General features: G+C 39.0%; 2 protein-coding genes, 1 long non-coding RNA gene and 1 pseudogene across 4 annotated transcripts; 3 read left to right on the forward strand and 1 right to left on the reverse strand.

Moving 5' to 3' along the window:
* Positions 1-21,987: 21,987 nt before the first annotated feature.
* LOC104415076 lies at positions 21,988-25,274 on the forward strand. Of its 2 annotated transcripts, XR_005545549.1 has the most exons (4): positions 21,988-22,264; positions 22,897-23,026; positions 23,931-24,011; positions 24,834-25,274. It is a non-coding gene; the product is annotated as an uncharacterized LOC104415076 (long non-coding RNA). The 2 variants fall into 2 exon arrangements; XR_005545548.1 differs by lacking the exon at positions 24,834-25,274 and having other exon boundaries at positions 23,931-24,169.
* Positions 25,275-26,847: 1,573 nt separating this feature from the next.
* On the reverse strand, positions 26,848-31,407 carry LOC120287352 (annotated as a pseudogene).
* Positions 31,408-48,710: 17,303 nt separating this feature from the next.
* Positions 48,711-50,298, forward strand: LOC120286265 (disease resistance protein RPV1-like). The gene is made up of 2 exons (XM_039300126.1): positions 48,711-49,234; positions 49,560-50,298. Exons 1-2 carry the CDS (start codon positions 48,711-48,713, stop codon positions 50,296-50,298), a joined length of 1,263 nt encoding a protein of 420 aa, XP_039156060.1.
* A 965-nt stretch (positions 50,299-51,263) lies between these two features.
* LOC104415080 (disease resistance protein RPV1-like) lies at positions 51,264-54,124 on the forward strand. The gene is made up of 2 exons (XM_039300217.1): positions 51,264-53,005; positions 53,862-54,124. Exon 1 carries the CDS (start codon positions 51,269-51,271, stop codon positions 52,889-52,891), a length of 1,623 nt encoding a protein of 540 aa, XP_039156151.1. The 5' UTR covers positions 51,264-51,268; the 3' UTR covers positions 52,892-53,005; positions 53,862-54,124.
* Positions 54,125-72,089: the final 17,965 nt, after the last annotated feature.

Here is a 72,089-nt window from a genome sequence, read left to right on the forward strand (position 1 = left end):
TATGTCTCGCCAACATGTCCACATCTACCTCATAATCTTGGTCTCGAACATCGAAGGATATTCTATTCGCATCTAAAAAGCTAAGATTCGAATAGAAATATGCTGTCAATTGTGCATAGCCGTCAGGGTGTCGAGCAAAATTGCTCTAGTTGAAGCAGATTGAACTTCTCCTTCAAGTTCACATTGATGGCATCCAAAAAATCAAAATCAACGCTCCTAGGGTTTATTATCCCCCTGTTTCAACAATTTGAAGAACAGATCCTCCTGTTCCTTTAATTTGAACAACTCCGTTCTTTTTCCCTTCACTTTCGCAAAGAACACCCATCCCGGGTTGGAATTCTCTAAACAGTTTATCATCGTCATTCCCGTCAGTCGGATTAAATCCCCCTACATGAGGATCACTTGGAATGTTCGCAAGTGCTTCCTCAGCCTTTCCTTTGGGAGCAATTCCCAAATCCTCCATCCGTCGCAAAAAGACATACTCATTTCCATACCCTTTGTCTTTAAGGAAATCATCTTCATAGTTCAGCGGTGTTCCTATGCTTTTCAAAGCACGATAGAGCTTATAAATAAAAGAGGGTTTTTGGACTCTTACAGGCCTCGCTTCCTCGATTATTTCTTCCCCGTGATAGTTGGTCCACACTCGTGGGGGTAGATAATGGAGATTGACGTGGCCGAGAGTGAATCGGGCTCGTTGCTGTCTCGGTAACTCTTCTTCCTCTTGAGATCGAAATGGGTAGGACCCTCCCTCATTCTCTCGTGGTCCCCTGCTTGCGATTCTTGAAGAACTTCTAGAAGAAGACATCGTTTCTTGTCGTTGAAAGATTCCTTGACTCGCTTTCCCAAGAAAAGATGACAACTTTCTCGAAGATGAATACGAAATCGAAACAGGATTGGGAGGAGAATGCCTTTTTAGGGTTTTGGAGTTAAGCGAAGAAGACAACTTACTGTATATAACCCAGTTAAGAAAAGGAAAAACCCAATCGACACAAAGGAAAGTGAACAGTCGTCCCTTTTTAAAAACGATAACTGCCTTTTTAATAGAGGTTATCTTTTTGAAAAGACGAGATTCCGTTTTTCTTGGAAATTAAAGATAAATCAAATATAACTGAGCGAATGATCGTACCTTTTCGAGATTGAATATTAAAACAACTTACAGTCTATACCCGTGAATGATTGAGTCTGAGAGTCTGAGAGTCTCTAGACTTTGATTTCCTCAAGCTTCAAAATGTTGAGTCTGGAACGGATGATGTCGAATTGATTCTTCTCCAAAGGCTTTGTGAATATATCCGCTAGTTGGCTCTTTGACTCAACAAATTGAATCGAGATTTCTCCATTTTGTACATGATCTCTAATGAAGTGATGGCGAATCTCTATATGCTTTGCCCTTGAGGAAGGATTGGATTTTTAGTAAGATTGATTGCGCCGGTGTCGTCACATCTAATCTCGGTGCATGAGTCTTCAATTCCAAAGTCTTGTAGCTGTTGTTTTATCCACAAAATTTGCGAACAACAACTTCCAAGAGCTACATACTCTGCTTCTATTGTAGAGAGAGCCACAGTGTTTTGTTTCCTTGAAAACCAAGACATTGTCCTGTTCCCAAGCAATTGGCAAGTTCCCGAGGTGCTCTTTCTATCAACTCTACAACCGGCTAGATCTGCGTCTGAATATCCAAGAAGATTAAAGTCTGCCTTCTTAGGATACCAAAGACCCATGCTTGAAGATGAAGCAATGTATTTAATAATCCGTTTTGCAGCACTAGATGAGATTCTCTAGGTCCGATTGAAACCTAGCACAGATGCACACACTCAACAAAATGTCGTGTCTAGAAGCGTAAGATAAAGAAGTGAACCAATGATACTCATGTACAGCTTTTGATCAACTTTCTTCCCTTCTTCATCTTTGTCTATCTTCAAAGAACTTGACATTGGTATGTCGGTCTTTTTGCACTTTTCCAATCCAAACCTTTTGACAAGATCATTAGCATATTTTTCTTGATGAATAAAAGTTCATTCCTTCAATTGTTTTACTTGAAGACCAAGAAAGAAGGTTAACTCTCCCATCATACTCATTTCAAACTCATCCCGCATAGACTTAGAGAAATTTCTTACACGACTTTCATTAGAGGATCCAAAAATAATATCATCCACATATATTTGAACAAGTAGAAAGCTTTTGTTTTCCTTTTTGATAAATAGAGTAGTATCTATTTTACCTTTGACAAAACCATTATGTATTAAAAACTTACTTAGTCTGTCGTACCAAGCTCGAGGTGCTTGCTTTAAATCATACAAGGCATTTTTCAGTCAAAAGACTGAGTCTGGTTTCTTTGGGTCTTCAAACCCTGGTGGTTGTTCCACATAAACTTCATCATGGATAAATCCATTCAGGAAGGTACTTTTGACGTCCATTTGGAATAACTTGAAATTTTTATAACAAGCAAAAGCAAGCAATAATCGAATAGCTTCTAACCTTGCTACTAGAGCGTAGGTCTCATCATAGTCTATCCCCTCTTCTTGTGTATATCCCTTGGCCACGAGTCTTGCTTTGTTTCTTACGAATTTTCCTTTTCTCGTTCATCTTGTTCCCGAAACCCATTTAGCTCCAATAACATTTACCTTTTGGTTTAGGAGTCAATTCCCGTACATCATTGATACCGAATTGCCCGAGCTCTTCTTGCATAGCTTCAATCCAGCTTTCATCCGATAAAGCTTCTTCTATGCTTTTGGGTTCTATTTCAGAAACAAGTGCCACAAGACTAGACTCTTCACGCCTTTTGATCTGGTGTGAATTCCTTCATTAATTTCGCCAATAGTGAGATCTTTGGGATGACTAGACTTATGCTTCCGATCGGTTGATTTGTCCGATTGATGATCTCTTTCTTTACTTGGATCTTCACAAACAACTTGATGCTGGTCTTCTAGAGTCTGAGATGCTTCTTGAGACGTAAGCTTTGAAGAGTCTGGAGCAGGTTCAGATTCTTCATGTTGAGTCTGACTGGATTCATTTTGCATTAGATCTTGAAATTTGACATTCATTGATTCCTCCACTGATTTACTCTTCTTGTTATAGACTATGTAGGCTTTGCTTGATGTAGAATATCCAAGGAAGATGCCTTCATCTGATCTTTCTTCAAACTTACCAACTCGATCTTTTGCATTTTTCAAAATAAAGCATTTGCAACCGAACACATGAAAGTATGAAACAATAGGCTTCTTACCTTTGAATAACTCATAAGGGGTTTTCTCTAGAATAGGTCTTAAAAAGACTCTATTTATGATATAGCACGCTGTTGAAACAAACTTTCAGCCCAAAATTGTGAAGAAATCTTACTTTCAATTAAAAGAGTTCTAGCCATTTCTTGAAGAGATCTATTCTTTCTTTCCACAACTCCATTTTGCTGAGGAGTGTATGGAGAGGAGAACACATGCTTGAAGCCAGATTCATCACAAAATTTTGTAAAATCTTGATTTTCAAATTCACCTCCATGGTCTGTTCTTATACTTGAGATAACATATCCTTTTTCATTTTGAACCTTTTTAGCAAATTTTTCAAAATACGAGAAGGTTTCGAGACTTACTTGCAAGGAAATATACCCAAGTAAATCGGGAGTAATCGTCCACGATTACTAGGCAATATTTCTTACCTCCAATGCTCTGGGTTATGGTTGGTCCAAAGAGATTCATATGCAGTAGCTGCAGTACATGATTAGTAGAGACATGATTTATTGGCTTAAATGAATTTCTTACCTGCTTTCCCAATATGCATGGAGTGCATAGATCAGACTTTTGGTATGATAAATTGGGTAGACCACGAACAAGCTGCTTTGATGAGATTTTTGCTATCTGCTTCATATTGATGTGACCAAGCTTTCTATGCCACAAGCTTGCTTCATCTTGAATTGAAATTAAGCATTGCGATTCATCCGGTTTCATATCTAGAAGATAGATATTTCCATGCCTTCGACCCATAAAAGACTGAGTAGAGTCTTTACTGATTCCAGAACATATTCCTTCTTGAAAGAAGATCTTAAAACTGGTATCACATAGTTGGCTTATGCTGAGAAGATTATAATTGAGTCATTTTACTAGGGAAACATTACTTATTGTGAGATTTCCAATTTTCACAGTTCCAAATCCCACAATTCTTCCTTTGTTGTTTCCACCAAATGAGACTTTTCCACCATTTACTTGAACGAGCTTTATAAAGCAATTTGAGTCTCCTGTCATATGTCTTGAGCATCCACTGTCCATATACCACTTTACCTTTTCTTTGATGGAGACCTGCATTTAAAAGAGAGTCTCAAGTTTTCTTTGGTACCCATATTTTCTTGGGTCCATTGGTGTTAGTAAGATAAACAATATTAGCCCATGTTTTCTTGACAGTTTCCAAACCATAGGACACTCTTTTTCAAAGTGATTCGGGCTATTGCATTTTGAACACTGAGAGCATTTCGACCTTACGTAGACTTTACAAAACCTTCTTGAAATGATTTTTGTAGGCCTCTCTTGAGGGTCTTTGCTTAATTCTTTCTTTTACTTTAGGAAAATCAATCAAGGGAATAGTTTCCGCAAATCATACCTAAACCAGACTTATTGAAATAAGGTCTTTGAGCCGAAAGAATTTTTTCAAGTTTCTTGGACCCTATTGAAAATTTCTTTGAAATATTTGATGAGTCAATTTTTAAAAGAGTATTTTCTTTCAAAAGATTTTCTTCACTTTCTTTAAGAGTAGAAACATTTATGTCTAAACATTTAACTCTTTCTTTCAACACATTTTCCTGTTGTTTCAGAACGGCGTTTTCTTTTTTAAGTTCGGAAATCCTTTTAAAAGAAGTCTTAAGACTAACACACAGCTCATCAATATACTTAGAAACCTTGACAGGAATTTTAAAATTACTTACCTCAAGTTCACCGTCCGAGTCCGATTCGTAGTTTGAGTCTCGAGTCCGATTGCGCCATCGACACAAATTGGCATATTCATCATCACTTCCTTCACACTCGTATCACCCGTGTTTCGGCTTTGAGAGCCTTTCGAGACTTTTCAGCTTTTCCTTTCTTCTTCTTTACAAGGGGACAATTGGGTCTAATGTGTCCCTTTTTCTTACATTCAAAGCAAACTATATCTTTGTTTGATTCATCATCATCAACAGACTTGGTCTGTTGTCTTTGAAAGCTTTGTTTCTTTGAGTTGAATCTTCTTCCTTTTCTATTCAGCTTTCTGAATCTTCTTATCATGAGAGCAAGCTCCTCATCGTCCATATCATCTTCAGAATTTGTAGCATCGTAATCATCATTTGATTTTAATGCAATGGATTTCTTACCTTTGGATCTTCGTCTTCGTTAATTCGTTCCACTTCATAAGACTAAAGAGTTCCAACCAGCTCATCGACGATGATAGTGGCATGATTCTTTGCGTCTCTCTTATTGAAGTCTTTATGTGATTCCAATCCTTGAAGAGTCCACGCAGTAGCTTCTTTACCTTCATGGGATCAGAAATTGGTTGTCCTTGATTTTCAAGACCATTTACAATTTTTGTAAAACGGCTTAACATGTCGCTTATAGATTCTCCAGTCTCATTTTGAAGGCTTCATATTGACCGAGAAGGATGTTGATTCTGGTCTCTTTTACTCGATCGCTTCCTTCATAGGTGATATGTAACCTATCCCGACTTCTTTTTGCTATAACACAAGAAGATATTCTTGTTATATTCAGTAGGTGACAAGGCACAATATAAAGAATATATAGCTTTTGCATCAAGAGTTTGTCTCTTGATTATCTCTTCCTGAGACATTCTGCTGGTCACATCAATTTCTTTTCCTCTTTTTGAGACGGATGCAACTTTAGGAGTGATTCCTTTTTCTACAACGTCCCATTCCAGAGGATCCTTTGATCGAAGAAATGCTTTCATTTTGTTTTTCCAGATGTTGTAGTCATTTCCATCAAAGTAAGGAGGTCTGGTATTGCTTTGACCTTCCACCAGCCCTGGAGCTAGCATACTAGCCATAGATCTTTTACTCTGAAGTAAAACACTTTAAATAAAGTAAGTACACGAGCTCTGATACCAATTGATATGACTAGTATAAGTACCTAGAGGGGGGGTGAATAGGTATAACAAGTAATTTCTAATGATAATCGCACAATACTAGACAGATGATAGAAATGAGACAATGTTTCTTCGTCAATAAACAAACAACGATCAAAGTAAGACTGAGAGTAGGGAAGAGAAAATTAAACACGAGGTTTATAGTGGTTCGGCTTATTTCAAGCCTACGTCCACTCTTTTCGCACCGACACCCACCGGGCCGGATTCCACTATGAACAAAGAGATATTACAGCACTTGTTCTTCCTTGATTTCTTGGTGTAGAAGATCTACCACACTCTCTCAAGGTATCATTAAGTATAGATTCTCTTTGCGTGTACAGTTTCGCTCAATATGAATCGACTAATAATCAAGGAGCTTCAGACTCTAGAATTTCTCTATCGAGCACTTTTACTAGAATAACTGGAACGTCTTCTTTTTATACTCCTTTATGCCATCATACCCGTTGGCACTTACCAAAGGAATTCTTCCAATCTTCCCGTTGGACATAATCAATTAAGAAGGTCATTCGAGCTATTAAAGGAACATGTCGATAGCCCATCAATCATGTTCGCCCATACAATCAGGATCTTGGTTTCCAAGAATAGAACCTTCCAAGAATATTTAGTCAATCATCGGATCTTCAAATGATCTTGATTTCGAATAATTAATCCGTTGTAACAAATCCAGCCAAGAGATCTTCTCCAGTTGATAAGACCAAATCCTTAATCAAACACTTTAGCTCTGGATCGCCTTCGTCACTGGATTAGAAACTATCAATGAGAAAAGTCTTGAGTCTTGAGTCTTGTGTGCTGAGTCTGGTGATATGAAAGTCTTCAAACTCTAAGTACAAGGGTCTGCACAGCTTCCAGACTAGACTGATAGAAACGTTTTATCAGCTTCAAAACACTCTAGAGAGATTTCTCCAACAATTAATATTGAATTGCCTGAGTTCTTCTTGCATAGCTTCAATCCAGCTTTCATCAGATAAAGCTTCTTTTATGCTTTTGGGTTCTATTTCAAAATAAGAGCCACAAAGACTAGACTCTTTGCGCCTTTTGGATCTTGTGCGAATTCCTTCATTAATGTCGCCAATAATGAGATCTTTGGGATGACTGGACTTATGCTTCCAGTTGCTGGTTGATTTAACAGGTTGTTGATCTTTTTCTTCATTTGAATCTTCAACAATCAATTGTTGCTGGTCTTTCAAAGTCTGAGCTGCATCTTGAGATTTAGACTTTGTAGAGTCTGGAGCAGGTTCAGATTCTTCAAGATGAGTCTCGAATAGATTCATTTTGCATAGAATCTTGGAATTTGACATTCATTGATTCCTCCACGATTGAGTCTTCTTGTTGTAGACTCGTAGGCTTTGCTTGTGGTTGAATATCCAAGGAAGATGCCTTCGTCTCGATTTTTCTTCAAACTTGCCAACTCGATCATTTGCATTTTTCAATATAAAGCATTTACAACCAAACACATGAAAATATGAAACAATAGGCTTCTTTTCTTTGAATAACTCATAGGGGGTTTTCTCCAGAATAGGCCTTAGAAAAACTCTATTAATGATATAACATGCTGTAGAAACCGCTTCAGCCCAAAAACGTGAAGAGATATTACTTTCAATTAAAAGAGTTCTAGCCATTTCTTGAAGCGACCTATTCTTTCTTTCCACAACTCCGTTTTGTTCTGGAGTATATGGAGAGGAGAACACATGCTGAAAACTGATTCATCACAGAATTTTGTAAAATCTTGATTTTCAAATTCACCTCACGTGGTCCTTCGTATTTTTGAAATAACATACCCTTTCTCATTTTGGACATTTTTAGCAAATTTTTCAAAGTAAGAAAAGGTTTCAGACTTACTTGCTAGGAAATATACCCAAGTAAATCGTGAGTAGTCATCCACAATTACTAGGCAACATTTCTTACCTCCAATGCTCGAGTTCTGGTTGGTCCAAAGAGATCCATATGCGAAGCCGCAGTACACGATTAGTGGAAACTTGATTTATTGGTTTAAAGGAGTTTCTTTGCCTTTCCCAATACACATGGTGTACATAGATCGTCTTTTGGTATGACAGACAAGGTAGACCACAAACAAGCTTCTTTGCTGAAATTTTGGCTATTTGCTTCATATTGATGTGCCCAAGTTTTCTGTGCCATAAGTTTGCTACGTCTTGAATTGAGATTAGACATTGCGATTCATCTGGTTTGACATCCAAGAGGTAGATATTTCCATGTCTTCGACCCATGAATGATTGAGTAGAATCTTTACTGGTTCCTGAACATATTCCCTCTTGAAAGTTGATTTTGAAACCGGTATCGCACAACTGACTGATACTAAGCAAATTGTAGTTGAGTCCTTCCACTAATGAAACATTACTGATTGTGAGGTTTCCAATCTTTACAGTTCCAAATCCCACAATTCTTCCTTTGTTGTTTCCTCTAAATGAAACTTTTCCACCATTTACTTGAACGAGCTTTATGAAGCAATTTGAATCTCCTGTCATATGTCTTGAGCATCCACTATCCAGATACCATTTTACCTTCTTCTTGATAGTGACCTACATTTAAAAAAAGGACTCAAACTTTCTTTGGTACCCATATTTTCTTGGGTCCATTGGTGTTAGTATGATATGCGGTCTTTGCCCATACTTTCTTAACAGATTTCCAAACCATAGGACATTCTTTCTCAAAATGATCTGAATAATTGCACTTAGAACATTTAAGAGCATTGTGACCTACTGGTTTTACAAAAACCTTTTTGAAATGATTTTTGTAAGCATCTCTTGTGGGTCTTTGCTTAATTCTTTCCTTCACTTTAGGAAAATCAATTAAAAGAATGTTTTCCACAGTCATTCCCAAACCAGATTTATTGAAATAAGGTCTTTGTCTTTGAAAGAATTTTCTCAAGTTTCTCGAGATCCTATAGAAAATCTTTTGGAAATATTTGATATGTCATTTTTAGAAATGTATTTTCTTTCGAAAGGTTGTCTTCACTTTCTTTAAGAGTAGAAACATTCATGTAGAAACATTTAACCTTTTCTTTCAAAACATTTTCCTGTTGTTTTAGTGCAGAATTTTCTTTTTTAAGTTCGAAATCCTTTTAAGAGAAGTCTTGAGACTAAAACACAAATCATCAATGTATTTAGAAACTTTAATAGGGATTTTAAAGTTACTCACCTCAAATTCACCGTCCGAATGAGTCCTGTCTCGAGTTTGAATCTGAATCCGATTGTGCCATTAGACATATATTGGCATAATCATCATCACTTTCTTCACATTCTCGTATCACTCCGTGTTTCGCTTTGAGAGCATTTTCGATACTTTTCAGCTTTTCCTTTCTTCTTCCTCGGAAAGGGCGCTTGGGTCCGATGTGTCCCTTTTTCTTACATTCAAAGCATACTACATCTCTATTGGATTCATCATCATCAACAGACTTAGTCTCGTTACTTTTGAAAACTCGTTTCTTTGGATTGAATCTTCTTCCTTTCTCGTTAAGCTTTTTGAATCTTCTTATCATGAGAGCAAGCTCCTCATCATCCATATCGTCTTCAGAATTTGTAACATCAGAATCATAATTGGATTTTAATGCAATGGATTTCTTACCTTTAGGATCTTCATCTTCATTGATTCGCTCCACTTCATAAGACTGAAGAGTCCCAACCAACTCATCGACAGATAGTGGCATAATTCTTTGTGTCTCCCTTATTGAGGTCTTTATGTGATTCCAATCCTTGGAGAGTCCACGCAGTAGCTTGTTTACTTTCATGGGATCAGAAATTGGTTGACCTTGATTTTCAAGACCATTCACGATTTTTGTAAAACGACTAAACATGTCAGTTATAGATTCTCCCGATTTCATTTTGAAGGCTTCGTATTGATCGAGGAGAATGTTGATTCTGGTTTCTTTCACTCGATCGGTTCCTTCATAGGTGATATGTAATCTATCCCAAACTTCTTTTGGTCAGTAACACAAGAAGATATTCTTATATTCAATAGGTGACAAAGCACAATATAAAGAATAAATTGCTTTTGCATCAAGAGCTTGTCTCTTGGTTATCTCTTCCTGAGTCATTTCACTAGACTCAACAGCTTCTTTTCCTCTCTCTGAGACAGGTGCAACTTTAGGAATGATTCATTTGTCTACCACGTCCCATTCCAGAGGATCCTTTGATCTTAGGAACACCTTCATCTTGTTTTTCCATATGTTGTATTTCCTTTCCATCAAAGTAAGGCGGTCTGGTATTGCTTTGCCCTTTTACCAGCCCTGGAGCCAACATACTAGCCATGGATCTTTAACTCTGAAGTAAAACACTTCAAACAAAGTGAGTACACATGCTCTGATTCCAATTGAGATAGCTAGTATAAGCACCTAGATGGGGGTGAATAGGTGTAAAAATAGTTTCTCGTGATAAGTGAGCAATACTAAACAGACAATCGAAAGGAAGTTCTCCTTTTGTTAACAAAACGAATTATGATCAAAGTAAAGCAGAGAGTAGGGAAGAGAAAATAAACACAGAAATTATAGTGGTTCGGCTTTTTCCAAGCCTACGTCTACTCTTCCGCACTGACAGCCCACCGGCTGGATTTCACTATGAACAAAAGAGTTGTTACAGCAAAGCTCTCCCTTGATTCTATAGTGTAGATACTCTACCACACTTCCTCAAGGTTTCTCAAGAATATAGACTCTCTTTTGCGTACAAGATTTCACTCAATAAATGAATTGACTAAGAACAAAGAGCTTCAGACTTTGGAATACTTTTATTGCACACACTCTCGAACAACTGGAACGTCTTCCTTATATACACCTTTATGCCATCATACCCGTTGGCACTTACCAAAGGAATTCTTCCAATCTTCCCGTTGGACAGAATCAATTAGGAATATCATTCGAGCTATTTAAGGAACATGACGATAGCCCATCAATCCTGCTTGCTCATACAATCAGGATCTCGGTTTCCATAAGTAGAACCTTCCAAGTATATACTTAGCCAATCATCGGATCCTCAATCTCTGAATCAATCTTGATCCGAATAAAGGATTCCGTTATGTCATATCCAGCCAAGAGATCTTCTCCAGTTGATAAGGTCGATTCCTTAATAAAACATCCAGTCCTGGATAGGCCTTCTTTGACGGACTAGAAACTATCAATGAGAATAGACTTTGAGTCTTGAGTCTAGCAGTCTGGAGGTCTTCAGACTTTAAATAGAAGAGTCTGCAAATTATCAGACTAGACTGATAGAAACGTTTTGTCAGCTTAAAAAAGTTTACAAACGGGAATAAGTTCATGCTCTCTAAGGGGCGTCCGGTTCACCGTAGCTCGCGAACTGGTCTTCAAGCTGTCCCGCGATTCAGCCATCCATTGGGCGAGATTTTTGGAGGGAAGGCTCGCCTTTCCACCCTTCGAATCCTCACCGAAGCATTTCGCGTGATATGGCTTGAATCAGGAGATCTCTGCGCTCGATCGTTAGGGTTCTGGTGCGATTTTCGCCTCCTTTCTTGAGTGCGCGGACTGATTCGGGCTTCTGTTGATTGCATCCTTTTGAGGTAAGCCTCGCCTCTTTCCTCTTAGGATATATCTTGAAGCTGTCCCTGTGCCATGGCCCGCATTTTTGTGTCTGGTTGATCGATTGCTGGTTTCTGCTGCATTTTCTGGGTTTGTTGCTGCTGTTATGGCATCGACAAGCGAGGATCCTCTTGGTAGGGGAAAGGGGAAGCCTCAGGCTCCCAATGCACGTAGTAGGAGCAGGGTTCGTTATGTATCTCGTGGCAGAGACACAAGACGTCCCAATGCTGGGCTCGGAACAGATCCAACGTTCTCGACCGCTCGTGGGCGAAAGTGGCGAGCCTATCTACTAAGGGCTATGATCTGGACTTTGCTCCACCTATTTACGTGGGTAGGAAATCGATTGTCCGTTTATCCGATAATGCTAAGCATGCGGGTGACCCTAAATGGGATAGTTTGTTTAGTCGGGTATTATGTTGGTAAGAACATTCCGTTCAAGATCACGTAAACCGCTCCAAACACGCCTGGGGATCGCACCTTGTGAAGTTCGGCAAATGACGATGGTTTTTACTTCTTCATCATTCCGGATGATGAATTTAGGAGAAGAATTCTTGATGAGTGCCATATAACGGTGGCGAGAGTACCTTTGGTGCTGAAGCAATGGCACCGTGATATGGAACTCAAGAAGGATCTCGCAATCTTCACGTTCCGCTTGGATACGCCAAGAATATCCCGTTTGACTGCCGGGTCGGCGCCCGGTATAAGTGAGATTGCAAGTGCTATAGGGAGACCCTTGTACGTTGATCCCTTGACAGAGAAGATGAAACGCATGTCCTTCGCCAGGGTATGTGTGGAGATCTCGGCAAAGCTGGAAAGATGTGAGGAGGTTGAGGTACTGGTGGATGATAAAGCTTTTTCTATGGCTGTCCTATATGAATGGAGGCCGAATTCATGTGCTAAGTGCTTTGTGTGTTTGGGCATGATTGCTTAACAAAGGAGGTACCTAAGATGCCTCCGAAACCCCCCGCTACAATTCCCACCGCGTTGAGCCTACCGATACAGAACGCCATCGGTAACTCGAATCATCATATACCACCTATTATGGCTACCGATATAGACTGGTTACATCATCCCCTTCAGATGATGGATGGAAGCAAGTTTCCAATAGAAAGAAGAGGCTGAATGTGGGCCAAAGCGATAAGGCGGTAGTTAACCCCCCTATCTCGGTTCTTAAAGCTCCATCTATTGAAAACCAGGCGATCCAGATTGCCTCTGATGATCATGACAACCCGAACAAAGGAGAAAATACTGATTCTATGGCTCTGGTAGTCCCCAATCCTACGGAGGCCTCCGCAGCTATATCCTCTAAAGAGAAATCTGAGGATGAGGCAAATGTTGTTAGTAGTAGCAGCAGTGAAGGGGAGGACCCGGTTAATGTTGCGCCTGAATGTTTGAATGACCCTTATCCTAAACCGAAAGTCCCCCCTAATCGAAAGACCATTCCAAAGGCTGCTCTTGAGACTCCTGCTTCTGTTTCGAAGGGCTCGAGCAGGAGGATGCCCTTCAGGCGTCGGTAAGGGTCCTCTCTCTCTGTTTTTTGACTATGAATTTTGGTGTTTGGAATATTAGGGGCCTTGGTAGCCCCGTTAAGCAAGCCGAAGTTAGAAATTTTGTTAGGTCCAATAATCTCTACTTGTGTTGGAATTGTTGAGACCAAGATCTCTCGTTGCTTCTTCTAGTTCGGTTTCTCCTATTTTGTTGCCGGGTTGGCGTTGGGTTTATAACTATAGCCACTCTCATAAAGGGAGGATTTGGGTGGGATGGAATCCCCGTGTTGTTGATTTTTTGATTAACTCTGCCTCGTCTCAAGCAATCCACGGTAGGTTGCTGTGGTTACCGTCTGGTACTGTTCTGTTCCTTTCGGTCATTTATGCCGAGCACAGTTTTGTTGCTAGACGTCCGCTGGGAAGACCTTATTCAGTCCAAAGGTACTCTTTCGTCGGTACCTTGGATTGTCGCTGAGACTTCAATGCCATCCGGATCCTTCGGATAGAATGGGAGGATCCACGCCCGGATCCCGCCTTTGAGGAATTCCGTGATTGTTTGAACTAAGCCGGCCTTGAGGATTTGCGGTTCACCGGTTATAGATATACATGGGCTGCTCGTCGGGGACCAACAAAGCAAAGGAAGATAGACGGGGTTTTGGTGAACGGGTGCCGGAATTCGGCGTTCTCATTCTCGGAGGCCTCCTTTTTAGCGCCGGGTATCTCCGATCATACGCCTATGGTTGTAAAGGTTATGCCAACTCCCAAGACTTCTAAGCCATTCAAGTTCTTTAATTTTTGGATGACTCATCCGGATTATGCTAGGATGGTTGTGGAAACTTGGGATTCTCCATTCTATGGATCACCTATGTTTATTCTATACTCTAAGCTTCGCCTTCTCAAATGCAAACTAAAGCAAGTTAATAGGAATCATTTTCGACCTTTCTTTAAGAACTGCGGAGGCTAGAAGGGTGTTACAAGCAACGCAGGATGAGTTGCAAGTTAATCCTCTCAATGTGGCTCTTGCGGAAACAGAAAAGGAGCAGATCCAGGTATTTACGGACCTCCGCCTCCAGGAGGAATCCTTCTATCGTCAAAAATCAAGAGTGAGATGGTTGAAAGAGGGTGATCTTAATACTAGATTCTTTCACCAAATGGTGAACAAGCGCCATCTTCAAACAGAATTATGTCGATCTCCAATGGTGATGTTTCTACCTCGATCCTCTGGAAATTCAGCGAACTTTTGTCCATCACTTCCAATCTATCCTTGCCGCTTCGCCGACCCCCGTTCGCCCTGTTAAGGAGGAAATCAAAGCGGTGCTTAAGCATTCTCTTAATGAGGACCAGTATGTCTTCTTCGCCCCGTCTCGGATGCTTTGAAGTGCGTGATACTCTATTCTCGCTTGCTCCCTGCAGTAAAGCCCCCGGGCCGGATGGGTTCAATGTGGAGTTTTTTAAGCACTCTTGGGATGTTGTTGGTGAGTCGGTCATAATGGCAGTAAAGGACTTCTTTGTGACGGGTGAACTCTTGAAGCAAATCAACACTACCATTATTTCTCTGGTGCCCAAAATCCCCAATGCCTCGACTGTTAATGATTTCAGGCCTATTGCTTGTTGCAATACCATTTACAAGTGTATAACCAAGCTCATTGCTAATCGCTTGACCCGGTCCCGCCCTCTATTATTAGCCTACCCCAAAATGCATTCATCAAGGGGAGACATATTAGCGATAATATCTTACTCGCTCAGAGCTTTTTAGTGGATTTCATCATGATCCTTATCGAGCTAAATGTGTAATCAAGGTCGACTTTAAGAAGGCGTATGACACGGTTAGTCAAATTTGTCGAAACATGCCTTCAAGCTTTCTGATTCCCGCAGATTCTTATAGACCGAATTATGACTTGTGTTCGATCCCCAAGTTTTCGATATGTCTAAATGGGGAGCTCCATGGATTCTTTTCTAGTGGGAGAGGAATTCGTCAAGGCGATCCGATGTCTCCTTATTTATTCACGCTTGTGATGGAGGTACTTACGGAATCTTGGATTCAAGACTAGTCGGCCCGACTTCGGATTCTTCGGGAGATGCAAATCAACGAAGATGTCTCACCTATTCTTCGCCGACGATGTACTCCTCTTCTCCGGCCACCTTGGCTTCGGTTGGCCTTCTAAAAGCTGGAATTGAATCCTTTTCGAATTGGAGTGGTCTAATACCAAATTTAACCAAAAGTGAAGTGTACATCTCCGGTGGCTCGACTAGTCTTCGGAATGGCATTGTCAATCTTCTCGGTTTCCAGGTTGGTTCTCTTCCTTTCCGCTACCCGGGGGGTCCCCTGTCATTTCTACAAGATTAGGGAAAGCTGACTGTGTAACGTTGGTTAATGCAATAACAGCTCGGATTCAATCGTGGACTCATAGATTCCTATCCTTTGCGGGTAGAATTTTGCTTATTAAGTCTGTGCTTCATTCCATTCAAGTGTTTTGGGCTAGCGTTTTCTTCCTGCCCTGTGCTGTGTTGGATCGAATTGAGAAGATCTCGTAGGCAATTTTTGTGGAAAGGGCCGGCGTTGGGTCCGGTGGGGCCAAAGTGTCGTGGCAAGACATTTGCCTCCCGAGAAGAGAGGGAGGGCTAGGGATTCGACGCTCGGGAGAATAATCTAGCCCTTATGCTCAAGCACATATGGAAGCTATTCTCGATAAAGAATCTCTTTGGTGTAAATGGGTTCATGCCGTCTTCTTATCGAGGAAGAACTTCGGATATCCCCGACCCCCACCTCTTCTTCTTGGGCCCGGAAAAGGCTCCTCCGCCATCGTGGCATGTATCAACAACATTTTAGATGGAAGATAGGCAATGGCAAAGCTGTCTCTTTCTGGTTTGATCCGTGGCACCTTAATGGCCCGCTAACCTCCTTTTCTCCAACCAAAGAAATATACAGATCGGGGATTCCTCGAACCGCTTCCGTGGCTGATGCATTTTCTTCGCCTCTTTGGGTGGTATGTCATTAATATTATGGCTGATTGGTGGGATCCTCTTCCTCAAATTACCCAGCTCGAGGACTGCTTCCAATGGATTCGTCATCCTCTGGGCGGTTCTCTTCGGCTTCGCGTATGACCTCTTTAGACCGAAAGGAAATGTGGTGCCGTGGTCTTCTTTGTGTGGAGTACAGCCATGCCGCCTAGGTACCAAACCCATTTGTGGCTTATGGCCCGTAATAGGCTGCCTACTCAAGTTATGCTCCTCTCTTGGGCAGCGATTCCAGCAGCCTCTTGCCCGTTTTGCTCGAGCGCACCCGATTCCGTGGATCATCTCGTTCTTTGCTTGTCGTGTTCCGTAACCTTGTTTCCTATTGGGCTGCAAAGTTTAATGTCGTTGGCGCAATAAATCGTGGCGGGAAAATCTTGATTGGGCCTCCAATCGTTTCTCGGTGGGGAATTCTATCAATCTCTGGCTCGTTTTAGCTATGGTGCTCTTTGTTATATCATATGGAAAGAACGCAACAATATGATTTTTAGAAATCAGGCCCTCTTTATCCCGGCGATGAAGATGCATCTTTGCAAGGCCGTCAAAGACAAAGCAATGACATTCAAGCATGTGGTGGATATCCCGAAGAATAGACGGCTGCAGCGGAGTTGGGACTTAAGTCCTTCTATTTTCTTGTAATAGAGGGTTGTAGGTCTTAGTTCTTCCCTTTGTTGTTTGGCCTCTCGGCTTGTTGGTTGTTTTGTTCCCTTTGGTCCCTTGGCAATTTCTTGATGCCTCGTGGCCCGTTTACTTGTTTTTCTTTGCAAAATCAATATATTTCTTACCTTAACCAAAAAAAAAACGTTTTGTCAGCTTCAAAACACTCTAGGAAGATTTCTCCAACAGGTTTGAGAAGGCGACTTGCTATCACTTCTTGTGTTGTACTAGATGCAATACTTTTTTAAAAATAAATATACTTATAATTTTTTGAGTTGAGTCACTTGGTCTCAAATTTATGAACTATTCATAAGTACATTTGGAGCCAGTGAGGTCAAGTCAAATTTTCTGACTTCCAAGTGCATTATTTTGTCGATTTACACTATGGTGATTTATTGGAGATTTTCTTATAAATTACTGCTTCTTATTGCTGAATTTGAAGCTGGTCAATCCCAATGCTTCATGGAAGAGAACATTGACTTCATCACACCGTATATGAAGAACTACTTGTTATAAACAATGTGAAAAATCTCAGCACTCATGGCATCACCTCTACGGCAATAATCTTCTCGAAATTGCAATGTGAAGATGACAAATACTCTTCATCAATAAACACATGTCCAGTTTGTTTTTCAGGTAAAGCACAGCTCTTATTGGATTGACATGAGTTGAAGACAAGGTGTAACAGTTCTTAATTAAATTTTAGAAAATATATCCAGTTGCAAATGGACTTAGTCTGACATTCATGTATTGTTTAGGTAAATCTAAAATAATGACATAAATCGTTTAATTTCAAATAAATAGAAATGTGGCAAAAAAAATTTCCAATTCTAAAAATTTAACATTGAATAGTCTCGCGTAGTTTGCAAGTTCTTATCTTTTTGCATCTTTCTTTTCTTTTGTAATAGATAATATACAAACATTAACTGAGAGAAATAAAGAACTTTCAAACTTGAGATATAAGGGAGAGTCAATTTTTTTCTTTTTCTATCGTTATAGTCATTGGAGAGGCTTCACTGAAGTAATGCTAGTCATCGGAGAAGCTTCTGAGTTCGATTGATGATTTGGAAATGCTAATTGAATTGGATGGTCACATTAGGTTCAGGAGCTTATTTACTACACTCGTTAGTGGCTCAAAGTTTTAATACGGCACTCATGAATAAATTTTTCCATACGTTGACATAAGACTGTACTCACACATTGATTATGTGTACTCTATCTTAATAGTATTTTGTATAATAATTAGCACAAAGCATGGATTTATGTCTAACTACAATGCTTGGTGATGAGCAATTCATAGACACTAACAAAGGTTAAATGTGAAGGATGGTTACCCCCTTGAAATAAACATAATCTTTTTTTTTTTAATTCGATCGATTGTGAGGGGAGTGCTTTTGACGAAAATCAAGCGGATAATTCCACCAGGCTTTATGCTTCAAGTGTCAATTCGGGCCCGGCCCCGATCAGCCTATTAAATTGGATCGATCAGAGTTCACCTTAATTAAGATGGGGGAAAACAAACTTGGTTGGAAGTTTGATGTTTGCTTTTGTTGACTTGACTTTGAATGAATTATTTGGGGAGCAAAAGTAGATTCTCATCCCAAAATTTCTGGTGCAGCGATTTTTTGTGTCAAGAAACGTAAATGATTGTCGACTTTGATGAGCTAGAGTGATGCTTTGAGGAGGCATCCTTACTAACTGATTTTGCAGCAAAACTAGCCCATGACTCTCTCTCTCTCTCGGAATATTCACCCAATCTTTGGCTTATTAGTTCAATGACCTCCAAAAAATCATTCAAAAATCTTCCTTTGTAGTTCCTTAATCTTCCCCATGAACAAAGTTCTTGATAGTTAAGGCCCACGGCTAATATTAAAAGTCTTTCTTTTCCTCTAAAAAGAGTAGGAGTTAGGTAGTGAGATTCTACTTATTTTCTCTTCTTCCCCAAGCTTTAGCTAATGGAGGAAGCTCAATTTCAATTCAAATGGAAGGAGTCTGATTTTGAAAGAATCTGCAATGAAACTTTTGGACATTTGTTTTACTAACACAAAATTTAATGGAGTATAATTAAACCTAAAGCTATTGGAAGACAAAATTGATCTTCCATTGATCTCAATTCCATAAATTTGATATTTTCCAAGAGTCTTTTGTGACTCACCAAGTTTTCAAGATTAATAACTTTAATCTTGAACTTTCTTTTTATCAAATTCATATCTATGTCTGGAAAGATCTAAGAACTTAAGAATTTTGAAATGGAACATTTCTACACCTCTAGATCTAGTGAGATTTTATTTCTCCTCTTTGGCTCCCCAAGGTTCATATCAATCAACATTTGTACCAATTGAAATCCAGAGGTCTTGCCAGTGTTGGTGCATTCACATCACTCATGCAATTGCCGGCAACTTTGAGGAGGTCATTCAAAATGACCAGGGGCATGGGGTTTTTAGGGTTTTGGAAGGATGTGACTAGAGTCTTTTGGTATATGAGCATGCTTATAATTGTAAGCTGTACTCTTTTGATTTCTAGATTTTGTTTTACATTGCAGCTTTTTTGGGATTTATTTGCTTTGAAGCTTTATACCTTCTTCTCATATTTGATTATGACAAACAAAAAAAAATTTCCTTTCGACCAAAAAATTAAATAGAATCCAAACTCATGTATACCAATGGATAAGGTGGGCTCTATGGAAAATTCACCCGATCTACTAATGCACAAGTTGGGTTTACATGCATAGATAATACCTTGATAGAGAGAGAGAGAGAGAGAGAGAGAGAGAGAGAGAGAGAGTTGTGATATGTACAGGCAAAGACGTGAGTGTGCCTTGTGTAGTGCCATTCCTACAATATGGGGGCAAGTGTGTGGGCATTTATGGAGACAAGTGTTGTCAAAAAATCCAATTGAAGATATATTTACAGTAAGTTAAGTATAAAGTAATCCCGCAAAAAGCGAATAAGTTAAAATTCAATAATACAAAAAGAACCAGAAGAGTTTCTTTTAATATTATGTTTTAGACACTGAAAGCGACTCAACTGCTCCCCCATCTCTTTAGAATTCCACTAATTTTTATTTTCTTCTTTTGGAATTTGAATTCCACTAATTTATTTACCTCGCAATCGTACTGCTCCCCCATCAGAACGTGAGCTTGGACAACCAATCAAAGGCCAGGCATCTTTTTCTATGGGCTTTAGCTCCATCAATCTGCAAAGCGCCTCAAGTACAATGGGCCGAGGATGAATCAGCAAAGCCCATAAGCTTTCCCCTTCGCTGCACCAATCAGCGCTTCGCCGTCCCCAGAGCCACACAGCTCTTATCAAAGCCGAAAGAGTCCAAACTCAAGTTGAAGACTGGGACTGCTTCGTGTAGGGGTGAGCAGCAGTTTAGGGTCGACCCTGGGGACGACCCCACTGACCAGCCTTAACCCCGCCTGGCCCCTGGCCCGGCTCCTGGCGACGGGCCACCCTCGGGCCCCGAAATTTCGGGACCAACACGCGCGGCTTGGCCCTGGCCCAGAGTTTTGGCTCGGCCCAACCCTGACCAACCCCGTATATTATATTATATTATTTATAATTCTTTTATATATTCAAACCTAAGTAAAATGCCTATTATATTATATTATATTATATTGAGATGTTCTATCAATAGCACTAATAGTAATTTCAATTTAAAACTTTTGTTAAGTATTAATTATGTGTCGTTTGTTTTGTTTTCAAGTGTTTAGAAGTTCAAGTGAATTACCAAGATGTGAAGTTATATATTCATGGTTTATATTAAGTATTTTGAACTTTTTATGATTAATTTGTATTTTACTAATGAATTTCAGCTGCACTTTACTTTTCAATTTGTGTCAAATGGTAGAAGTTTTTGAAGAGTAGAGAGTAGATCGATTCTACGGTGATTTGCTAGTCAATGGTGTGGCTCATTTTTAGTTGAGTAGACTCTACATGATCAAATGCTAGTCAAGTGGTGCATTTTTTTTTTGGTTGAGTGGACTTACATGATCGTGAAAACACTTTTGCATATGGTGTTATAAATATTAAAGATAGATGATTACAAGAACTTTCCATCTTGTCTCATATCTCGATGAGCGGTTAGCGGATACGAAATTTCTATTATTGTGTCATCTTAAATTTGCTAAATATGTATTGGTATTTTATAATTTAGTTGCACAATACCGTATTGTTGATGGATGTGTAATTTGAATTTGTAGGTTTGCTTTTTTAGGAAGTATAAAAATAAGATGAAAAAATTATCGATCGGTCCCGGGTTGACCACGAACCGGACCGAACCCATTGAGTCGGTCCGGTCCTTGGTCCCAGCTCAATAGGGTCGGTCCTCGGTCCTAAAAATTGAGGACCGACACTATACGGCCGGGTTCTAAGGTTAGGCCCGGACCAACCCGGACCATGCTCACCCCTAGCTTCGTGTGCTGAGAAAATTTGACGGTTTTCTACTAGAGCCCTTGCTTCCGCCGGAGCTGCTGCTGAAGTTGGGCGCACGGATCTCGCGAACCCGTCCGCCGAAACGCCACCGCGGTCTCGGCACGCGCGGCTGATCGCTCCCTCCATCGAGCCCCCGCCGAAGGATCCCGTCGATATTTCTCCTCGAGAGCTCCTTGCCGCAGTTGGAGCCAGCTCTGAGGTGAGTGTCCCCGGGCCCACTTTTGGTGTTTAGAAAGAACCCTGGCATTTTGTCAGCTTTGACAGGCTGCAATGAATCATTCTTAGTACGGAGATCTCTCCATTTCGCTAGTTTTTTGGCTTCCGAGTTTTTCCCATCTCAGGCTGCCACTACTTTTGCTGATATCCTGTTTCGACTTTTTTTTGCCTTGAAGAGGAGATCAAGGGACATCAATGGAGGGGAGTGCAAATGGACGGCGTGTGTGTGGAAATGATGGAACGGCAAGAGGCGCTTCTGGTACTCACGCGTCAACAGAAGGTCAAGAAGTGGCTACTTCATTGGGATATGACCATGAAGTATTCTTGAGCTTCAGAGGACCTAATACTCGAGCAGGTTTTACCGACCACCTTTACACTAGGCTTAATGATGCGGGAGTCCACACTTTTAAGGACGATGAAGAGCTCCGCATTGGGGAAGAGTTTGCCTCAGAACTTCTCCAAGCAATTAAGCTGTCGAAGATCTTAATTCCTATCGAAGATCTTAATTCCTATATTTTCGAAAAGTTATGCCTCTAGCGTATGGTGTCTCAAGGAGCTAGTCCAGATGGTCAAGTGCCAAAAAAATGGAAGACAAAAGATTATGCCCATTTTTTATGACGTGGCACCTTCAGAGGTTCGACACCAAATTGGAGGTTATGCAGAGTCCTTTCGTTCACATGAAAAGAAGCAGAGAAGTTTAAACGAATTGAGGGAGAAGACGATGGACAAGTGCACCTTGCACTTCAAAGCTTCTTGATCCAATACCACAAATTGTTCACTTGTGTTCAAACTTTAAACGAATTGAGGTAACTTATTTCATCCGACAGCCTATGTTTTCCTTTTCTACAATTAATTTTTTTTCACAGATATGAACGGAGAAGTTTCACATGCACTTTTTATTACCTTCTCACTGAAAATATGAACGGAGAAGTTTCACATTTCTTAATTATGTACACTTTTGGTTTGGCTTTTTTTATTACCTTCATTTATGTTTCACTGAAAATCTGATTGAAAATTATTAGGTCCTTGTTGATTTGAAATATAAAGTTGATAACCTCGCTTCACTTTGGAGAAAACTTTGTTATGCTGTAAACCACTAGATGGAATGGGTGTTGGAAGGTCAACACTAGATGGAACTTTCAGCATTCAATTCTCCAAGGTATCATAAATCATCTCGGACATATGATAAGTCTCATGTCAATGGACTCTTGTGTGATCTCAATTATTGCCTACATTTTCTAGAAATGGTTATGCTTAGGTGATTACCTGTCATGGAAGCCCTTCCATTCACCTCAAGCTATACTAGAGGACTCTTTTAGGTTTTAAGATTGACAAGAAGTGCTCAGGGAGACATCTAAAACGACCAGCTTTTGGCTGGTTCCTAATGTTGCTGAGAGGAATTAGAGTTTGAAAAATTTACAGAAGTCTTTATGTGCAGGGAGTTGTAGCTAATTGGGCAGCTATACAAATGAAGACCGAAAAAAGGAAAATGAAGATGACATTCAGAATGAAGTTTTACGTCCACTTTATAATTACTTTGGGAGTTGATGCCTGGAAATCTGAAGAAGGTATTGAAATTATGTACCTCTGTAGAACCAAAGGGTTCTTAATTATGTGAAAATATACTTTTTCTTTTCTTAGTTTGGTTTGGCTTTTTTAGATATATTTTCTTTGGATGGTTTCTCCTTGCTTTTATGTTTCCCAGCTGGAGGTATGCATGTTGATTGCATTGTTATTATCTGATTTATGACAATTCAATGGAGATCCTCATTGATTTGCTGCTTCACATATTTCGAAGTTAATACCCTCTGCTTTGCATTAGAGATAACTTTGCTCTACTATAAACAATTAGATGTGATGTGTCTTGGAAGGTCATAGCACTATGGTTCTCATCCTGGAATTTCACAGCATAATCAACTCATTATTGCAACTATGAATGAGCCAGACTCTGTATTGATATGCTTATGTTCAGTTTATTTAACAAGGAAGGCGTGCTTCTTAGAAGGATTTGCAAATGTTGTGGAGAAGTTATAAAATGAAGAAAGAGGAATTTCACTTGGGTAGTGGCATCAATTGTTAGTGCAGCAAAGGTTCCATCTGTGATAGGAGAGCAGAACTATTTAGCTTCTCCAAGGTATTATAAGTCATCATAATGTTAGGCTAAATTTCGGTATTATCAGTGCATATGATGAGTCTCACTTGGGGTCTGAAATCATGTAAATCGACCCTTGTGAGATCTCCATCACTGTCTCCATTTTCTCGAAATGGTTATGCCTAGGTGGTTATATGTAATAGACGCCTTTCATTCACCTCAAGTTATATTAGATGACTTTTTTTTTTTTGGGTTTAAGGATTGACAAGAAGTGCTAAGGGAGACATCTCAAATGACTGGCTTCTTGCCGGTTTCTAATGTTGCTGATAGATATTGATGTTTAAGAAACTTACAAACATTTTTCTTACGTTTTTGGGCAGTTGTATAGATGGAGACCGAAGAAAGGCAGATGATGGATGAAACTTGATGTTGACCAGATTCCCACTCATATTCTTGGGGTGGTATGCCCTGTATTCATCTGTTTTGGGGGGTAAAAGGGCTATCTAGACAAATCTGATCATGTATATTTCCTTTATTTGGGCCCACAAAAATGATTATTACATTTCATCTTAATGTGTTTTCTGTTCATTCTTATGCAATAGAACTTGCTTATCAGTAAGCAGATGTTATTTTACGAGAAAACACCCGAAGGGCTTGTCTGGACTGGGAGAAAAATTGTGTGTTCTTAGAGTGGTGCTTGAGGTAGTCTTAGTTGCTCCTGCCAAAACCAGTTCATGGACCTCTCGATGTGAAAATGGTGTTCAAGGTAATCTTAGTCATGAGTATGATAGGCACTCACAACACAAGAATCATGGATTGTTGGAATTCATGGAATGGACTGTGTTGGAGAGACAACTCTCGCCTAGCTTGTATACAATCAGCTTGCTCATGGTTTTGAGAACTGCTGCTTCTTTTTTTTTTCTTTTTGTTTCCTAACACCCGTTAAACTTCGGAGCTCAAGGCCATTCAGTTCTTGTGGAATAACTCATCTCCAATATCCTCAAAAGGAAATTGACAGAAATAAGTATTGTTTATGAAGAGATCGAGACAATTAAAGATAGGCTTTTTAGTAAAAGAGTTCTTGTCCTTTTTTATGATGTTGACCAGAAGAATCAATTGAATGCACTCGTGGGTAACATCTGTGATATTTGGGCATTACTGAATTCTTCAATGCGGAATATCAAGCGTTGAAGGATCTTGAAATTCTCAGTGTTTTTTGTTTGTCATTGAATATCAGTGCTTTTTGTTGATAGAAGGTGCTGCCATCTTGAAATACTTTGTAGAAAGGGATGACATGTGGGAGGCCTCTGATCGTTTCAACTTGAAAGGGTTCAAATTATGCAATGTCTGGCTTGCTTAGAAGATTCAGCCATTTCTCGAAAAATTTAGGAGATAACGTCAGCAGAGGAGTTCACTATCCAATAAGAAGTGGATGTGGTACTTGAAAGGTCCTGCTTTCCTAACCAAGTCTGTTGTCAATAAAGATTTAAAACTTAAAGAAATTGCTTATTGCCCTATGTCATCTCAGCAGAAATTCATTGTTGTCTTTCCTGGGATCGTTATCTGTTATACACAAATTAACTCCACACTTTGGCAAGTTGACTTGAAATCTATTGTTCTTGTAGGTATAGTCATTACTGGCCAATTTTGCAACCGTATTCTACCTTTAAGATGGATTGTTGTATACTGCTCACAAAATGGGACCATGTTTTCTTTCGATCTATTTCATGAGTTTGATTTGGTTTAGATATATTACTTATTGACAGTTTTGGTTGGCCATTTTTTTTTTTGGGGGGGGGTTTGTCGAAGGTTGGCTAATTGAGTTACCAGTAAAAGACAAGTCAAATTGATGCTATGTTACTACATTCAAGTACATTATAGTGCTACTACAGTCAAGTGCATTACTTTTATCAATTTATGTTGGTCATTTATGTGAGAGCTTGGAACTTGCTGGTCTGTACTTTCAATTTGAACCTTATAACCATGCCTTATGAAACTCAACTTTGTTATGCCTCAAACAATGAAGGATATAGTCAAACATGTAGGTTTTAATCTGTGACAAAAGCTCTTTCATTCACTTTTGGTTACCTAGGAATGGAGCTTTACGTTTTGACATTAGTAAGGAGAATCGCTGAACAATAAAAGAGTCCTATATGACTGCCTGAGCTCTTTCTCTTGGTAATAAGTGAGAAAAACTTACGGGATCTTTCTATTAACTCATAGATTTGACGATAGTATATCTTTCCCAATGTTTTGGTGCTATACTTTGGCTTTTACTGTCATGTACAAACTCCAGCTTACCGTACAATGTCAAAAGTTTTAACTGTTCTCTTGCACAATGTGCTTTGAATGGTCACAATTGGCAATTTTTGCTATGAAATGATGAGGGAATTTCAGTTTTTTTAGTTTCCACTAATATTAATTCTAGCATATCAAAAATAGAGGGTAAAAGCTTACGGCTGTCATTCCAAAGGCCGATCAGATCATTCTTACATGTCTAAGCCAAGATAAATTGTTTACCTCCTAAAAGTTGAAATTCGGCCAAGGTTGCCAATTGAAATGATGCAAACTTCAGACAAGATCATCATTTGTTTCCAAGATGGCTTGATTTAACAGTTAATCTACATAATGTCCTACTAGGGAACAGTTGAAGTACTTGGTTGCACCGATTTGCCAATGAGCCAGTAGTAGAAGATAAGGTCACTGATTAAAAAGTGTTCTCCCTAGACAATCTTTATTTCACCTTATAAAACCGGTTAATCACAAAACCGTGCAGTCTTACAGTTCCCGAATTCACACACACATCTGCCAATTTTGTGAAGTTCAACACGAGTTTAACCCCAGAAAAAGAAAAATTGAAAGAAAAAAAAGAGGAAAAAAGCTGCGTGATTCAGCTACGGATAGCTCAGCTCAGCATGCACACATCATTATTAGGTTCTATCGAGTCTGACAGGTAAACTAGCAAGCACATTCATTCAATAGGTATCACAAACTTGTATTTACAAGGATGATACATGCAACTTCCTGCTTTTTACATTCCAAGTGAATTTCAGTAGAGATCCTGTGCATCTTGTGATGGACATGGAAGAAGATTGATGGATGCATTACATGAATAAATTTCATCTAGAGCTACCTAATGATCTTCAAGAAATTAGGTGCTTACTTAGGAGCATTTCACATTAAGTTACTCTTGGCATCGGAGTCTTGACACAGCCTCAATGCAGAAGCAGGACTCCTGGAAAGCGTAAGGTTTTCTTTGTCTTCGCTTCCATATTCCTTCAATCCATATTCCTTCAATCATGTGTCCATGATGATCTTGCACAATCCCCATGTCTCCACCATTAATTCTACACCATAGTAGACTAAATGGTCTGCGAGGCCGTTGCCAGTTACCAATCTGCAAGAACACACTCTGATGAGTCATCCATAAATATTTCCAGTAATGAAGAACAGGCATTCTTTAGAACAAGCTGGTCTATCACATGAGATATTGCACCTAGCATGATAAATCCACAAAATAATTGCTTGTAACAGGTAGCTACGACTGAAACTACCTCCTTACCTGCTGCACATTGGATCTTTCTCTAGAGCCATCACAAACTTTCTCGACCCGATAAACCAAACTACCAAATCCTATATTATACAGCCATGCCTACAAAAAAAGAAGGATTCCAATCACATGTGAACATTGACATAGAAAAGATTAAGATTATCAACATACAAGCAGGTGGAATCAAATTATTTTCACATTATCTCACATCAATATGTTTATCCATGGCTGTCATTGAGCTAATCAACAATAATTATAGGCATTAGTAGACATGCATAATTTAAATGAGTAATACATTGTAATTGCACAGAACTTAAGACTAGGTGATCAGCCATCATCATCATCATCATCATCATCATCATCATCATCATAGAGAGAGAGAGAGAGAGAGAGTAATAATACACATTGTTACGCGTATTAAATTTTGAAATTGGTACGACAAACTCATGATATAGGAATGAGAAGAGTTCCTTAAAAATTGTTAAAAAGGTCATGAGTGCTACGAATTGCCCTACTTTGTTAAGAAGATCAAATAAACAAAACAGTTAAAATTTATACGCTGAAAAAGTAAGAGTATGAATATTGTTGGAAAAGATAAGACTTCTCCAGTTTAGATAGGCTGAAATAAATGCAAAGCAAACGTCCAATGCAGTCAGCGACAACTCTCCATAATTTACCTGATATTCTGTCAAGATCCAAGTCATACCACCCTAAGGAAGTGATGGTATGTCTTCTGTGGGAACCGAGAATAGTACGGAGTCAAACGAGGCACAATATCATGTCCATTAGTTATATGTATTGTATTTGGCATCCTGTAGTAAAAACAAACATTGCATTGCCAATACAAGGTTGTGCAAATGTCAAAACCTGGACAATCAGTGCTTCATGGTTTACCTGGAAGTTAAGTGTCCTTAGTCATTTAAGTAAATCAAGCGAGTGCTGGTTTGGAAAAAGCAGCTTCAGCACACATGATTAGACAGCCAAATAACTTGAATGTCAATACCTTCACAAGAGGCAAAACTACTATGCATCAATAACCATATATTGCATTTCACATACGAAGGTGAACGATAGAACAGCCCTTTTCTCCATGAGGGTTGGAGGTCTAGCGTTAATCTGTCTAGATCCCATTCCATAATTTTCCCAGAACCAAACCCCACAGCCACAACAAAACCCACCCTAGCCTCACCCCCAAGAAAAGGTGTTAATAATATGGAATAGTGGGATTGGGATTACGGCCAAGGCACGTTTAAATGCTTCCACAAGGAGCACTTGGATGTTGGTGGGGTGAGTCACATCCTGCTAATGACATAAACAAAAAATTCCTCGTTTTAGGTGAAATTGCCCCTTGAACCCCAAAACTTACAGTCATTAATAGCAAAGGAGAAACTAAATCTTAAAAAGGGCCTTGACGCATGGAATGGCCACAACCCATGGGCATGATGTCACAATTGGCTCAGAACAATTTTCAGCAAGAAACCAGCAAACAAAAATGACATTTTAAATCATCCAAATGTTTGGACAAGATGTTACAGTTGCTATTAATACTTCGGGAAAGGTTTAGTCTAAAGTTATGCAACCCATGATCCAATCGTAGGCCACATGAATGTCTGCATAATCTAAGTCTAAGACAAAGTTTGACCCCAAAAAATCACAACTCGTCATGGAGAAGAGAATTAGTGGGACATGACTTTGTGGTAAGTACCATTTCTAGTACCAGTTCCACAACAGGTTCCTAGAAAACTGTGGACCACCCTGTCCAATAAAGCTAAGACAAAAAGTATAAGTTAGACATTTTAGAATTGGCTCCAGCCTACAGCATATCTAGTCCATGGTCTGACTGAAAAGGAGCTGCTTCATTTGGTTAGAGAGAGATAGACAGAAACAGCACACAAAACACAAATTTAGGATCAATATATTCTAGTTTAAAATGCATTGACACTTCAAGATTACATGACATAAAATTTGAGCTTCAAGTGCTTGCAAAGGTTATGGATGCGTTTGGTAACATTTATATTCCGGGAATAATTTCCTTTTGAAAATAGTCTTTTTCTATTTCTATTTCTTGAAACAATTTTTGAGTCAATGAACACATTTATAACTACACAAAATTTATATTCTCGGAATAGAAAAAGAATAATAATGCATTTGGTATGACTTACAAATTTTTTTGTAACATTAAATTTCTTTTAATTTTTTAATACTTTTTTTAAAATTTTTCTTTTTTCCCTCTCCTTCTTCTTGCTCCTCCTCTAGCCGACGATGACGGCAGGGAACCAAAAAAAAAAAAAAAGAAAGAAAATAATTTATTTTTAGAAATTGTTCCATTCTTTTAATTTTTTAATAATTTTTTTAGATTTTTCTTTTTTCCCTCTTCTTCTTCTTGCTCCTCCTCTAGTTGGCAATGGCAACATCCAGCGAGTGACACCGCAACTAGCAACCACGCTCGGGCGGTGTGAGTAGCAAAGAAGAAGAAAAGAAACAAAAGAAAAGAAAAGAAAAAAAGTGACTTATTTTTAAAAATTGTTTCCGAGAATAATAAGCTATTTTTTTCTACTTTTTATTTCTATTACAAATCTATTCCCGACTACTTTTCTATTTCGAAATAAAAAATTAATTGATGTTAACCAAATGATTTTTTTTTCTTTTTTTTTGCACCAAGGAACAAAAAAACAGAAATTGGGAGAAATGGGAATATTGCCAAATGGAGCCTATATGTCCAAACCATAAACATACCAATAATCCCATAAAGTTTCTAGCAAGTAAACTTTGTAATGATTAGTTGGAAGTCTTTATCCACTATATTTAGGTATTCAACTAACTTGAAGCTCCATGACTTAACATGTAAAACTCAATTCACATAACTAAATACATCGACCATAGGTGGTTCAGAGAAGGGTTGTTTGCAACCCATTTTGCTTGTGTTTTGTCTATGGTTGATTTACCAAAATAGAAAAAGAAAACAAGTTGGTAACCAATTGTAAATATAAATATGAAGCCATATAAAGTTCAAGATATCCAAAGTCTCCAGAGTCTAGACTCTTCAAGGCAGATGGTAGAGAATTCCAAGTAAATCTTAACAGGCCAAAATTGAATAAATGGAAAAACACAATAGAGAAGAACCAATATTTGAACCATAACAATTTTTTAACTATCTTACCACAACATCAAATCTGCAAAAGGATGCCATAGGCCCTCCCATAGAATGCCATGTCACCATGACGTTTTTGTCTCCATGTGAATCCTTGGCTCTTTAATAGCATCCAAAGTACTAGGTCGCATTGTCGTATTGTGATAAGCATAATAAATCCATGATCAACCTTATCAAAGACAATAGAATAAGACTGTAACTCATTCCAAATCAAAGTATCCATAACTTGCAAGAGGCTTATCATCTCTAGAACTCACCATGGCACCAGGCCTACGGGGGTATTAAGTCGAGCTGTTTCTAATAGAAATCTTCAACCCAATTCTGAATGATGTAGACATAAATAGAAGTAACCACTAACTAAAAGCTCAAACAACTTTTCCAAGAACAAAATTAGTGAAGTATGTGATGTCCTCATGACTCCATCTAAAATTACAAGCACGTAACTTTCATGTCTCGATGGAAATGATTTACTGTTTTCCCTTCTTATGGACAGCAGACCCATGTGCTTTGTGTACCCATTCACCGGAAGCTAGGCAACTCTTCTTAGCTTAAATTTTCATCAAATCCTTCGCATGTCAAATGTAAGAGGAATAATTGCTAAAGTTAACATGCATACCTATGTTCTTGAGTACCTTTGAAAGCTATAACTGCAGCAACAAGGTCCTGGCCACCCCAATATATATATATTAGAAATAAAGACAAAAATTAGATGAAATTCAAACATAAAGGCATCACAGGCATCACAAATTGGTACTGCAACACAAATTATATATTTGTAAGCAATGCTAGACGTCGACTATCAGTTCAATGACTTCCAACCCCTGACATCCAAAGGCATTCATAACCAGTCGGAAGCTAATAAGAGAAGCCAGCATATGCCCACACCTCATCTCAAGAATTGGCCATTTAGTACTAAATACCTATTCTTTAGGTAACCTTAGCAACAATGTCACATTAAAACATAGTCGTATTACCATGGTCTTTCCATCACAACTAGGACATGTCCACTATTGAGTTTTGGCAAATTTGACATGCATATAATTACAATTTAATTGCTTTGAAATGGTGAAACTTGAAGGGTAACAACAACAAGCTCTAGGTAAACACGAAAATCTTTATAAAGAACACTTCCATTAGATGCATACTCTACCACCATCATTGCAAGAGTGTGATTGTAAACAGCTTTATGAGCCTTGGAGTTCACTCTAAGTTCTGCACTTACCAGCTAAGAAAATTTGAGATTGAAAATGCAATCACAAGTTCATTCAATTACAACCAATGAAGCAAGTTTCTTGGGTCTCTAGCAAGCTATTTCGATGAATCAAGTGAGAGGAACACTTTAAGGAAATATCAACTCAAAACAATATTTCAGTATACTTTTGCCATCTTTGTTCATGAACTTAAAGAACAATATATTCAATGCAATGTGATGAAAGAGGAATAAGTAAACAACATAAGGCTCCAATTTCCCATAAAGCTACTGCACTGAAACCTACAAGCTACAGTCCATTACTTGACTAGAGAAAAGATGAATAGCTAATAGTCAATCACTTTGAGACACTCAACAAATTTTATCCCCAAAGATGTACAGCAGGATGAAATTTGTCTCCAACAGATATAAGGAAATTCAATCAATCTGGCCATATTCCGGTGGTAGCATTGATTCAAACTCGGTAATCCAAGAGCTTTACAAATACAACCAAATACAACACAACACTGTCGGTCATATGCTTTGGAAACATCCAAATCTACACCCGATGGATCATTCAGCTATAGTTTTGGCCCATTCGATGAGGCACTACAGCTCTGCGAAACGGTCAACGATTTTCCCCCAATCCTGAAATGCCTAATCCACCAAATTCACTACACAAACCTCACTGTCCAGGCTCAAAACTAACGTAGTCAATACCAGAGCCGGTCTATATGAACCTTATCACGATCCAGACTCCCAATCCGAATCAAGTCAGAGGATCACAACCATAACTAATTACATGAACACAAGTTGCAATGAAGCATTGTCGGAATAACCATCGCCCTCAACCACGACCTGTTCCGCTCCACATTGTTCTGCAAGAGGGACGGATCGAACAGCGTCGTCGAGAAAAAAACACGATACCGCCAACAAAAAAATTCCAATCTCCGCAACCATCCATATACGCACAACAATCTCACGCAATCAAACGGCGCGGTTGCCCGGCGAGATGGAGAGATCGACTGCGGTCTTTGTCCGTGTTGCTCGAATTCAAACCTCGAATCCTGGTCTTCGCAGCATTCGTGGACTCTGTAGCGATTTTCGCGATGGATGGCGATCGAAAGCTCCGGCGACTTGGGGGGAAGGAAGGAGGGGGACGATGGATTTGCTAATTTTACTGATTTGCCCTCGGGCACTTGCTCTGATGGCGGGCATATTCGGTGTCGCGTTCAGTGATTTTGTCGTTTCCGTGAGGGCAATGAAGGAAGTTTGTCTAAAATGAGACGTGCTCCCGGACAAATTTGCGCTCTGTGTCTCTCTTCTTTTTGGCGCTTCCTCTGATGTCTTTCAAATGAACACTTCGACTCGGCTTGGTTCAATTAGTGGGTTCGAACTAGAATTATGAAAATATACGAAAATTGGAGTTAATATTACTTATCTATTTATTGATATTCGTGGAGGAATATAAAAACGCGGATCACTCTCAAGCTTTTGGGTTAAATATTTTTAATTCTGAGCTCGAATCAATCTCATAACTATAATTATTTAAAACTTTTCTATTGCAAATATTATTCGAACCGGAAAAGAATGTGATTCAACATATGTGACAAGTGAGTTGAGCTTAATCGTGGATCATGGAGCCCACTTCTCTCGGGTTAGAGTGGATTTGAGATCACGGCTTGCCATGAGGTATTGATTCTTGAATATTCTTTCAAATTTATATGAAAGTGGATTGGATATTTTTATTTTATTTTCAGATAAATGTATACACAATAGTTTGAGTTGAGTTGTTTTATCTAAGGTTTACAAAATATTTATACTGCGAATACGATTGGACTGATCACCATCTTATAAATGATGCCATCGTCATCTCATGAGTGCTCATTGATATATGAGTTGAATAATCATCGGGATTGAATATTTTACTTTGCATGTAAAAGATTATTAAATAAAAGAAGAAGGTCCATGATCTTTGAGAACAAAAGCCATTAAACTTTTTTCATTGACTATGTTCCAATTAAAAAGAGTTTGTAACCTCACACGACAAAAGTCACAAAATGTCATTTTCAAAATATCAAAGAGTGTGATTTTTTTTTCAAATCACAATTTGCTCTCACAAACGAAATAATATAAGAACCCCGATGCGAGGTATGCACAATGTTTGGTGGCTCTGACGGATTTATATTCATAGTCAAATGTTTATAAAAGCACCGCAATATTAGTACACAAAACAAAAAGGTGGAAGTTAAGAATAAGTGAAATTCAAGAGAAATTATTGTGATGAGTCAGTTAATCAATTTTATAGAAACCAATCTTCAAATCTCTTCCTTTATTGGCAACATAAACACATCAATCCCTCATTCTCCTCGATTCAAATTTTATAAGCACAAAACAGAGTTATAAATCACTCCTTTTTGAATCAGGCTCGTGAATCACTCATTCACTTCTGAAGGAAAAAACAAATTTGAACATGAAAAAGTGGCAATCCAACCCCAAGCATGATGACCCAATGATGAAGGTATCACGCCATCTTCCATTAATTCACAAGTTCAAATCATGTTGCAAGTGAACTTTTCACCGGTCAATATTTCAAGCATCACAACATTATGCGGAAAGATTTTTTAAGCTTTTGGCATATTAGTTACGGTGATAGACTCACATACTTACCGATGGACCGAGTGGTTATGATTCAAATGAGATATTATGTTATGGACACATAACACTTAATGTAACAACAAGAATGTATAATTGTATTGATCATCTCTTCCTAATTTTTTTTAATTTATCAGGAAAAAAATTGCGATCCATCAGGACTCAGGCCGGGAGGCCAAGTCGGACCTCCCCCAATCCTTGTGCCGGCGGGTCCATCCTGCGCCTAAGCCCACACTAGCTTCAATTCCCTCGGCAGGAAACGTAAATACATTTTCCCCCACCGGCTGGCGGGAAGTTTTCACATCACCCGCATAAAATGAAATATGGAACAGAAAAATTATCGAGATAAAAAACTCCACTAAAAAAATAACAATAATAATAATAATAATAATAATAATAATAATAATAATAATAATAATAATAATAATAATAATAATAATAATAATAATAAAAGTGAAAAAATATTTACAACAAAATTACGAAAAAACGCAAAGCCTCCTCTTCGCTTCCTTCCATTTGCGGACACCGACTCTGATCGAACGACCCACTCCTCTCTCCTTCTCCTCCTCCTCCTCCTCTTGTTCAGATCTTCTTTGTTTAATTTTGGTTCCGTTTAGATGTTTCAATGGCTTTGAATTGCTAATTAACTTAGCTAGTGAGGTCAAGTCAAATTATATAAATTCCAAGTGCATTATTTTGTCAATTTACAATATGGTGAATTATCCGAGATATCTTATAAATTGTTGTTTCGTCTTACTGAATTTGAAATTGATCGATGCTCATGCTTCCTGCAGGAGGACGTTAACTTCATTATGCCATATACATTAAAGTAGCCATTACAATGTGTACGAAAGCACGGCTTGAAGAAGACAAACAATCTATTCACAAGAGTTTTTTTCTTTTTTCTGGGAAAACACAGTTTAACAATTCACCAGAACTGAAGAGAAGGTGTAGTGATTCTTAATTAAATTAAAAAAATGTTCCAATTGCAGATGGACTTAGTCTGACATTATCTAATGTTGAGGTAAATTTGAAATAATGACCCAAATCGTTTAATTTTAAATGAATAGAAATGTGGCAAAATTATTTCCAATTCTAAAAACTGGACTTTGCCTCTTTCTTTTCTTTTGTAATAAATAATTCACAAGCATTATCTAAGAGAATGAAGAGCACACCTTGGAGATAATGTCATACTTGAGATAGGGGGAAGTTAGTACTTTTTTGTTTCCTAATCATTATAATTATTGGAGAGGCTTCACTAAATTAATGCCAATCATCGAGAGGCTTCCGAGTTCAATGGGGAAATTATAATTGAGTTAGATTCCAAACGGAATCTAATAGGTCACATCATGTTTGGGAGCTTATTTACCGCACTTGTTAGTAGCTCAAAATTTTAATACGATGCTCATATATGATTTTTCCCATCTACGTTGACACAAGACTGTGCTTACACATTGGTTTTGTGTACTCTATTTAATTGTATTTTGTATAATAATCAGCACAAAGCATGGATTTGATGTCCAACTACGACGATTAGTGACAAGCAATTCATTGACACCAACGAGGGGCTAAATGTGAAGGATGGTTCACCCGAAATAAACATGTAATATTTTCTTAATTTGAGTGATCACTAGAGGAGTGCTTTGACAATTATCAAGCCTGATAATTCCACTGGGCTTTATGTTTCGGAGTCGATTCAGGCCTTGGCCCGATAAGCCCATTAAACTGGGCTGATCGAGAGTTCACCTTAATCAAGACGGGGGAAACTAACTTGTTTGGAAGTTCGGTGTCTGCTTTTTTGTTGACTTGATTTTGTATGAATCTGGGGCAAAAGTTGATTCTCATCCCCAAAATTTCTACACCACAGGTCTAGTGATTTTCCGCATTAAGAAACGTAAATAATTGTTGACATTGACAGCTAGAGCGATACTTCGAGGAAGCATCCTTACTGAACAATTTTGTAGGAAAATGGCCCACGACTCTGCATATCCACCCAATCCTATGGCTTCTTCTAAGTTCAATGACCTACCGAAAAGTCATTAAAAAAATCTTCATTTTAGTACCTTAAGATTCTGTGGTGAAGAATAGAGGTCTTGTTAGTTAAGGCCCACATCTGTACGAAAAGTCTGTCTTTCCCTTTAAAGAGAGTAGGAGTTAGGCAATGGGATCCAAGCTTTTGAGCTATAATGGAGGAAGCTCAATTTCGATTCGAAAAATTGCTTTTTTAATAGGCACAGTTTCTGTTACGGTATTCCTTCCTTAATGAAATTCTTAATGATAGTTGGTTGTATTCACTTATTTTTGCAATAATAGCTTGTTCCACAGCAGGATTAACCGCATTTTATATGTTTCGAATCTATTTACTTACTTTTGAGGGACATTTCAATGTTCATTTTCAAAATTACAATGGTCAAAAAAGTAGTTCCTGCTATTCAATATCTCTATGGGGAAAAAATATCTGCAATGAGATTTTTGGACTTTCATTTTACTAAAACAAAAGTTTAGTGGAGTAGTAATGATCAAAGCTAAAGCTATCAGAAAATAAATTTGATCTTTTGTTGATCTCAATTCAAGGAATTTAATACTTCCTAGGAACTTCAATCTTAATTTATTTTATTTTTTTTTGTCACGGTTGGATCTGTTTGAAAAGATTTGAGAACTTATGAATTCCGGAGTGGGAACATTTTTACACCTCTGGATCTAGTGAGATTTTATTTTTGCTCCTTGGCTCCACCACCACGTGCTTCCTCCATGTTCTCATTATCAAAATATCAATCGGTTCGTCTAATCTAACATTTGTTCCCTATCGAGATATGAGGGTCTTGTTGGTGTTGGCACATTCACATCGCTCACGCACTAGCCTGCAACTTTGAGGAGGTGAGCTCATCAATTTTGACGGGCATGGGGTTAGGATAGGGTTTTGGAATATCAAGGGATTTGGAGCAAGGAAGAAATGTGCAGTTTTAAGCTCGTCATTGATCAAGCAAACTGTCACATCGGATTTTTGACACTTGAACTAAACTTTGGTGGAAGGTATTTTTTTTGGTTACCATACAAGTTTTGAATTTTGATGATATAAAAAATAGTTTGGATAATTAGTATTGCAATGAATATAAAGGTTAGGAATTTTTCAGGAACCACCCCTCGCTGTCGAATTGCCACCCACCCATTGCCATCACAAGCCCTCAACTTCACGTGTCAATCCACCAGCGAGTTAATGCCTTGCCCGCTCAAGTCTATCTTCTACGCTTTCATTTCTTTTTTCTTTCCGTGTAAAGTGCATAACTTATGTCCATGGAATTGAAGCGCATAACTTATGTCCATGGAATTGGCGACCAACACAGATCGCTAGCCTCGCGCGGCCACAGATTTGGGGTTGCATGGCCGTGGGTGTCGGGGCTTGACTTAGTGAGTCAGCTCAATTTTTTAAGTAACGAAGAGAGGCCCGCAGCGCTGTTTATGATTACAATCAATACCAAAAAAAAAAAAAAAGATAAATAAATTCCTGGCCATGAGGGCATTTGGGTATTTGGGCAGCAGCAAAAAGACAAATGCAATTGATATCGTGTGTAGTGAAACAGAGAAAAAGGGGGTCGTGATTACGGATGGATCAAGCTGGGTCCTATCAGCTGCCGATGGTCACATGGGGCTCTGTCCGCTTTTGTTGAATTGACTTTGAATGAATTATTTGGGGGCAAAAGTCGATTCCCAATCCAAAATTTCTGCACCACACCGTCTAGTGATTTTCCGCTTAAGAGATGTAAATAATTTGTCGACTTTGATACACCGGAGGGATGCTTCCAGGAAGTATCCTTATTGACCAATTTTGCAGCAAAACTGGCCCACGACTCTCTGCATATTCACCCAAATCTTTGGCTTCCGAGTTCAATGACCTCCTGAAAAGCCATTCAAAAAAATCTTCCCCATTTAGTTCCTTAATATATCTGTGGTGAAGGAACAAAGGTTTTGATAATTAAGGCCCGTCTCTATATGAAAAAGTTTATCTTTTCCTCTCAAAAGAAGAGGAGTTTAGGCGATGGATCCCATCGATATTCTTTTTTGCCTAAGCTTTTGAGCTAATGGAGGAAATTCAATGTCGATTTGGATGGAAAGAGTCTGATTTTAAAAGAATCTGCAACGAGACTTTTGGAGTTTTGTTTTTACTAAAACAAAAGTTTAGTGGAGTGTAATCAAGGCTAAAGTTATTGGAAAACAAATTTGATACTTCCTGAGTGTGTTTTTTAACTCATTGAGTCACCATGATTAATAACTTCAATCTTAATTTTTTTTTTTGGTCACACTCAAATTTATTTCTAAAAAGACATAAGAACTTATGAATTTCGGAATGGAACAATTTTACACCTTCGGATCTAGTGAGATTTTGTTTCTATCGTGAAACATGGAATGTTTAGTTACCACAAAATTGATTTAGAAAATAGAAAAATACTTGCAAACAAACACAATAAATAGTTTAGCCAATCACATCACAAATCAACAAAAAAGTCAATACTATATAATTTAACTAAATGGAAATGGAATGTGCTGCATACATATAGTTTGTGTTGCATCAAAATACAATCACTAGATTAAGAATTGCCTGAGATTGGTTGATATAATCATCATGCGGCCTCCAACAATCTAAAACCTAAGCTCCCTGTGCCTCGTCTTAACGTGGTCTTAGCACTAGCTGCCAGTCTTAGAACGAGAGAAAAAAATCAGACACAACAGCGTGCGGGCAGTGCAAGAAGACTGAAACCAATGATTGACCCAAGTCAAACTCTACGAAGACTTGGACTACCAACAGTCCATGATGGACCGGCTTGCTCAAGAAGGAATCACACCATTAATTGACCCAAGTCTACGAAGACTTGGATTACCAAAGGCACACGCTAAAGCATTGGCGACACTTCTTTTCCATGTTAGGATGACCCCATCGTCTTCTTTCTTGGCTGTATTGCTTTATTTCTTTTCATTGTTCACTTTGCTTTTTAACGAGAATTTTCCTCAGATTCTTCAAGGCAGTTTCGCCATGAATGACTATTGAGGTCTCCGATGGGTTAATCACTACGAGAATTTTGTAAAATAACATGTATTCAATGTTTCACATAACAGATGGCATTTTAATTATAACTGCTAGCAATATGTGGATTTTTTTTTAAGTTGTTAAAAATATGTGCATTTTTACTCAATAAGCACGAGCTCTTCATCATTTGAAGTTTAACCAATAAATCTAGCTTATTTACAAGTAATTTAAATAAGTATGATAAAATCAATACATTAAGTGATATGATCAAAACATGATTTACAAGAGTGTTTTTGGACTCATCAAGTCATCGTGAGCAATAACTTTAATCTTAAATGTTGTTTTTGGTCACACTTGGATTTATGCCTAAAAAGATTTAAGAACTCATGAATTTTGGAATGGAACATCTTTACACCTCTAGATCGAGCGAGATTTTGTTTTCTATTGTGAAACATGGAATGTTTAATTACCACAAAATTGATTTAGAAAATAAAATAACTTGCAAACAAACACCATCTGCTGAAAAATACATTGATTTTTAAATAGTCTAGCCAACCGTATCATCAATCAATAGAAAAGTTGATACCATCTAATTTAATTAAATGGAAAGTACAAAAGTGCCGTTTACATGTGGTTTGTGTGTTGCATCGAAATACAATCATTAGATTATGACTTGCATGAGATTGGTTGATGTGATTTTGATATGAATGCCAACAATCTAAAACCTAAGCTCCCTGTGCCTCATTTTAACGTGGCATTAACATTAGCTACCTTTCTCAGAAAGAGAGAAAAACATAAGACAGAACAACGTACGGTTGGTGCAAGAAGACTGGAGCATCACGGGATTAGAGGGGCATCAAAAGTCTGGAAGACTTGGACTACCAACAGTCCATGACAAACCGGCTTTGCTCCAAGAAGGAATCACACCCATGATTCATTCATTTGGTAACTTTGTCCCTCAAAGTCATACTTCCATAAATATAGGGATTTTATCAAAAAGAAGGAAAAAAATGTCACTAGATCACTCTGTAAAATCCAACAATGACTCATCGTTCTCCCATTCACCCGCAAAATTTACATGGTAACAAATCGATCTCCAATTCTCATATTCATCGATAATTTCATCACACCATTTCCTCCGATCATATACTATCATATGAAAATAGAAAAAAAGAAAAAAAAAAAACCCTTAGGGTATCTTTATCTCGCAGATAATTTTTTCTTCTCGGGAAAATGCTTTTAGGAAATTCAATTTCAAGTAAAGGGAATCAGAAGAATTTGATTGCTTTGAAAACAAGTTAAAAAAAATGATTTTATCATAATTGATAATAAGTGAATCCACTAAATGCAGTTTGTATCGTTAAAAGTAACACAGAATGACTAATAAACTAGAATCAATATTGTCTTCATTTATTATAAAATCCATCAAAATAACAACGATTACAAAGAAATTATGATAGAAATTATGAAACCACACTTGTAAAATATAGATATGATCGTGCTTTGGGAAAGCATAAAATTTGAGAATTAATAAAGTATATCCATCTCACTTCGAAGGGTAGCAAGAAAATAAGGGTAATGATTCCTTCTTACCAACTCATTTTTCTCTAAGCTTATTGTTTTTAAAATTAATACTATGAAAAATCTCCAATTAGTACACTCTTGATAACACAAAAAACCCCCAAACTGACATATTTGTGACAAATTTGATCTCCATTAGTTTTTGTTAAATTAAGTTAATACTATGAAAAAGCACAAATTAGTGCAAATGTAACAAATAGAGAGTAAAATCCGAAACTAATATATTAGTCAATTGTCCAAATTTAATGTATACTTTTGTTGACTTGACTTTGAATGAATTCGCCATTTATTTGGGGGGCAAAAGTTGATTCTATTCCCAAAATTTCTGCACCACAAAGTCCAGTGATTTTCCACGTTAAGAAACATAAATAATTATCAACTTTGGCAAGCTAGAGCAATGCTTCAAGGAATCATCCTTATCAACCAAATTTTGCGGCAAAACTGGCCCACGAGTCTCTCTGCATATTTCACCCAATCTTGTGGCTTCCTTGTTCAATGGCATACCCAAAACTCATTCAAAAAGACATTTCCTTTTTATTTCTTTGATATTTCTATGGTGAAGGAACAAAAGTCTTTGATAGTTAAAACCCGGATCTAACACAAAAAGTCTATCTTTTCCTTTAAAAAGAATAAGAGTTAGGCAATGGGATCCCACCTGTTTTCTCTTCTTCCTGAAGCTTTTGAGCTATAACGAAGGAAGCTCAATTTCAATTCGAATGGAAGGAGTATGATTTTAAAAAAATCTGCAAGAAAAATTTTGGACTTTCGTTTTACTAAAACAAAAGTTTAGTGGAGTAATAATCAAAGCTAAAGCTATTGGAGAACAAATTGAACCTTTCATTAGTCTCGAATCAATGAATTTGATATTTCTCAAGAGTATTTTTTGACTCATCGAGTCATGTGATTAATAACTTCAATCATAATTATTATTATTTTTGTCAAATTTGGATGTACGTCTGAAAAAACTTTAGAGCTTATAAATTTGGAAACGGAACAGTTTCACATCTGGCGCGATTTCATTTTTCCTCCTTGGTTTTCCTCCTTGGCTGCCCCACCATGTGCTTCCTTCATGTCATCCTTATCAAATACCGATCGTTTAATCGACATCAGTACCCATCGAAATCTGAAAGTCTTGCTGGTGTTGGAGCTTTCACATCAATCATGCACTCCCCGCCAACTGAGAGGGCGTCAGCTCGTCAATCACGGGGAATGACCATGGGCATGGGCATGGGGTTAGGGTTTTGGAGGCGTGAGCAGAGAGCAATGACAACGAAGGAATATCGAGGATGTGGAGCAAAGGAAGAAACGTGCAAAGGTCGAGGAAGGATGTGGAAGGAGTTGTCGTGGAGTTTAAACGAAGTTTTCCTAGAAAAGAAACTAAATAAAAGGAAAAGATTAACAAAAAAAATCTAAACGTGGGCATATTGAATATTTTGGTCTCTTCTTCCAAATAAAGAGAGATCCATCGTTTAATTTCTTCTCCCAATAAGGAGTAAGACCAAAAGTGAAATGCTAAGAAGAAGGTGGACGAATGGTAAAGTCTCAAGCGCGTAGCGGTAAAGGATAAAAGCAAAGCAAGAATTTAAATTCCATCCCACTTTTCTTTCGCAGTTAAAATTGTAGCTTGTTTCTTTTGCAAGAAAGACCGCGGAGTGGATTATCTAATTCTTGGACCCTAAAAATTGCTAAGTCCAATTTTTTTTATTTTTTTCAAAAACTTAAAACTCTGACTCTAGAAATTGTAAAGTTCAGATTTTTAAGTTAGTTACTGTCCAAGCAAGACGCCATATCGGATTTTCAACATCCGTCTTGAACCAAACTTTGATGAAATGTATTTTTCGGTTACCATACAAATTTTGAATTTGATGATATGAAAACAGTTTGGATAATTAGTACTACGGTAAATATTAAGGTTAAGATTTTTCATGGAACTGCCCACTCGCCATGAGCCGCCATCATGAGCCCTCAACTTCATATGTCAATCCGTTGGCAAGTTAACGCCTCACCCGCTCGAGTCTATCTTCTACGCCTCCATCTCTTTTTCTTTTTGCATAGAGCTCATAACCCATGTCCATGGAATTCGCAACCGACAGAGGTCGCGAGCCTCGCACTACCACAAATCTGCGGTTGCATGAGCGCGGTGTTGGGGCTCGACTTAGTTAATTCGCTCGATATTTTTAAGCAACGGAGAGAGACCCTCAGCCCTGTTTATCATTAAAATCAACACCCAAAAAGAAAAAAGGATAAAAAAAATTCCTCAACAAGAGGGGCATTTCTCGCCATACAGTGTTGTCAAATAATTTAATGGAAGAAGGAAGACGCATTAGACATCATGCGGTCCCATTTCAGGATCAAAGCAAACTCTACAAAGACAACATCATTAGAATACAAACTGGCCCCAGACCCTCTGCATAGTTAGCCAATCCCATATTCTACGTTTAATGACCTGCAGTGATCTCCATTTATAATTCTAGCTTCTTAAAGTGATTTAGATTTTGCCACGTGCTGTGCTAATTTTGCTGCTATACAGTTCAATTTTTTTCTCTGAGAGAGGATCAAGAGAGATTAATAGAGGAGAGGCAATGCTTGGTTTATTCATCATTGGATCGATCGTTATCCATAACGTAAAAAGCTTATGATATAGTATCAGCTCCACTAAACTTTGCGCATCGATCCATTGGCGTGTTAACGCCTTGCCCACTCAAGTTTGTGTTCTACGCCTTTGTCTCTTTTTCTTTTTGCGTAGAGCTCATAATCTATGTTCATGGGATTCGCAACCGACAGAAGTCGCAAGCCTCGCATGGCCACAGATTTGAGGTTGCTTGGCCGCCGGTGTGGGCCTTGACTTAGTGAGTTCGCTTGATTTTCTAAACAACAGAGAGAGGTCCTTGGCTCTATTTATCATTAAAATCAATACTCAAAAGGAAAAAGATAAATAAATTCCTCACCACGAGGGCATTTGGGTATTTTGGCAGAAGCAAAAAGACAAATGCAATTGATATCGAGCGTAGTGAAACAGAGGAAAAGGAGGTTGTGATTATATGTATGGATGGAGTGGGTGCTGTCAGTTGTCGGTGGTCACATGGGTGCTGCCAGCTTTTGTCAACTTGACTTTAAATGAATTATTTGGGGGGCAAAAGTAAATTCTCAATCCGATATTTCTGCACCATATGGTCTAGTGATTTTCCACGTTAAAATAAATAATTTGTCAACTTTGGCAGGTGGCAGTGATGCTTCGAGGAAGTATGCTTACTAACCAATTTCACAGCAAAATTGCCCATGACTCTCTGCATATTCACCAAAATCTTCAGCTTCCGAGTTCAGTGACCTCCCGAAAAGTCATTCAAAAAATCTTCCCTTTTAATATTTGTATTCTGTGGTGAAGGAATAAAGGTCTTGATACTTAAGGCTTGTCTCTGTACAAAAAGTCTTTATTTTCCTTTCAAAAGAAGAGGAGTTTGGGCAATGGATACCGCCTATGTTCTCTTCTTCTCTGAGCTTTTGAGCTTACGGAGGAAATTCAATTTCGATTCGGATGGAAGGAGTCTGATTTTAAAAGAATATGTAACGAGACTTTTGGAGTTTCATTTTTACTAAAATAAAAGTTTAGTGGAGTATAATCAAAGCTAAAGTTACTAAAAAACAAATTTGATACTTCTCATGAGTATTTTTAACTCATCGAGTCATCATGATTAATAACTTCAATCTTTTTTTTTGTCACACTTGGATTTATGCCTGAAAAGACTTAAGAACTTATGAATTTTGGAATGGAACAATTTTACACCTCTGGATCTAAGCAAATGTTGTTTTCTATCGTGAAACATGGAATATTTAGTTACCACAAAATTGATTTAGAAAATAGAAAAATAATTACAAATAAACACCAGCCAATCATGTCACCAATCAATAAAAAAGTTGATACTATATAATTTAACTAAATGGAAATAGAATGTGATGCATACATATAGTCTTGCGTTGCATTGAAATATGATCCTAAGATTGGTCGATATGATCTTGCTACGGACTCCAACAATCTAAAACCTAAGCTCTATGTGCCTTGTCTTAACGTGGTATTAGCATTAGCTACCCCTCTCAAAAAGAGAGAAAAGAGTCAGATAGAACAGCATGCGGGGCGGTTCAAGAAGAATGAAGCCAGTGATTGACCCAACTCAAAGTCTACGAAGACTTGGACTACCAAAGGCACACGCTAAAGCTAAAGCATTGGTGGGACGACTTCTTTTCCACGTTAGGATGACCCCATCTTCTTTTTTTCTTTGCTGTATTGCTTTATTTCTTTTCATTATTCACTTTGCTTTTTAACAAGAATTTCCCTTGGACTCTTCGAGGCAATTTCGCCGTGAATGACTATTGAATTAATGTTATGAAAAAGCACAAATTAGTACACATATGACAAATATATGGTAAAACTTCAAACTAATACACCTGTCCATTGTCATAATTTGATGTATGCTTTTGTTGACTTTGACTTTGAATGAATCCGCCATTTATTGGGGGTCAAAAGTCAATTCTAATCCCAAAATTTATGCACCACATAGTCCAGTGATTTTCCACATTAAGAAAAGTGGATAATTGTCAACTTCGGTTGGAGTGATGCTTCAAGGAATCATCCTTACTGACCAAATTTTGCAGCAAACTGGCCCACAACTCTCTCTGCGTATTTAGCCAATCTTGTGACCTCTTAGTTCATTGACCGACCCAGAAGTCATTTAAAAAAATATTTCCTTTTTATTTCCTCAATAAGTCTGTGGTGAAGGAACAAAGGTCTTTGACAGTTAATGCCCGCATTTTTCTTTTCCTTCAAAAAGAGCTGGAGTTAGGCAGTGGATCCCACCCATTTTCCCTTCTTTACCCCGGGCGCCAATGGGGAGGAAGCTCAATTTCAATTCAAACGGAATGACTCTTATTTAAAAAAAAAAAAAAAAAATCTACAACGAGACTTTTGGACTTTTGTGTTACTAAAACAAAATTTTAGAGGGTCTAATCAAAGCTACAGCTATCAAAGAACCAATTTGATCTTCCATCGATCTCAATTCAAAGAATTGGATACTTTTCGAGATTCTTCTTTTTAACTTATCTAGTCATTATGATTAATAACTTCAATCTTGAAATTTCTTTTTGTTAGGTTCGGATGTACATCTGGAAAGACTTAAGAGCTTATTAATTTTAGAATGGAATCGTTTTACGCCTCCGGGTTTGGATGTACATTTGAAAAGACTTAGGAGCTTATTAATTTCGGAACGGAGTAGTTTTGCGCCTTTGGATCTCGCGAGATTTTACTTTTCCTCCTTGGCTCCCCCATGATGTCCTTGTCAAGTATCAATATGTTCAGACCAATCAACATCTATGCCGATCGAAATTCGAAGGTCTTGCTAGTGTTGGGGCGTTCTCATCACCCATGCAATTGCCAAGAACTTTGAGGAGGTCTTTTAGAATGACCAGGGCAATGAGGATTTTAGGATTTTGGACAGGTGTGAGGAGAGCAGTAATAGATAGTCTTTTGGAATAAGAACGTGCTTACAGCTGTAATGTAATCTTTTGGTTTCTAGGTTTTGTTTTGTTTTGCAGTTCTTTTGATTTATTTGCTTGGATGTTTTCTATTTTCTTTCCATATTCGAATATGATAAATATTTTTTTTTTCTTTCAACCAAAAAAAGAAAATACCGATGGATATGGAGAATTCACCGATCTATCGGTGCACAAGTTGGGATTACATGCATCGGTGCACAGACAATACCCACTCGATGAATAGAGAAGGAGAGAGAGAGAGAGAGAGCGCGCGCTATATAATATGTCCAGGCAAAGACGCGAGTGTGAAGTAACCCGCAGAGGCAGGATGACTTAAAATTCAATAATACAAAAAGAACGAGGGAGAAAGAGTTTCTTTCAAGATTTTGTTTTAGTCACCGGAAGCAACTCAATTGCTCCCCCATCTCTTTAGAAAATCCAGGGTTTTCTACTAGAGCCTTCGCTTCCGCCGGAGCTGCTGCTGAAGTTGCGCGCGTGGACATCGCAAACCCGTCCGCCGAAACACCACCGCAGTCTCGGCACACGCGGCGAATCGCTCCCTCCGTCGAGCCGCCGCCGAAGGACCCGTCGATATTTCACCTCGATAGCTCCTTGCCGCAATCGAAGCCAGATCTGAGGTGAGTCTCCAAGGGCCCCACTTTTTGGTGTTTAAAAAGAACCCTGGCATTTTGGCAACTTTGATTGGCCGCAGTGAATCATTTTTAGTACAGAGATCTCATGGCTTGGAAGGATTTACCTTTCTTTTCCTCAAAAGAGTAGCACTTGGGCAGAGGGATCTCACCTATCTTCTCTTCTTCCCTGAGCTTTTGAGATAATGGAGGAAGCTCAATTTCAATTCTAAAGGAAGGAGTCTAATTTAAAAAATCAGCAACGGCACTTTTGGACTTTCATTACTAAAACAAAGTCTCGTGGGAATATAATCAAAGCTAAAGCTATTGGAAAACAAATTTGATCTTTTGTTCGTCTCACTCCAGGCAATTTGATATTTCTCAAGATTTTTTTTTTTTTAACTTATCGAATTATTGTGATTAATAATTTCAATCTTGACTTTTCTTTATGTCAGATTCGGATCTATGTCTGGAAAGACCTAAGAATTTATGAATTTCAGAATGAAACATTTTTATCCCTTTAGATCTACTGAAATTTTATTTTCCTTCCTCATCTTCCCTAACCCCCCCCAAAAAAAAAAAAAAACACCATGTTGCCAAATTTGTAACCAGCTGCCTTCATTTCCTTGTACCACGCCCAGGATTGGTTACCCGGGGAAGGCATCGCAAGAATCCGGCCAAGGGCTGTTTCCAAATTTGGTTACAAATGCCCCCGTGGTTTGTCATTATCCCATTTTATGGTTGGGGTTGACTCCGATAATTGAAGCAATTTAAGGTCCTGCTCAGGACCAGTCCTTCTCTAATATCAATGGGTTCAGATAAATCAACATCTCTACCGATCAAAATTCAAAGGTCTTGCCGATGTTGGTGCATTCACATCACTCATGCAATTGCCAGCAACTTCAAGGAGGTCTTTCAAAATGACCAGGGGCATGGGGTTTTTGATGTTTTTGGACGGGTGTGAGTAGGGCAGTGGGATTTGTGTGCTTGGAAGTTTTCTATCTTCTTCCCATAATTGATTACGACAAATAAAAAAAAAATTCTTTCTACCGAAAAAAGAAAAATCCGAACTCATGTATACCGATGGATAACGTGGGCGCTATGGAGAATTGACCTGATCTATCGGTGCACGAGTTGGGTTTGCATGTGTCGGTGCACAGACAATACCCGCTCGATGAATAGAGAGGGAGAGAAAGAGAGCTGTAATATGCATATATAATATATGGAGACAGGCAAAGACGCAATATGAGTGTTAGAAGTAATCCGCAGAAGCAGGACGAGATAAAAATTCAATAATACAAAAAGAACTCTCCAGAGAGAGTTTTTAATTTTTTTTCTTTTGAGTTGAATTCTTTTTTAATATTTTGTTTTAGTCAACCAATCAAACAACAATCTGCGACAATTGCTCCCCATCTCTTTAGAAAATCCAGGGTTTTCTTAAAGAGCCTTCGCTTCCGCCGGAACTGCTGCTGAAGTTGTGCGCGCAGATCTCGCGAACCCGTCCCCCGAAACGCCACCGCAGTGCAGCTGATCGCTCCTCTGTCGAGCCTCGGCGAAGGAACCCGTCGATATTTCACCTCGAGAACTCCTTGCCGCAGTCGAAGCCAGATCTGAGGTGAGTCTCCAAGAGCCCCGCTTTTTGGTGTTTAAAAAGAACCCTGGCATTTTGTCAACTTTGATTGGCGGCAATGAATCATTCTTAGTACAGAGATCTCATGGCTCGGAAGTTTTTACCATCTCTGGCTGCCGCTGCTTTTGCTGCTATCCTGTTTCGACTTTTTGTTCGAAGAGGAGATCGAGCGAGATCAACGGAGGAGAGTGCAAAGGGACGGCGCGCGTGTGAAAATGATGGAACAATGCGAGACGCTTCTTCCACTCACGCTTCAACAGAAGGTCAAGAAGTGGCTACTTCATCGGGATATGACTATGAAGTATTCTTGAGCTTCAGAAGAGGACCAGATACTCCAGCAGTTTTTACCGACTTCCTTTACACTGGAATGATAGATATGGGAATCTGCGCATACAAGGATGATGAAGATCTCCGAAAGGGAGAAGAGTTTGGCCCGAGACTTCTCCAAGCAATTGAGCAGTCGAGGATCTCAATACCTATCCTTTCTAAAGGTTACGCCTCCAGCGTATGGTGTCTCAAGGAGCTAGTCAAGATGGTGGAGTGCCACAAAACAATGGGACAAAAGATCATGCCCATTTTCTATGATGTGGCTCCTTCAGAGGTTCGACACCAAACTGGGGGTTATGGAGAGGCCTTCGGTTCACATGAAAAAGAGATGCGACACGATAAAAAGATTGTGCAAGAGTGGAAAGATGCTCTCACTGTAGTCGGGCAAATAAACGAATGGGACCTACAAAGCATGTCCAACAGGTGACTTATTTTAGCATTCCATCTCATGTGTCTTGGATCATTAAAACTCGTTGCATTTCATATGGTTTCTTTTCTGGATTTGTGTTAGCCTTTTTGAAATTGAATTCCGTGTTATTGAAATTATACTGCAGAAATCAAATTTTTCCCATTTTATTCCAAGCAACATTTTTTCCAGTTCACTTCATTTCAATACCAATGCTAATTCATCTACAATGGAATAAATCCTTGAAGTAACACATTTCGAATTCAATTTGGTCTTCTCAGAATTATTTTAATGTTTACACAATTTTCTAACTCATTGTCTTTTGTCTCCAACTAACTCTAGGCGAGAAGGTGAGTTCGCAAGAAAAGTTACCCAAAAGGTTTTGAGTGAGTTGAAAAAGGCTTATCTGGCAGTATCAGAGTGCTTGGTCAGTGTTGACAACCACATGGATGCAATCATGGAAATGATAGGTGCTGGGACAAGTGAAACACGAATTATAGGAATCCACGGGATGGGTGGCATCGGAAAGACAACTACTGCCAAAATGATCTACAATCAGCTTTCACACGACTTTGAGAATTGTTGCTTTCTTCAAGATATTCGAGAAACGTCAAAAGGTTATGGCATTCAATGCTTACAGAATCAGCTCATCTCTGTCATCCTCAAAACGAAATGGATGGATATAAAAGACATTGATGAAGGAACTCAGATGATTAAACACAGTTTGTTTGATAAAAAAGTCCTCCTTCTTCTTGATGATGTGGAAGAAGAGAATCATATTAATGCACTTGTAGGTAAATGTGATTGGTTAGGCAGAGGGAGCAAAATTATTATTACTACAAGAAACAAAGATATTCTCGAGGTTCCTGAAGTGGACTGCAGTTATGAGCTTAGTGGCATGGATTTTGATCAATCTCTTCAACTATTTAGCAAACATGCCTTCAGAAAAGATAATCCTTTGGATGAGTATATCGGCCAATCGAAGAGGGCAATAGGCATTGCTAGAGGTCTTCCACTGGCTCTTGAGGTCATAGGCTCACTTTTATGTCACACTAAAAGGAAAAGTGGGATCTCACATTGAAGAAGTTGGAAAATGTTCCTCATGCAGCAGTTCAAAGTAAGTTGAAAATAAGCTATGATGCATTAGATGTTCGACAACAAAATATATTCCTCGATATAGCTTGTCTTTTCATCGGATATAACAAAGACATTGTCGTTTATTTTTGGAATGAATCTAAATTTCCGGAAGAAGCCATGGAAGTTCTGCAGAACATGTCTTTGATAAAGATTGAAGAGGATAATATCGTGTGGATGCACGACCAACTCAGAGATCTCGGAAGAGAAATAGTTCATCAAGAAAGTTATATGAAAATAGAGAATCAAAGTAGGGTGTGGGATCCCAAGGATGCATTGGATTTGCTGAGGAGACCTAAGGTAAAAACCTCCCAATATAATTCCTGGAATTTAAGGATTTTTTTCCCCAAGAAAACTGGTTAATTTTTGTGTTCTCTAACACTGTCACGACTTCGTCAACCTATATTTTTGCTCTTTTAAGATCACAGGAGTGAAAGTACTCAACTCAACTTAATATTGTCGACTTGAATAAATGCCTTTCCCTTCAACTTTTTTTAATTTTTTTTTTCCTTTGGGCAGGGAAATAAAGCAGTTGAGGCTCTTTGTATCACGTTCGACGATTGGCGGCAGTATTGTTTTACCTATGAGGACTTTAAGAGCCTAAGGAATCTAAGATTCCTTGAAGTGAACTGTTGGGATAGATTTTTTCATGCAGAAGAGAGGCTTCTTTGGGGCGAATCGTCATCAAATCTTATTCCTGAAAATTCAAATCTCCTTCCACAATTACAATGGCTTTCATGGCATGATATTCCCTCAACATTTAACATTACAAATTTCTTCATGAAGAGTGTAGTTATTCTTGATCTATCTCGGGAGTCAAATTATGGATGATTGGAATGGGTGGAGCCACATGAAGGTATGTTATATGCTAGACAACATTATTATAACGTCTTATCAGATTCAGAAGTAATCTTTGCATGATTTTTCTTTTACAGGTGATGAAGAATTTGAAAGTTTTGAATTTGACCAGTTGCCATTGCTTAGAGAGAACTCCTATCTTCTCTGCTCATTCAAATTTAGAACGTTTGATCCTACGGGGCTGTAGATCATTAATCACAATTGATAAGTCAATTTGTCAGTTGAAACACTTAGTTTTCTTAGATTTAAGCTATTGTGAGAATCTTCAGAGGTTGCCAAATGAGCTAGGTCGATATCTTGCAAGACTTGGATACCTATCTCTTAAATGGTGTCGATCATTGGAGAGGCTTCCGGATTCAATCGGATATTTGAAATCTTTGATTGACCTGAATATATCCGGCATGAGGATTGAAGAAATACCTGATTCTATCGGAAATTTGGAAAATTTGAAAGTAGTGAAAATGGAGGAGACTGGCATAAGGAAAATACCTGATGCCTTTTGGACGATTGAGAAGCTTGAGGAAATAGTAGGCAAATGTACACCTCATCATAGAGTCCATGTGGAAATTGGCACTTGCATCTACAAGAATCAATCCCTGAGGATCTTGAAATTGACACGTGCGGATATATACGCATTACCAAGGCTTCCTGAAAGTCTTATTGAATTACGACTGTCTGAGTTGTACATAGACATGTTTCCAGATCTCTCAAACCTCACTCATTTAAAGGAATTGGATCTGGTTTTCGGCCGACCTGATTCTGATGTGAAATCTTATGCGCCTGTGGAATGTCCGATACCATGGTGGATGGGGAACTTAAGCAAACTGGAGTCTTTAAAACTGGACTCTGATTATGTTACCACCTCACCAACAGAACTTAGCCTCCTTCCTCATCTCAATGAACTTTGCCTCGTGTGCCCTGTTCTACGTTGCCTCCCAAGGCTTCCCTCAAGTTTATCATCCTTATGTTTGAAACGTTGCTACTCACTTTGCTCAATGGAGGGTCTATTGAATTTGAAGAAACTATCATCTCTCGAGATTTCATCTGCTGCAATTATGGACATTCAAGGCCTTGGTTGTTTGGAGAACCTACGAGATTTGCGACTTTTGAACCTTCAACAGGTGGGGAGACTACTTGATCTAAGCAATTTAAACAAACTAAAGTGTCTTGAAGTACGAAATTGTGGTAATCTGGTTGAGATTCGAGGTGAACTACCACAATCTTTGCAAGAATTGTTGATTTCTTATTGTGAATCTTTAGAGAAGTTGCCTGATCTGTCCAACTTGAAGGAACTGCAACAGGTTGACATAGCAGGTTGCACGAAATTAAAGGGCGAGGCAATTCTCAGCTCCACTCGGAGAAGTCATGCAAATTTGTGGGAGAACCTACAATATCTGCGGATTTGTGGCCTTGGACAAGTGGAGATACTACCCAATCTAAGTAATTTAAAGAAACTAAGATGCCTTCAAGTAGAAAACTGTGGTGATCTGGTTGAGATTCAAGGTGAACTATCACAATTTTTGGAAGAATTGAATATTTCTTCATGTGAATCTTTAAAGAAGTTGCCTGGTCTGTCAAGCTTGAAGGGATTGCGAAGGGTTAAAATATATCGTTGTGGGAAATTGAATGTAGAGGCAATTTCTCGGCTTTGCTTAGAGATGTCAATTGAATTTGTGGGATAAGACTGTATCTGAATGTGAGGGAGAAGATGACGGATAAGTGCACGTTGCTCTTGAAAGCTTCTTGATCCACGGCAACAAATTGTTCCCTTCTGTTCAGGCTTTAAATGAATTGAGGTATGTTATTTCGTCAGGCAACCAATGTTTTCCATTTTTTGCAATCAAATTCTTTTACAGATATAAAAAGTTTTACTTGTGTTTTTTAATGACCTTTTTGCGAGTTCATGTCTGAAAATCTGATGAAGGTTTATGATACCTCTGAAAAAGTAGAGGGTTCTTAATTATGTACAAATATTTGTCCTTGTTTCCTAGTTTGGTTTGACTTTTTAGCTGTATTTTGTTTGTTTGGTTTCTCCCTGCTTTGATGTTTCCTAGCTGGAGGTATGCACGTCGATTGCATTATTTTTATTTGAAATTTAACAAATTATTAGAGATCCTTGTCGATTTGCTGCTTCATAAACTCGCTTCACATTGGAGATAACTTCGTTATGCTATAAATAATTAGATGGAATGTGTGTTGGAAGCTCATATAACTATGATTCTCATCCTGCAGCTTTACAGCGTAATCATCTCATTGTTGCAACTGTGAAGAAGACAGACACTCTGTATTGATATCCTTATGTTTAGTTTATTTTCTAGGAAAGTTGCGCTTCTTAGTGGGATTTACAAATGTTATGGAGAAGTTATAAAATGAAGAAAGAGGAATTTCACTTGGCCGGCTAAATTCAGTAATATTGTTGCCTAGGACGATTATAAGTCTCACTTGGCATTAGAAATCATGTAAATGAAACTCGTGTGATCTCCATTATTGCCTACATTTTCTAGAAATGGTTCTGCTTAGGTGATTATCTGTCATAGAAGCCCTTCCACTCATCTCAAGCTGACAAGAAGTGTTAAGGGAGACATCTGCCAGTTTCTGATTTTGCTGTGAGGAATTAAAGCTTAAGAAACTTACAAAAAACTTTTTGTGTAGGGAGCTGTGGCTAACTGGGCAGCTGAATAGATGAAGACTGAAGAAAAGCAGATAAAAGATGAAATTTGATGTTGACCGTATTCCCTCTCACAATCTTGGGGTGGTTAACCCTATATTATATCTGTTTTAGGGGGTAAAAGGGCTATTTAGGCAAACCTGATTGTGGTTTTTTTCTTTATTATGGCCCACAAAAATGATTATTACATCTCATCTAAATGTGTGTTCTCTTCATTGTTATGCAATAGAACTTGCTTATCAGTACCCAGATGGTCTTTTATAAGAAAACACTTGAAGGGCTTGTCTGGATAGGGAGAAAAATTGTGTGCTTAAAGGGCTGCTCGAGGTGGTATTAGTTGCTCCTGCCAAAATCAAAATCAGTTCATGGACCTCTTGATGTGAAAATGGTGTTCCAGATTGTCTTAGTCATGAGTATGATGGTCACTCGCAACACGAGAAACACAAATTGTTGGAATTCATGGAATGGGCTATGCTGGAGAGATGACCCTCGCCAAACTAACCTACAATTAACTTTCACATGGTTTTGAGCACTATTGCTTGTTTTTTCCTGACATCCGTTGAAGCTTCAGATCCCAATGGCATTCAGTTCTTGCAGAATAACTCATCTCCAATATCCTTAAAGGAAATTGACAGAAACGAGTAATGTTGATGAAGGGATCAAGACAATTAAAGGTAGGCTATTTAGTAAAAGAATTCTTGTCTTATTTGATAATGTTGACCTGAAGAATCATTTGAATGCACTCAAGGGTAACATCTATGATATTCAGGCATTACTGAATTCTTTATTGCTGAATATCAAGCACCCAAGGATCTTGAAATTCTCAGTACTTTCGGTTTATCATTTAATAAAATATTTTCACTGGTCACTTGACATGGCTATTGAGACTCCCTTAGAAGCACCACAATGGCACAACTTCACTTGCTCAACTTCCCCAGTCGACTGGAGCTCTTACGGGCCCTGAATCCTAGTCTTTGGAAAAATGTAGATGTATAGAGAAGCTTCTGGAATCAATCAGCAATCGCTACTTGAGTTGGACGTCTCCTACACGTGCACTAAAGAGCTACCCAATTCAATGGGAAACATGAAGAGTCTGAAAGTAGCGAGGATCAATAATAGTTCCATTGGAAAGATACCTAGTGCCTGATGGATGCTGTAAAAGCTTGAAGAAATAGATGCAGCAGGCAGCGAAAGCTTGCAATTGGAAATTCCAAATAATTTGCATCTAGCCATTCGACCAGATGCTTAACTCGTGCCATGGTTGTTGCGACCTACCACCTTGAGGTTCAATCCCAAGGGAAGTAAATTTAGAGCTAATTGCCTCTGAGATGGTCTGAATGCTTCGAACAAATGATAGCCGGTAGATCCTCATTTGCTAATGCCACAATTGGACTATCAATCATAAACGTGGGCTCTCCTTAGCCCTTAGCCCATATCTTGTGTGATGGGTATTCATTTTAGAGTTTTTTATAAACACCCTAAGTGTCATCTAGGAGTTGTCACCGACCTCGTTTTTGGGGGGTCCGTTAGGTTACCCAATCGAGAAACGGGAGCATTTTCTCGATTTCTACAAAACTAGAGATTAATGAGCTTGGGGACTCGAGTTACGCTAATGTTTTTATTAGGGTTCTTTTGATACCTAATCGGTTGAGTTGTTACCTAAATGATCATGCATTTGTTCTTTACATTTTTCGTGGTATTTAGATCTCATTAGGTGATCATGTGTGGACGGTCCATTAAGATATCTAAACTAGTTCTAATCACAGCATCTAAGAAATACAACAAACAATGAAAAGAAAGGGGGTTGCGTAAACAACCAATGGACCGCCTTGGTGGTGCTGGTTTTGTATTTGGACCATTCAAATCACGGACAAGACATACAAACAACCATCCAATGCAAAACAAAGGCAAACTGTTGCGAAACGTAAGCGATTGAACAATAAAATCGACAAAATAAGAAAATAAATCGGACGCCAGATTTACGTGGTTCACCATAGTAAATTATATTTACGGGCGAAGAATAACGAATTTCACTATAGATTAAATAATATAATGAAAATTGCAACTTTTGACACTTGATTTTTAGTCTACGCATTGATAAAGGTAGAAAATTTGAGATTAGAGTTTCTGATCACAACGGAACCTGTTTCCCAAATAACAAAGTGTTGTTTTTCGTTTCTTTCTTTTGTCTTGTCATTGTTAATTAATTTCTCATTCATTTCCAATGATTTGACCAAAAAGTCAACATTGGGTCAAAAGTTAGCTTTTTTGCAAAAAGAAGATTATAAATTACGCTGATTTCACTTTAGCCAAATTAATTTTTAAAATTTTTAAAGATTTGACTCAAAAATCAACTTTTTAGGAAAAGTCAATTAAAGTGTTTGACTTGTGGTCATATCTTTGACAAAAAAAAATTGGAAAAGTAAAAAAAAATCCACAAATGATCTCATTTTTGTCTCAATTTGACTTTTGCATTAAAAATTTTGTGAAAATCGATTACGAACTTTGTTTTCTGAATTTTTTAGTTTAGGTTCAAAATTGGCAAAAAATAAATTATTTTTGTTCTAGTCATAATTATGCTTAGTTCTTTTTACAACAGGGGTCATTACACATTCAATCGTCCAATCAATTTCAAGAACGGTGGTTTCTAAGTGTGAATTGTCATTTTTAACCCTAATTAGGGGGTCAAATTCAATTCTTCGTGATTTGCGAATAGGCACTTCCACTCCACTTATGCTTGTGAAATAAGTTCAAATCTGGGGTCTATTTTGGAAAATTGATTCAAGGACTTCTCAATTTGAGGAATTTAGTCTTCTTGAACATAAGAAAACTACGCTAATGAAATTCATTTGGAGAAATTCAAGTTGACCCATTCGAAATTACGGTTTAATGTCAAAAATTGAGGCTCAATTTCACCATTAAACCTCAAATACAATTTTAGCATAAAAGTCATGCCATCAATTCAAAATCAATTTGGATACAATGAGTCACCCTAGGTATGGGCAATTAATCCAATAGATGCCTAGCAATATTAATTGAATCAAATTTCAATTAATTTGCAATTTTGAGCAAGAAATTACATGACATTGTCCAATTTAGCTCAGAAAGTCCAATGACATGCACCCATGAGGTAAGTCTAGTATTTGTCATGTTAATTATGTAATTAGGCCGATACAAAATTATCGGATTGCGTTTATATGGTTTCATTTGGCCTAATTTCATCAAAATTGGACCGTTTCTTTTTTAAATCGGATCGTTTTTCCTCAAATTAGACAAGATATCCTTTCAATTTAGTCCTTGAGAGATTAAACTACATAGAATTTAGAACCCCAAGGACCAAGCCGCCCAAGGAATAGCCGAACTGGTTGGATTGGTGTGAATTGATCCGATCGACCACTGGCAGAAAAGGTCGGCTTGGCCTGTGACATCTTGAATTTCGACCCTGACTTGAATATATGAAATGGGCATTTCGTCGATACACCGATAGTCCTTTTTCTCTGAGTTGGCATCGACGGTCCTTCTTCTCTGAGTTGGTCACTCACGAGTTAACTAACCTATCGAGTGAAGCCATTAAGGGATATAAACGTGACAAACATGAGAATTTGATCAGAAATCGACTGTTCGACTGTGATAATTGGCAAGGGTCAATGTGACACCATTATAATTGATTAGTGATTGGATATAGGTCGATTCGATGGAATGACGTAATTAAATTGTGGGTGATTCCACATGATTGCAGAATTCGCATCAAATGGTACTAACCCGATTTTCAGTCGATTATGTACTCGGTACCTGTAATTGAAACCTTACGATTTTTACGACAATCGAGAGTCGCTGATGAGTCGAAGATGCACAAACGTGAATCGAAAATTATCGACCACGGGTCAAATGCGATAAAATCCCTAAAAGCTACCTAGGTAGGTTAAATCGGTCGCTAAAATCGCGTTCGGTCGATTTTAACCACAAAATTGAATTTAGTTTCAGGAATCGGACGTTCGAGCATGTCGCAATTTATTTTTAGGACCTTGTTTCATCTTTTGGAAAATTTCTGTCATGCTTGGAATTTTGTGGAAAAATCGGTTTTCGGCAAAAAGAAAACAAAAGTGGAAATTCGGATGGCTGAGCAAAAAGGGATTTTCTACCTTCATTTTGGTTTGTTTTTGAAGAAATAAGAGCAAATTCTTCATTGGTGGACCATTGGACTTTAGGGGCAAAGACTTTTGTGCCAAATTAATGATTACATTGGATATTTACATTGACTTATGTGGCTTTCTCTCTCCCCTCTCTCTTCTCTCGCATGAAGACCCATATGCACTAGACCATCCTTTTCTTCTGCCCATCTTCCTCACGTATCTCTCTCTCCCACTTCTCTCTGTCTCTCTTCTTTCCCCCCAATATGTGGACCCCTCACTATCGAACAGCTCCCCCTTTTCCCCCTGGTTCTATTTCTTTCATCCCTTGTTGCGGCACCACACTCCACCGAGCAACCTCATCCCCACGTCTCCACCAATTCCACCCACAGCACCATCACGCCATCTCCTTTGTTGTTTCAGCCCCATCCTCACACCACCAGCAACTTCCCACCTCACGCTCAGCCACCAACTCCATTGCAAGCCCCGCACGTCCGCAGTAGCTTCACGTCCAGCAACCATGTCTCGACCAGCAGCACCACTCACCAACCTCAGCCCGTGTCCAGCACCTCAGCCGAGCTGAACAGCGGCCAGCAAGCTCAGCCAAGCAGAACCACTTACCAGCCAAGCCGCGAGCCTTGAAGGCTGATTTCAGCCTCATTTGGGCCACCGTAGGAGTCGCTGTAGTCACGGAATCCCATTGCCGTCGCTGTGGACTCATTATCTCACTAATCCGGTGAGTTAACTCCATAATCCTTGATTATGTTGTTAATTGCACTTAGGGATTAGATTAGTATTAATTATCATGGTTAGATTAGTGCTAAGAAGGAATAGTATTAATTTAGTTAGATTAGCTTAAATTCGGATCAGTTTATTGACACTCCCCGTTTGCTAATTTTGTAGGGAAAAATGTGCTGCGATTTTGAAGTTGTGTTCTTCTTAAGAAATGTTTTAGACATCTTCATCTATGACATATATTTTTCTCAAGATTTTAGGGATTTAAAAGAATGAGATTTTGACTTCGTTAAAAAAAAAAAAAACATAATCTCGGATTATGCTGGAACTTGTGACCTTTTGGTGTTGTAAGGATTTTTATCAACTCTTAGGGTTCTATTTTCTAAAGGGCTTATTCATGAAATTTTTTTTTCACATATTTTAGTTTAACATACTCAAATTTCAGATCAAATAGACATATTTTGGACCTCGAACCAAACTGATTTTGGAAAACAGATTTTCTGAACATGGTCACAGTTTTTGCAACGGATTGAGCGATTTACTGCTCTTAATCTAGAAAGATATGGGCTGAGGTGTCTTCATGAAAATTTTTCCTTTAGGTGTCTTTTATAACATATTAAAAATTTGAGAATTTTCCAAGTTCATTTGGTTGGGTTTCTGGATTTAAACTTAGAAACGCGTGAGTGGCCTGGTTTCTGCCAATTCGGATCGGTTATGGTTTTGTGGTTGTTCTTGATGTTGTGCTTGTTGAATAAGTTGTATTTAGTGATGTGGTGGACTTGTGGCATGCTTAGAGCTTATGTTTGAGATCATGAGGTGGATTGTTCCTTGTTGGTTGTTTATTGTTATTACAAGACATGACCTTTTGGACTATTAAATAGAAAATAAATGAGGTGTCGGGTCCGGACACCAAAAATTATTTGCCCAATGAAACAATGAGGTTTTAAACTAGGTGGGTGCAAAGTTTGATGGATTAATTTTGAGTTCGTGAACACCTATGAATTTATTTCTAAACGTTTTGAACAAAAAAAAAAAGGGTTACTAAGGTTAGTTTTCAAAAGAGGGTGGTTGGAAAAGAAATTAGAAAAAGAATATGGTGTCGGGTTTGGACATCAATTTTTATGTGCTCAATAAAATGAGGAGGTTTTATACGAGGTGCGTGCAAAGTTTGGCGGGTTAATTTCAATTATGGGACCCCGTACAAATTTATTTCGAAGGTTTGAACAAAAAAAGGGGATTTTGGTGTTTTGGCTATATGATGGAAGGTAAAAGTTGACTTGATCGATAATGTGCCTACATGGTCAGGTTAATTAGGTAGTTCGGTTTAATTAAACAAAATTTATTTATTTAATTGCAATTTAATTAATTAATTATTATTTTCTTGAAATTATACCGGGATAGTTGATCATCAGAATTTTGTGCTAATTGTCATGGTATAATCAATTTATGCAATTGAGTGCTAATTTGTGCAATTGAGTGATGATTGTTGATTTTCAGTTATTATTTCAAAATTATGAAATTTTGGTATTTAATTAGAAAATATTGGGTGTCGGGTTTCGACCCCGAAGATATTTTTAAATACTATATCAAATAGTGGGATTTTAAAAGGAAGTATATCAATTTTTAAGGTTCGATCTGACCGTGTACCCACACACGATTATTTTCACTTGGTGTTTTTAATACGAGGAAAATAAGCCAAGCGCATTATCTTAATTGAGACATTTGAGTGCAATGCACGGTGTCCTTGGCCGGAATTGAATGATCGTGTGATGGTTATGAGAGCCTGTCCCCAATGTGCGTCAGGTGGATGTTGCCCCTATATGGGATTCCCATGGACAACGGATGCCAGTCACAGTAGAGGCTGGATCGATGCTCCTTCGGGATTGTCGTCTAGTGTAGACATTGTCGTGCTCAATGGGGGTGAGATGATGCCTGGTTACGTTAGAAGACCACCAAACATCGAGTAGTCCATGCCCGAGGGGCCATAATCAATTGGAACGTGTGAATGATTGAGATAAACGTGCTTGATTATAAGACAAAATTGTGTGGCACGAAATGGGTCGTGTCATAATGATTTGACCTTATAATCGGGACCCTTGTGATTGATTGAGATTTGAGTGAGATGTTCCAATTGATGCATATGCATTGAGTATATGAACTGTGCTGACGTGCAGGAAGGAACTAAGATGAGGTGAGTCTTCTGTGATGTGTGGTTAGACTGCCTCTAGGTGAATTCTCATCCTAATCGGGGTTTAGGGTGGGGACTCATTAAGATTTATTCTCACCCCGTCATGGTTTAAACATTTTCAGGTCTAGAGAACTGAAGCCCGAGGCTGAAGATTTCGGAGTGTAGTAGCTTAGTAGTTTCTTTTGGAGACAGACTGGTGTGTATAAACCTATAGGTTGAACCTGATGTGTTTATAAGGTGTGTTTTGTAAAAATTGGTTGTCCTGTTTTTCTATCTCATGTTTGATTGTTGTCTGGGGTTTATTGGTTCGCTTCCGCATGTGCATAAAACAAAAGGGTCGGCGACGTGTCCTGGGAATGTTGAAAATTTTTTAGTTGACCACCGAGGAATGTGCTCGCGCTTGAGGTTCGGGGCGTGGCATGGCCCTCCGCCGACCCGCTCTTGGTGGTCAACAACCACCCATGGTTTTCCCATCATGTGTATTTCATTCCCGTGCCCTTTCAATATTTCATATTCTGCGAAAATGCCCATTGGTTTTGTGAAATTACAAAATTACCCATAACTAAGCCTTACTCGCAAATTCAATTTAAAATTTCGATTTCGACACAGCGACACCATCTGGATGATCATGTGACAAATTTTAACCTTGATTAGCCTTTAATGGAATTAATTAGGCTATCCGATCAAGTTTTAGCCATCGGATTGAACGGATGGCTAAGATTCGATCTTGAAGGAGAGTGTATAAGGCATTTTCCCTCCAAAACTTAGAGGGGGTCTCATTTGCATATTTTTAGATCTGGAAATTTCTAAATTCACTCTCTCCCCCCTTCCCTCTTTCTCTCTCCATCGACTCTCTCCTCTTTCTCTCTCTTCTTGACTGCCGTCTAACTCTCCGGTGATCCTCAGCTCCCTTCTATCACTATCGAAGTAGTAGTGTGCATCCTAGATTTTCAATCATGTATTCTATTAAATAAATCGGGCATTTCATTGACGCGCCTATAGGGTTGTTCTAAGAGCTAATCACTCTCGAGATAATTAGACTATCTAGGGAAGCCATTAAGGAATTTTAATGCAATAGACTTGAGAATTCGACCAGGAATCGGCTTCTCGACCGTGCTCATTTTTAGAGGCCATTATGGCATAGTTAAAAATCGATTAGGGATCAGAGATAGGTCGACTCGATTGATGAAAAATACCAATTGGATCGGTGAGTTGTTGGTTGAATTTATAGAGGCCGAGAAGATTTGATTCTAAGAGAATTTGAAATGGAATTGAAGCAATTCCACCCAAATTCGTGTGCCCCCTCTAGCCTACAACAATTGGACCATTTCAATTAGTTCCTAGAAGGATTTGGTGGCTGATTTTTAGCCAAGGATGCAGCTGGTGGTGGTGGATGGTTAAGGGGACCAAAAGGAGGAAGATAAGGCAAGTGGTGGCCCCCTTGTTCCTTCCCTCTCTCCTCCATCTCTTTCTCCCCCTCAAGACTGGTCGACAGCCCCATTTCTTCCTCCATCTTGCTGTTTTCAAACCCCAGCAGCCAAGGAGAAGCCACCGCAGCAAGCCCGCACGGCGCTAGGATCGCTCGCTGCCACCGTTCGCCGCCTCCGCCCCGCGCACGCGCCGCCGCTGCACCACGCCTCACCGCGCGTGTCTCCGCCTTGCTGTGCCCAGCTCGCCATCGTCCTTGGTTGTTCGTGCGCCGTACAGCACTATGAGCCGCTGCCGGAGCTTCCTCCGACCACCGTGAGTCCTTGCTTGAACCCGGTTTAGTCCCCTCAACCTTCCTTGGTCCATCCTCGCCTCAAACTGAGCTAGTTTCCCTATTTTCCAGCCAAGAACATAAGCTTAAGGAGTGGGTTTTCCAGCAAGGGTTTGGCCCGTTTTGAGGACTTTCCCGGCCCTGAAAGTTAGGCCCGCTTTGGAGAAAAGTGAGCCCCATTGTGTCCCTGACGATTTGAGCCAATCGGATCGTCGAACAAGTGAGTTTAACTCATTAATCTTCGCTTAGTAGGTTAATGACACTTAAGGGTTGATTAGATTAAGTTAAGTATGATTAGGTGGTTAGTTAGATTAGATTAGTGAAATTTAGTTAATTGCCGATGCATGTTAGGTGGTTAGTTAGTGTAATTAGGGCCTAGACAAGCTCTAGTATTTATCTAGGGTGACTCGGAAATTTTCCGGGTCCATTTCGGCATTCAATTAGGCTTTTTCGAGCCTAAGTTGATTTATTGACATTTATTTAATATTTTTCGTAATTATTTAATTAATTAATTATTTTATGAAAATTAGACCGAGATAGCCGATGACCGGAATTTTGTGCCGATTGCTGTGGTATGGTTCGTTTATTTATTTGAGCTCTAATTTGTACTGAATTGATTTAATTGTAATTTTAGGATTTTATTCCTAAATTAATTAATTTTTGGTAATTAATTGGAAAATTATCAGGCCAAAAATCTAATTTTGGATTGTTGAAAGTAATGGGAAGATCAAAAGTGAAATTATTGTATTTTGGCTAAGATCGACCGTGTACCCACACACGAGTATTTTTATCGGGTATGATAAAAATGATGAATTGGTTGTATGGTGGAAGTGATGTACTATATTGGCCTGGGGGCCCTAATTTATCAGCTTTGGGTGGACATATAAATAGTATACCATAGTATCAGCTTTGGGCGATCAATTTATTATTAGCTTTGGGTGAGCATATATAGTATACTATGTTATCAGCTTTATGTGAGCTATACTATCTATTTATCAATTTTGGGTGAGCAGTCTTGATTTGATAGGACTTTATAGATAGTATTGAATGTACCGACCATGGGAAAGGTCGTGGTGACATGTAATCGACTGAGTCGATTGATCGATGATTCGATCTGAGTGGATAACTGTTTGAATTCTATTGTCTGACAGCAAGGAATTGAGGCCAAGGTAAGTCCTTTGACCCGTGGTGTGCTTAGACAGCTTTTAGGGCGTATTTTCTTCCTAATCGAGTCTTTAGGGAGGTAGAACTCGTTGAGACGTCGCCTCACCCCATTGTGAGATAACATTTCAGGTCCATAGATAGCAGCACCTCCAGCTCCTCTTAAGCATTTGGTATACCGAAGGAAATTACTGAGATAGGTTATCACATTTTGATACACCATCACCCTGAAGGCTTGGAATATGTACTGGTGAAATCCACCATCTGGGTTAATGTGGGTGAACCCCAAAAGGTGCCCCACAAATACCGGTCGTGGTATCGCCATTACAATAATGGATGAAGGGTGGGCCCTGTAACGGAATTTGATGTACCTCTGTATATTTTAGAGGTAGCGTTTGGGAAGGGGACAGCAGATCCCAAGGGTGGATCAGTGGTTGATGCGAAGGATCCCAAGCTCAAAGGCGATTTTGACTCTCTGGTGTACTTAGCAGTGGGCTGTAGCTGGAGCATGGAAGAAGCAGAGATCGTTGAGGAGGAGGTGGACCCAGAGGAGGATCCAGGAGAGGATTGAAACCCCACCCCTGTTCGCAAGACTTGTGTACTGAACTAGCTTGAGTAGAACTTGACCTGTTAGTGTACTGTATGTATATATATGACTCAATTGTTATATATGTATATAAGTGTGATGGTTTTTCAAGTTTGAGATTTTTAGTTCTACTCTCCTATCCCACTATTTTATTGTCTAGGGATTTTATATCTGCTTCCGCATGCGTATTAAAATGAACAAGGTTGGCGATGCGACCTGGGACGTCACTATTTAATCGACCAATGAGGGATGGGCGCACGCTCGAGGATCGGGGCGTGACATCCCCGTTTAAGTGGTATCAAAGCAATGGTTAGGGATTGGAATGATAAGGTGCGATGGTTCATGGGATAGTAGTAGGAATGACATTTAAATTCATGCTGGTGCATGTCTGTGGTAGCTAATTGGTAGACTTGCTTGTTGGTTAGATCACTCTGTTTTTAATTCGATATGGAATTCAAAGCAAGTTTCAGTAGATAAGGCGGAGCCATGAGTTATCAGGAGCAGCGAACTCCCACTAAGTGGACTGTTAGGGCCGTGACTTAGGGTAGAATGTCGACTAGGGTCGGTACTCGAGGATGTCGAGATCGAGCACTAGCTCAGGCTAGCACGAGTGGAGTGGCACCGCCTCTCGTTGGTGTCAGGGTAGCAGCCCATAGTGATCCCAAAATTGAGGGGATCATGTAGGCACTAGAAGCCATGAGAGATGGGATGGCATAGTAGGCACAAAATCAAGCTGTTATTACTGCTGCTGTAGTTGCCGCACCTGCCGAGGTTCAACCTAAGAATGTAGTGGTGCAGAGAGAGAGGCCGATACACAAGCTGGTGGAACAATTTTTGAAGCTGAGCCCGCCAAGATTTACGGGTATCGGAGACCCTAAGGTCACGTCTCTGTGAATACAAGATCTGGAGAAGGCCTTTGCACTCTTGATGTGCACTAAGGCAGAGAAGGTAACCCTGGCAATATATCAGTTGCAGGGCAATGCCAACACTTGGTGGAGAGCTGCTAGAGAGACAATGTTTCTAGAAAGAGTGGTCCCACTATGGGATGCATTCCTCCACACGTTCAATGAATAGTACTTCTCGAAGAATGCCAGGGAGTAGAAGATAGAAGAATTTCTGCGTCTTCGTTAGGGGTCAATGACTGTTGACCAATATGGGGTCAAGTTTGAGGAGCTATTTCAGTATGCTCCGAGACTGATTGAAGACCCTGAGGAGAATGCTTGAAGGTTCAAGAATGGCCTTCGATAAGAGTTAAAGCAGCCGTTGGTGTTGTTCGATTTGGTTGATTACCGAGAAATCTATCGCCGAGCACAACTGCTCAAAAGGAGCCTGAGTAAACAAGTTACCTTATTTGGATCGAGGTTTACTTCACATCGAGAAGGAATTTGCCAGGGAAAGAGGCCCATGCCTAGAGGTAGATTTCAAATTCTGCCCAATAGGAAGGGTGGAATTGGAAAATTAGGGCCGAGTCAAAAGGGCTTGTGTCGCTTCTATGGAAGGCGACGTGGTACAGCTACGTGTTCTCGAAGACCGGGTGTTTGTTTTGGATGTGACCAATAGGGTCACATGATTAGAGATTTTCCTAACAGGCCAAGAGGACAACCGCAGTTGCCGCCGCCGTCGCCGCTGCCGCAGATGGGTTAGATTAGAGGGTATGCACCTCAAAATGTGCCACGGGGAGGACAGCTGAGACCACTAGTTCAAGGCATAGTGTATGCCATTACGCAGGGTTAGGCAGAAGCTGCACCTGACGTGATCACAGGTATGGTTTCGTTGAACGACCATCTTGCTTACATTTATTTGATCTAATAGCAACCCATTCCTTTATTGCCGAGCAGTATGGTAAGTTGATAGCAGTTAGTCTTGTATTATTGGAGTCGGCAGTTAGTATATCTACACCATTGAATGATAAAGTGATAGCTTTTTTGGGTTGTTCTGGTTGTAAGTTAGTGATTGGTGAGTGAGAAGGGAAAATAGACTTGTTAGTCCTAGCCATATATAACTTTGATTTGATAATTGGCATGGACTGGCTCACCAAGCAACGAGCTAAGATGGACTGCTATCGCAAAGCGATTCAGTTTAACTCGTTAAAGGGTGAGAGCTTCGAGTTTGTCAGAAATCGAGGACCCTTGATTATTTTGATCTCGTTACCAAAGGCAACTTGTTTGTTAGACGAGGATTATCAAGGGTACCTGGCAACTCTCGTGGATACGACAGTTGAGGAGCTGAAGATGTAAGACATTGCCGTGGTACAAGAATTTTCAGATGTTTTTCCAAAGGAATTGCCAAGATTACCGCCTACACTAGTTAATCACTAATGCCCTTTCTGCGGTACCTAATCTTGTTTAAACCCCGAGGCCTTTGGATGTTCGAGGGATTTTTTCATGTATTTTGTGAAAAACATTTTTCGGGTCTTTTCTCATTTTTTTACATAAAAGAATTTTTGGATTTTTGATCTTTTTCTGAAAATATAAATCATTTTTGGCTTTTTCTGACTTTTTTGGCTTTTTTAGGAAAATATGGACATTTTGATTTTTTGATTTTTTTGGAAAATAAATTATTTTTTTGATTTTTTTAGTTTTATTTATTAAAATATTATTTTTATATTAAAATAATATAAAAAACCAGGTCAGCTCCTGGTTGGGTCCCACCCGCTTCGTCCGCCCGAGACAAAACGGGCCCACGTTGCGGGCCCGACTCGGTTTTTTCTATTTCTTTTTGGCTCGCGGCCCACAAATAAGGGACACCCATCCTCGGAGCCCACGAGAGATTAGCCCACACGCAATCGGCCCAATCGACTAGAGAGAAATTGAGTTCGTAATCGAGCTAGCACCCAGGACAGAGCCAATCTTTAAGGCTCCTTACCAGATGGCGTTGTCTGAGTTGAAGGAATTGAAGGTGCAGATGTAAGAGCTACTGGATAAGGGATTCATTTGTCCCAGTGCATCACCTTGGGGAGCACCAGTTCTGTTTGTGAAGAAGAAAGATGGTTCGTTGCACTTATGCATCGACTATCAGCAACTCAATCAGGTAACGATCAAGAACAAGTATCCACTCCCGAGGATCGATGATTTGTTCGATTAGTTGCAAGGAGCCTCGATATTTTGGAAGATCGACTTGACGATAGGATATCATCAATTGAGAATCAGGAAGGGGACATTCCTAAGTCAGCATTTCGTACTTGGTATGGTCATTACGAGTTCACAATGATGCCATTCGGGTTGACAAATGCTCCAGCTGCCTTCATGGATTTGATGAACCAAGTATTCAAAGAATATCTAGATCAGTTTGTGATCGTGTTCATCGATGATATTCTGGTGTATTCAAGAAGTGATGAAGAGCATCAGAGTCATCTAAGATTAGTGCTGCAGACACTGAGAGTCCATCAGCTATACGCCAAGTTTAGCAAATGTGAGTTTTGGTTGACTCGTGTTGCTTTCTTAGGTCACGTGATTTCAGGCGAAGGAATCTCTGTGGACCCGAGCAAGATTGAAGCTGTGATTAACTGGCCAAGACCGACTGCAGTGATAGAGATTAGAAGTTTTTTTGTGTTTGGCAAGTTATTATAGACGGTTTGTGGAAGGGTTCTCATCATTAGCGTCGCCATTGACAAGACTCCTAAAGAAAGAAGAAAAGTTTGTGTGGACAGACAAGTACGAGCATAGTTTCCAAGAGTTAAAGCAAAAGCTGACTATCGCACCTGTGCTGACCATTCCATGTGGTCCTAATGGATTCGAGATTTACAATGATGTGTCGTTCAAAAAATTGGGTTGTGTGCTGATGCAACATGGCTAAGTTGTTGCATACGCCTCCCGTCAGTTGAGACCTCATGAACAGAACTACCCAATGCATGACTTAGAACTCACATCAATTATTTTTGCCCTGAAGATTTGGAGACATTATTTGTGCGGAGAAAGATTCCAGATCTTCATGGACAATCAAAGTCTCAAGTACCTATTCTCTCATAAGGAATTGAACATGAGACAACGCCGGTGGATGAATTACTGAAGGACTACGACTGTGATATTCTATATCACCTGGGGAAGGCGAACAAGGCCGCTAATGCTTTGAGTCAAAAGTCTTTAGTTGCTCATATATTGATTAAGGAGTGGAACCTAATCGAGAGAGCTTGGGATTCGGTATTCAAGTTTGAGGTAGGCCACCTTTTGAGTCTTATGGACACTCTCAGAATTGAACCGGATGTCCAGATCAGAATCAAGCTACTCCAACCAACAGACCTAGATGTGCAAAAGATTCTACAAGAAGACACTGAGAAAAGAAAGGCTGACTTTCAGATTTCTGATGAAGGAATACTAAGGTTCCGAGGACGTGTGGTTGTACCTGACAATGTAGAGCTTAGAGAGGATATCTTGTCAGAAGCACATCGTAATAGTTACAGCATCCATCCTGGTAGTACCAAGATGTATCGGAATCCGTGTCAACATTATTGGTAGTTAGGTATGAAGGCGGACATCGCCAAACATGTCGCCAAGTGTTTGACGTGTCAGCAGGTTAAAGCTCAACATTGCAAGTCGAGAGGACTTTTGCAACCTCTCGAGATCCCATAATGGAAATGGGAGCATATTATGATGGATTTCGTGACTAGACTATCAAGGAATTAGAGAGGAAATGATTTGATTTGGGTAGTAGTCAACAGACTGACGAAGTCGGCTCACTTCATTGCAGTTCGGAAGGACCTCAGTTTGGATAAACACGTAAATCTGTATGTGCGTTAGGTAGTTCGTTTGCATGAAGTATTGATTACGATAACTTTAGATAGAGACCTGAAGTTTACCGTCGCTTTTTGGAAGAGTTTACAGAGTTTACAGAGTGCTTTAGGTACCAAGCTGTAATATAGTACGGCATATCATCCTCAAACGGATGGCCAGTCAGAGAGAACTATTCAAACCCTTGAGAACATGCTACGAGCTTGTGTGCTAGACTTCAAAGGATGTTGGGAAGAACAACTACACCTGGTGGAATTTGCCTACAACACCAATTATCAGCAGAGCATCCAGATGGCTCCATTCGAAGCGTTGTATGGCAGAGTGTGCAAGACACCAGCTTGTTAGGATGAAGTTGGGGAAAGAAAGATTACGGACCTAGAGTTGGTCCAGCAGTCAGTGGATGCCGTTGCAGTGATCAGAGCAGATTGAAGACCGCTCAGAGCAGACAGAAAAGTTACGCAGATAAGCGTCGGAGGTTATTGGAATTCCAAACTGGTGATCACGTTTTTCTGAAGGTGTCACCAATGATGGGTAATTCGCGCTTTGGTAAGAAAGGAAAACTGAGTCTGAGATACGTAGGTCTGTTTGAAATTCTTGAGAGAAATGGGACCTTAACGTATCGTCTTCCGTTGTCGCCGAGATTGGCGGAAGTGCACGACGTCTTTGAAGTGTCGATATTGAGGAAGAATGAGCTTGACCCGATCCACGTGCTTAATTTTGAAGAATTGGACATGGATGACTGTGTGTCATGCGTTGAAAGCCCGGTTCAAATCGTGGACAGGAAAGAGCAAGTTCTGCGTACAAAGACCATTCCGTTGGTCAAAGTGGTTTGACAACACCACGGTACTAAAGTAGCAACATGGGAGACTGAAGAGTCGATGAGACAGTTATAGCCCCACCTTTTTGCTTAAGTATTATAATGGTTTAAATTTCGAGGACGGAAGTTTTATAAGAGGGGAAGAGTTGTAACATCCCGATTCCAATCTCGTATTCTATTAAATAAATCGAGCATTTCATCGATGCCCCTATAGGGCTGTTCTCAGAGTTGATCACTCTCGAGATAACTAGACTATCTATGGAAGCCATTAAGGAATTTTAATGCGATAAACTTAAGAATTCGACCAGGAATCGGCTTCTCGACCGTGCTCGTCTTTAGAGACCATTACAGCATAGTTAAAAATCAATTAGGGATTAGAGATAGGTTGGCTTGACTGAGATGTGTAGCTAAACGTGGGTGAGTCTACTAAATTAGAAAATTTTCGTTGGCTGGCACTAGACTGATTTTTCTATTGTTTTGGTACCCTGTGTCCGTATTTGAATCCTTGAGATTTTCATGACAATCGAGAGTCACCAATGTGTCGAGTGGGTTCACTGTGGCTCGAAGAAAATCGACCATGGGTCATTTGCACTAAAAATTTCTGAAAGCTACCTAGTAACCTAGGTCACGCTAAAATCCCGTCGAATGGAAATTAACCGTGAATTTGAGTTCGATTTCAGAAATTGAAAGTTCTGTCATGTTACAATTAATTCTAGGAGCGTCAACTTAGTCTCAGAAATTTTTTTTGCAAATTGAGACTTTTTGGGAAAAAGTTGTTTTTGTCCAGAAAATGTCAGGGATCATTTTTATTGCAAAATTGGAAAGCAAGCGGGATCAATTGGGGAGGAAAAATACCAATTGGAATTCTTTCTTTCCTTTAAAGCTTGAACCAGAACAAGAATATAATTAAACAGATTAAAATACGAAATACGTAAAGAGATAAGGAAAGAGAATTGAAACACAGAGTTTATAGTGGTTCGACTTAGATCAAGCCTACGTCCACTCTCCCACGCTAACAGTCCACCGGCTGGATTTCATTAAGAATCAAAAGAGATGTTACAATCTCACGTCCTCGATTCCACAGTGCAGAGACTCTACTACACTTCCTCGAGGTCTCACAAAATTCTCTCTTTTTAGTACAGTTGTATGCTCAATAAATGAAATAGCAAACAATAAAGAGCTTGGTGACTTTGGAATTTTTCTATCTCGTACTCTCTCGAACAACTAGAGCGTCTTTCTTTATACTCCTTCATACCTACATAATTGTTGGCACATTCCAAAGAAGTTCGTCCAATCTACCCGTTCGAATCGAATTAATTAAGGAGATCTCGTTATTTAAGGAATATGAAGATAGCCTATCAATCATGTTCGCCCATACAATCAGGATCTAGGTTTCCATAAGTAGAACCTTCCAAGTATACTTCACCAATCAACGGATCTGTCTTACTCGATTTACTTGTCATACGAATAATAGATCTTTAAATGCTTTCTCCAACCGTGAGATAATCTCTGACCAGTCAAATCAAATCCTTAAGGATATCCTCATTTCTGGATATGACTTTCGATGATCTAGAAACTCGTCAACGAGGATAGATTTTAAATCTTGAGTCCGGCGATCTTTAGTCTCGGAAGTCCTCGACTTTGATAGATGAGTTTGAAGTCTTAACTAAAAACGTTTTGTCAACTTCAAAATACAGAATGAAGATTTCTCCAACAATCTCCCCATTTTTTATGGCAACAAAACTTTCCTGCAGATTTAGACATTTTGACCTGCAAAACAACACTCAAGCAAACCAAGATTTTCTTGTACAAATATTAAAGATTAGAGAAAGATAGTAGCGAATCAGAATCTCGCAATCACAAGAGAAAACATGTCACCCAAACACAACTATTTTTAGCATAATCAATAATAGCTTAAGTTACTTTAGCAAGATGGTAGTCTAAACTAGTCCAAAACAAAATCACACCAAACAAATATAAAGTCCAAATCAAACAAAGATAATGTCAACACGAAAACATAAATCTACATAAACTTTTCCCCTTTTTGGCAATAACAAAGTGGAGATCGAACAAAAGATGGTTTGAAAAAGATTGAGAGTTAAGGCTTCT

This window comes from Eucalyptus grandis, chromosome 8 (genome assembly GCF_016545825.1).
Source record: "Eucalyptus grandis isolate ANBG69807.140 chromosome 8, ASM1654582v1, whole genome shotgun sequence".
Classification (NCBI taxonomy): Eukaryota; Viridiplantae; Streptophyta; class Magnoliopsida; order Myrtales; family Myrtaceae; genus Eucalyptus; species Eucalyptus grandis.

Excerpts from the sequence above, each read along its gene's own strand:
- LOC120286265 (XM_039300126.1), top strand. The coding sequence starts at position 48,711 with ATGCGAGACGCTTCTTCCACTCACGCTTCAACAGAAGGTCAAGAAGTG. Across the intron at positions 49,235-49,559 it reads CTACAAAGCATGTCCAACAG|GCGAGAAGGTGAGTTCGCAA; the intron begins GTGACTTATTTT and ends AACTAACTCTAG.
- LOC104415080 (XM_039300217.1), top strand. The coding sequence starts at position 51,269 with ATGATTTTTCTTTTACAGGTGATGAAGAATTTGAAAGTTTTGAATTTG.